Here is a 61,480-nt window from a genome sequence, read left to right as displayed (position 1 = left end):
ATTTTTTTATATCATCTTCGTTATTTATCTTTTCATAATTATTTCACGGTGTTAAAGGCATCAATTGTCGATTTAATCGCACGCTGTTTACGTTCAATGGCACTAGGTAGTCCAACACACGCCGTTCCCCCCGCACACCTGCACCCCCCTCAACGCTTCTGAGTTAGAACCGCCTAGTATTACTACTAATCTTCTACCATATAAATACGGACGGAAATGTTTGACGTTATTGCTAAAGCTTCCTTCTCATATGTATTGTATTTTAATTCGTTATCGGTTAGAGTTCAGGAAGCGTACGCTACTGGTTGATTTTTATTAATTTCTCCCTGTGATAAAATTCCTCTTACTGCTATTCCGGAAAATTCCTCCTACTGCTATTCGGTTGTTAAAATGAACTGTTTTGAAAACTCAGGATATTGTAATACAGGTTCTTCGTATAATTTATTTTTTAACATTTCAAATGAATCTTTTTACTCCGATGTCCACTCAAAACGCACATCGTTTTTTAATAAATTAGTGAGAGGTTTAGTCAATTTTGAAAAGTTTGGTATAAATATTCTATAGTATCCGGCTAATCTTAAAAATTGTTTAATATTTTTTTATGTTTTTGATCTAGGAAATAATCGCACAGCTTCTAATTTTTTAGGGTCTGGTCTAACTTTATCTTTGCTGATAATATGTCTCAAATGAGTTACTTTCGATTTTAAAAATTCGCATTTATCCGGCTGTAATTTTAGATTTGCTTCACATAATCTATCTATTAAAAGATGATATTTTCTTTCGTGTTCTTCTAGTGACGATGCATAGATAACGACATTGTCCATATATACAAACAATTACTCGCCTTGTAAGCTGGAAAAATATTAAGTCCATCAATCGTTGAAAGGTAGCGGGTGCGTTTTTTAATCCGAATGGCATTCTTTCGAATTCGTAATGTCCAAAAGGAGTCGTAACTTTCCTGTCTTATGACTAGAAGGATCCATCTTTATTTGATGAAATCCGGAGGCTAGATTACATATCGAAAAATATCGAGCTTCTTCTATCTGATCTAAAATGTCAACGATATTCGGTAGTGGATATGTGTCTCCGACTGTCTTATCATTAAGAGCTCTGAAATCTAACATTATTCTCCATTGTTTATTTCCTTTTGAATCTTCTTTCTTTGCACGATCCATATAGGCGTGTTATAAGACGACTGCGAAGATTTAATGATACCTCCTTCTAGCAATTCTACTTGTTTATTTTTCTTCTTTATGAATTTGTGAAAATCTGTATTGACGAGTATTTATCGGTTGATCATTTGTTGTCGGTATTTTATGTTGCAATACGTTCGTCGCTGTTAATTGTTCACCGGGTATATGGAATCTATCTTGACTGCTGACTATAAGATTTATTACATTTATTTTTTCTTTGTTATTCAGTTGATCAAGTCGCTATAATTTGGATAATTCTGTCCCTTTGTTTTCCTTCTGATAATGTTAAACATCTGATGGAGATAACTTCTTCGATATCGTCCTGCGATTCTTGTACAGGGTCTTTTTTATGTTTTGATTTTCGTTTGCATATACATTTATCCAACATTTCCTGAGATTGATTTTGTTTTAACGAAAAAATTCTGGAAAACGGTTCTTTATTTTTCATTTTAAATTTGTAATCATTTATTTTATTAATTAAATTTGCTTTTTCTATAAGCTCTTGGGTAGTAATTTGAGAGGTTTTCATTTCATTATTTCTTTTCCTTGAGAACATCCCCAATTCTCGGAAATTTAACATTTTTTAAATAAAGCGAGGAATTCTTATTTTTAATTTCTTCTGGGATTGTGTCAAATTACGTAGTGAGGTAACTCCCCTCCTCGCAACCGACGCAGCTGGAAATTGCCAGAGGAATGCGAAAACTTTTCTCTGCAATTCCAGAATTAATTTTTGAGGTGGTTTGGTTACTTCCACTCTCAAAGTTTTTTTGGATTACTTAAATTTTCGGGTGAGATTTGGTAACTTCCCTCTCCAAGGATTTTGGGATGGATAGATATTTCGGCGAAGATTTTAACTTCTGTCTCATTGAGTATTTGGATTGAAATTTTTATATTTATTTCCTCTCATTTTATTTTTATTTTTGTTCTTGATTTTTGATTTTTTGCTTATTTGAGCTTAATGATGCTTTCTAGCTTCTTATGATTTACGTATTTAATTTCGTCTTTCATTATCTCATTTTTTTCGTTTTCATTTTTAAATAAATATTTCGTCACCTGCATTATTCAATAGTTGATCTCCTTTTTTGCTTGCATTTTTATATCTTTTATTATTGTCTTGCGATCCTCGGTCAAAATTATCATTAGCTCCTCTAAAATATATTCAATTTTTTTCCAATCCATAATAATCTTTTTGCAAGATTAATCGAAAATGGTCGCATGGAATATTTAATAATCAGGAGACATGATAGTGTCAACTCGGGTGTCAAGTCAACCGAGAACTACCGTGTGACTTTACGCGAGTCGGCGAGATGCGAGCATCCGAAATTATCGAATCTCAATAACGGCTAAACTGATCAAGTTCTAAGTAGGCTTGATCGATAGCTTAAGTTCGACTTGCATAATTAAAGTATTTTTATTTTTCTGCTACATGCCCTACAAGCAGAGATATTGCTACGCAAAGTCTGATTTGAAAATTTTTACTTTAAGCACCGACGAGATACTATTAAAGACCGATAACCGTAAATTTTCGTCATCACTAAAGGGGCTCTGAGGACCCGGGGATAATTGAAGAACGTCGATATTACCGACGGTTTTGACTGTAGAAAAAAAAATTAATGAAGATATAACTGTGATAAAAGGGATATGAAAGATAAAACAGGAATTATCTTATGAGTTAAATTAGAAAATATTTTACCTATAACAAAATATTTTATAATTTCTTTAATATTTAAATTTGTTTATTTAGTTAACAATTATATAAAAATGTATACACTGACATATATTAAATAAAATTATATATGTATTGTATAATGATTATAAAGGTAATATATTGTTATTTTGATGTTAAAAATATGTGACATTTATAAAAAAAAAAAGATTCTATTATTTTCTCCTTGCTGCACTCCTTTTATATACTCTGTCAATATATTATAATATATTACTTTGTCACTCTGTTGCTATATTCTATCTACTTTATTTTGCCACAATTACAATAATGTTATTAATGATTTTATGACTTTTTAATTATTTTTTTATCCTATTATTATTTTTTTGTAAATAAGTGAAATATAATAGGAAAAATATACGTATAAATATATTTTATATACAATTATATATATATATATATATATATATATATATGTATGTATATATGTTCTCATTTATATATAAACAATTAATTTTTTGCTGGAAAAGTAATAAGTTAAAACATTAAATTATTATTTTTTTAAAGCTTAATGGAAACAGTATTAATTAATTATTACTTATTATTAGTTGGCCAAATCAATGATCGGTTTTGCCTTATAATTTAACAAATACTTAACAAAAAGTAATTTTATTATATTTTGGAAAGCTCTCGAGATAAGCTACAAGAATATGTAATAAAAAAATAGGGGTTTCCACTTACCAGGTGTATGCGTAAGTTTTTTCCGGTTTAACTAAGAGATGTCGCCAGCGAAAAGTACACAGCGTATTAATTTGACACATACATCATTTTGTTCGTCTGACATTTAAAACTACAAACACACACAAGTTGAGTCCGCCAAAAACTAGCGTCTTTGTTTTATCGTTCAGTGATCATGTCGAGTTTTGTGCCTGAAAAAGAACATTTGCGGCACGCATTGCTTTTTTTATTTAATCAAAAGAAAAAGGCTGTTGAAAGTCATCGTTTGCTGGTAGAAACATGAACATGCTCCATCGATTAGAACATGTGAGACATGGTTTCGACAATTTAAAAGTGGTGATTTCAATGTGAAAGACAGTGAGCGTTCTGGTAGACCACAAAAATGCGAAGACGAGCAATTGCAGGAGTTATTGGATGATGACCCAACTCAAACTCAACGGCAATTAGCAGAAGCATTACATGTATCACAAGAAACAATCAGCAGACGTTTACGAGCAATGGGAAAGATCAATAAACTCGGTAAATGGGTCCCACACGATTTGAATGAACGTCAAATGGAAAATCGCAAAGTCACTTGTGAAATGCTGCTTCAACGCCACAAAAGGAAATCATTTTTGTATCGAATTGTGACGGGTGACGAAAAATGGATTTATTTTGAAAACCCGAAGCGGAAAAAATCGTGGCTTTCACCTGGCGAAGCCGGTCCATCAACACCAAGGCCAAATCGCTTCGGCAAGAAGACCATGCTCTGTGTCTGGTGGGACCAGAGCGGTATTGTGTATTATGAACTCTTGAAGCCCGGCGAAACCGTTAATACACAACGCTATCGCCAACAAATGATTAATTTAAACCACGCATTAATCGAAAGACGACCGGAATGGGCCAGAAGACATGGCAAAGTGATTTTGTTACACGACAATGCGCCGTCTCACACAGCAAAACCAATGAAAGACACCTTGAAATCGCTTGGATGGGACATCCTTCCGCACCCGCCGTACTCCCCAGACCTGGCGCCATCTGACTATCATCTCTTCGCATGAATGGGGCACGCGCTCGCAGAGCAGCACTTCAGCAATTTCGAGGAAGTTGGAAAATGGCTCGACGAATGGTTTGCCGCAAAAGACAAGCAGTTTTTCTGGCATGGTATTCATAAATTACCTGAAAGATGGGCGAAATGTGTAGAAGCCGATGGCCAATATTTTGAATAAAAAAAAATTAATTTCCCTTGAAAATTACGTGTCTTTTTTTACTAAAAAACCGGAAAAAACTTATGCATACACCTGGTAAAAAAACATTAATGACCTTGACCTGATTTTGACAAGATCATTCAAAGTCAAGTCCACATTTCCATCATGTGTCCCCCTTCAAGCCATGCAACTTTCGTTCAAAACATTTTTCAATAAAATCATCGATTCGTGAGATAATCGGCCATAACTTAAAATGAAACATCCCGTATATATATATATATATATATATATTTTTTTTTTTTTCATTAAATATTAATACATTTTTCAGGAACACTTTATTATTAATTCTTTAACTTTTTATTTTAATACATTTTTTGTGTTATAAAATTTCAAAACTATCGATTTCAGAAATATTTTGCCAAATTAAAGAGGTGTTAATTAAATCAATGATTCAACAGTATCCTAAAAAATCAACAACTATGTTATGCTTTTGTTTTAATACTTTTGTATTAATATTTAATGAAAATATATCCAAAGTCTATTTTCTATCTATTAATAAATTATATAGTATCTTATATGTTAAATAAAAATTTTTTAACTAATTTTTCTTCGTATTATTTCTTCTTAATAGTGTTATTATATATCTTTAACAGCTTGAAGCGTCATAGTAGCTAATCAGCTTACGGTTGTCCGTAAGAGCGTAAAACTGCCACGATGTTTTTCGTTACTAATGACATCAATCATTATCGATAGTTACGTACGGAATATGACCTGAGAAATTAAATGAGACAATTTGTTACTAAACAGATTCTAAAACAGGTTCTAAAACATGTAAATTCTAAACATTAAATTCTTTTTCAAAAATCCTTCTTTTCTTCTTTTCTTCCTTTCTTCTTTTTCTTATTGTTGTTTTCTTTTAAGTAATTGAGCGTAAATTAATTGAGAAAATTTAATGAAGATTTAATAATACATATTTACAGTATGGAAATTTAAGGACTATTTTTATTTACAATGAAAAAATTACGAGATTATCCTAGGTCGCATTTAAAAATAATACAAAAAGTTTTGCGGTTTAGAAACTTGAATTTAAAATTACTTAAATATAACATAAAAATATGTTTCAATCAAAATGTAATTAAAAAATAATGATAAAAATTACGACTTTTTTTATATAAGTATTTTATATAAGTATTTTAAGAATTCAAAAGATTTATGTACTTTCATCGTGATGCGAAAATTAGTTATTCTGCTAATTTAAATTTTTATTAATCTGAGAATAGTCACCTGGGATATTTTCTACATCTCATCATCAAAAAAATGAAATCATATCACAGTTACTTAATGTCCTTCTTCCATTTGTTTATTATCTTGGTGTTTCCTTACTTTTTTCAAAAAATGTTGATTAAATCATGTTGATTATATCCATAATATCCTTAGATATTAATAAGTTATAGAACAATCAATAATAGGGAATGAATAACAATAACTTTTAATTGGGGGTGTAAAAAACATCCCAGGTGACCGTTTACGCAAAAAAATGAGATGACTATCCTCGGATTAAGAGTACAAACAAAAGAGTGGTGGTACAAATTAAATAAAGTTTTTCTCTACAGAACAACTAATTTCTGCATAAAAAGTTTACATAAAAAATCTGGAATAGTTATATAAAAAGAATTGAGATTTTTGTTATTATTTCTTAATTATATTTTGATTAGAGCACGCTTCTACTTATCTATTTAGGTAATTTTTTATTCAGGTTGTAAACCTTGTTAAATTTCTTGTTATTTTGAAATGCGATGAGATAAATCTATAAGTTTTTCATAATATTTTTATTGTGAATATAAGAATTAGAAAAATAAATGTAATACATCCTTAACGGAATCAATGTACCAATAGATTTAAGTTTTTATATATTTTTAAATAAAAATCCTGCTATTTTTTCCTCAGGATAATTTAATTTTTGTAAAATAATGATAATTTTTAATAATTTAAGAGCTTCTCATTCAAGTATTCACAATCTAATGTATATTTTCGCTTATACTAAATAAAAAAAAACATAATACATCAAATTGATTATTTTATATGTTGTGCAACAATCTCGTTGACATTGTAATTATTATTAATTAAAACATAGTAAACTTTTAATTTATTTCGAATTTTTAAGAAAATAACGAAATATATATTACACAATCGTATTAAGAAAATAATTTTATATGTATTCTTATTTATTATATTGTTTATAATTTTTATACATAAAGTTATATATTACCTTAGTGTAATAAATATTATATGTAAAATATAATAATCATATATAAGGATTTTCGTTTCGTATTATCAATTCTGCAATTCATTCATATTATTAATATTAATACTGTTTATTACTGTTTTTTTTTTCAATGGATACGCTATATGTCAACAATAGCGAGTGGTAACCGAAAACGTAGAAGACGAACATCGTACAGCGCATCGAGGGCGAGAGAGTACGATAGTATCTCTATTCTCTTCTCGCAGCACGTCAAGCGCGAGAAAGTACGATATCTCTATTCTCCTCGCGCAGTGCTTCGAGTGTAAGAGAATAGGATAGTAGTCCTATTCTTTTCTACCGTCCGAGAATAGTCGAACTGATACTGCAACGTACACGGATATAGACTCACGGTTCAGTGTATGCTGACACACCATTGAGGCATGGCTCATGTTCGTATATTCTGCATGGCGTAACGCTACGTAAACACGATGGCCCGCCAGGCAAGCCGAGTCAGGCATTAGCTTCGAGTGGTAGAAAAGGATATACGATCTGTTCTGTTTTCTCTCTCGAGTATAGCAAAACTAGCAATATGATGTTGGATCTTAAGTTGCCGAATTAACGTGCGACATTATTATCAATTTTTTTTCAAAATTTTTACATATTTCTGTAAAATTATTATAATATATATTTTGTACAAACATGTAAATCATATAAAAATCAGCTGAATGTTTATTTTTAATTAACTATTTAATTTAAAGTAATTATAAATAGCAAGATGACGCCATTATGATAATGATTTAAGGTCATTTTTCGTCATTCTACGTCAGTATACCATAATGATGTAAAATAAACATAACATTTGTCACGAAATATTATCATAAATATATCTTCATTATTTTTAAGTCATTTTTAGTGAATAAATGAAATAATATTATTATTAATTATCTTTCTTAATTAATTATAATATTAATATTAATTATAATATATAAATAAGAAAAATATTTCTCATATTTAACATACAATTATTAACAAATTCATAAACAAATAAATAAAATATATACAACAATTTATAAACAATTTTTATAAAAACAATGATTCTTATTAAAAATAATATAAATTCACGGCTCTATATATGTAATTAAATTATCTACAAAAATTACATATGCAATCGAGATTTTAAAATTGAGACTATTTATACAACATAGTAACATTCATCAACCAGATCTATTATATTTTATGTCAAGATCCCATATTCACTTATATCATCATTTCAGTAGCAGGTTTCATCCTATATGCAAGTTAAGCAGCATCAAGCAGGGTCCCAAGTAAGGATGGGCCGTTTTAGAAATGGCGATAGAAGATAAAAGATGTTTTTAGCACTTTCACTTTTTCTCATTTTTTTCATTTTTTTTACTTATTTTTCGTAAAAGGTGTCACGTATATTATAGATTTTTAGTATTAGCAGTCAATATCGGAACATAACCATTATTTTGTCATCATAAATATCACATCATCGGTCTCACTTATAGACATTATTATGTGTTCCTTTTTGACGTCTTTTATGACGTGATTTGATGATATTAATGACTTAAAATAAACATTATATTGACGACATCTTGCTACTTGGGTATTTAATTATTATTTAGTTTATTATTTAGTTTATTTAATTATTATAATTATTACTATTATTTAATTAATATTATTTAATTAATTATTTAGTTAATTTAAAAGATGTCCCTTATATTAAAACAAATTATTTCTAGTAATTAATAATAATTTTAATAATATTTAGATATTAACTAAAATTATAGTTTTTAATATGGTTTTTTTATTTTTCTTTTTAGAACAAATATCAACAAATATTTTTTCAAACAATAGTTTTAACAAATAAATTAATTATATTTTAATAACTAAGTGATTCAGAGTTAATATACAATACTATTATAGTAAATATTTAGTCATTAGGGGGCATTTCTTACCGACAATGAGAACAAAAAAAGTGTGTGTAAAGTTGGCGTCTCATTTTGCGGAAAAAATCGTACAAATTATTGAGAGTTCTGGCTTTTTTTTTAATAGTTCTACAGTTCCTGATTAAACAAATAGTTTTTGCATTAAAGCGAAAAAATCGGTTTGGACAAAGTGGACGCCAGATTCACGCTGCGGTTCATTTTGTCCTAAACGAGTTCCGACGGTTGCAAACGTAAGATTTTGAAAAATTTATAGTTCTATAAGAGTTCTATAAAGAGTTCTCTCATAAAAAAAATTTTTTTTAAATAAGTTGAAGCTAATTATCAGTGCAATAAACAAATTGAGCTGAAACGCAGGCTAATAACGCAGATTGATTTAACAAATATATTTTTCGTATAGTTCTGAACATATTAAAGGATTTTCTAAAGAGTTCTAGGCATTGGCGGTGATGTACGATTTTTAAATAAAGATTTTTAAATAAAGAAAAATCGACCGAGCGTCACATTCTTAGATGGAAAAATATGAAACGGTTGAAATCTCGAAGTTCTGATTTAACAAATATACTTTTTATAGTCCTGAACATGTCAAAACTTTTTCTAAAGAGTTCTAGGCATTGGCGATAATGTAAAAAAAATGTACGATTTTTAAATAAATAGATACAGCCCAAATGAGTATTAATATGAGACGCTGTTTAAATGTCAGCACATTTGATAGCCCAATACACACTATGACTATAGACTATGTGCTGGACCGATTCTTTTTTCGAAAATACTTTATTTTAGAAAATACTTTATTATTATAGAGGATACTTTAGAAAATACTGAAAGATATCTATTAGATTCGGAAAAAATTAACGGAGATCGACTGGATTTGAACTCGGGATCCCTCATCTACCAATCCGACACTTAGTCTGCACAACCACGACGGCTCCTCTTTGTTAGCTGTTTATATTCCGAATCTCTTTCATGATCGCTTACGGTCGTCTAATTTTTACAATACTGCATTATTATTTTATATATGCACATCATACGACATGTGCATATACGCACATGTAAAAAAGGCTTCCGCAACTAATAGATTACTACTTACACAGTATCACCAATCCACAGAAATTAAATTGTGTTTTTTAAGGATTTTTGTTACCAATATTATTCCCTCTTTTTTTATGGAAATTGTCGTGTAATCCAGTAGAATCATTAGCAAGTCGTGACAGAGCCACTTTTTGAAAAAAAGATCAAATAAAATTTTGAGTAACGTGCAGATCGTGTAGCTCCTCGCGAGTCAGATGTAGTTAGCTTATTTTATTTATTATAAATTTTTGAGAGTCAAAATGCAAAATCTGACTCTGTCGCGTCCTGCATAATTATATAAGAAATATATCAAAAAAAGTTTCGTGAGGCAATATAGCTTCTTCGAAGAGAAAAAATGTTTTAGCGGATATTACTAGATTTATATATATGGGGATATTTCAGTGGTAACATACTGGTAACTTGACAAGGAAAGCTGCCAGTTTTGATGATGTCTTTGTCTCGCATACACTTTGTATATATCCATGTAGCTACAACCAATATACCCCGCACATGGATATGACTATTGAAAGAAAATGTGAGACAAAAAGTTAGAAAAAAAGACAAAATGTAACATAGAAAAACAAGGATAGCAATAGTTATTATTTGATATCTCTCAACAATTGTACATATAGTATGTCGTATTATGAAATTATCGAATAAGATGTATATAAACATATTAGAATAAACATGCCCGTATCTTGTATACAGGATGAGACAGCTAACTTGCAGATTTCTAAGAACTTGTAAATTATATAAAAAATTGTTATATATAAAAGTTGTATGACTTCGAGAAGGTTATTGCAGAGTACAAATTTATTTTACAAATGAAGACATTTAAAAAATTTCAGAATTAATTTCATTTTTTAGATAAAAATATATTTTTTTGTTATATGTAATATGATGTCTCTTGTTATTCTGGATATAAAAATAATTAAAATACAAATGTCGAAAAATCAATAGTTTATGAGATATTTTATATTTTAATTTCACATATTCTGATATACAATATAAAACATTTCACAAACTATTCATTTTTTTTATAATTGTACCTTAATATTTTTATACATAAAATAATGAGACAAACTAATTGGTTAGGAAGATACATAATTGCTTTAAAAAAGAATTATGCAATAGACAAAACGTAAGTACATATTTTTTTCAGCTTTCTTTACATCAATTGATTTATTTCTTTATTATATGCATAAAAATATTAAGAGTTATACAGCTATAAAAAAATATGTGAGAATATGTGAGACTAAAGTATTGTAAGCTTCTTGTTAATTTTAAATTTAAATAAAATAACCGTTTTTGTCAGGATTTACTGTCTGTCTTTTATTTATTGTCTATGATTTAATACACGTTTTAATGAATATCGCTTTTAACGATATCTCGATGTTATTTCGTACAATCACTGCCTTTAACTAATTTATCTATTTTCACTGAGTATCACGTACTACGATTTAATAGATATCGTTGGAGACGATATCTCGACTATGTTAAGTATAACTACTTTTCGACTATTCGACTGGATCTCTCGCGAATGGCACGTCCGTCCCATTCGCCGACTAAAGAGAGAATCGCCCGTCGCTCGCTGCTCCGCGCATCGGAGCACGTTCGGTGATTTCCGAAATAACAAGTATTGCATCAGCCCTTGTCTGATTGGTCCCCTTTTTCGTGTCACTCACTCGGGTCGTGATCGTATGAGAGGCGCTCTTTTGGTTACCGAACAGCACTCATGGCGCCATCCACCGGATTTCCTAGGGACTTCTTAGTAACTTTCTTACAGTATAAAATATCTCTTAAACTATTAATTTTTTGACATTTGTATTTTAATTTTTACTTTTATATTTAAAATAACTAGAGCAATCATATTATATAAAAAAAAATATATAATTTTATTTAAGAAAACGATGTTGATTTTGAAATTTTTTAAATACCGCCACTTATAAAAAAATGTATACCTTATATAATGACTCTCTCGCAATTATGCAACTTTTATATATAACACTTTTTCCTACAACTTATAATTTACAAATTTTTCGAAATGTGCAAATTAGATATCCCACTCTATTTTACATTCCTTCATCCTGTTTATTATTATTTTATTACTATTATTTATTACTATTATTTTATTACTATTATTATTATACATTTTGAAACATACATATAAATTTTAGATATTATAAGATACATATACAGGGTGTCCCAAAAAAATTGCCAAGCGGTCATATACAAGTAGAGCAGATTAAACTGAGTCGAAAAATTCTGTACTATTTTGCGATTTTCGCAATAATTAACGAGTTATTAATTTATGAAAATAGTCAAGTTGCAAACGTGATTCCGATGACGAAGACCTCAGAATTATCGGAATGGAGAGATTCATTCCTTTACGAACTTTGTAGCCAGGAAAACGATCAACGAACGATCCATGTGTACCTATGACCTGCGTGGCAAAAGACAGATTCTTCTCTTTGAACAATTGCGAATAGATCACTTTAAGTAATAATTTATTCAAAAGTATTAACCCTTTGCATTCGTGATAATTCGATATATATCCGGTATATCAGACAATTCGTAATCAATTTTTTGACCTGTTTTTCTTGTGCAGAAGATAAAAGAGAGATAGATGTGATCTTTTTTTTTTATGAGAATTGAGAACGTATAACTGGTCGAGAACGTATAAACTCGTATGAACATATATGTTATTGTGCTATTTCATAATATGCTATAAAAAGCATGCGGACGCTGTCTTTTACTTTTGATATTTAAAGTACCTTCTCCAACTTGAAAATAGACATAAGAGTAAAAGAGATGATTAATTCCACTAATTGAAAGCGAAATATATAAACGGTTAACGGTTATATATAAATAGTTAATGTGAAGGGTGGAGATAATTCTACTGCTTTGTTATTTTTTCGAATTGTGTGCTGTTTGCACATCGAAAGTTCGGGACTCATAAAGTTCGTAATGCTTATTGGACCATAAGGAGTATAAAATGTCTTTTTAGTTTTAATTGAATGTTTTAATTCTAATGAATACATTACATGAGTTATTGAGTTGTGGAGTTGTTGATTGCAAGCGGCATTGGCTACGCTTTCATCTACATATGTTACGTAGTTACGCCTAGTGTGCTCCACGCGTGTCTAGCAACGGCGAATGCGTTTCTCACTGGGCGGTTCTATCTCATCATGTGTTTGCAACTTGACTATCTCACCGCGTGCTTGCAATTTGACTATTTTCATAAATTAATAACTCGTTAATTATTGCGAAAATTGCAAAATAGTACAGGACTTTTCGACTCAGTTTAGTCTGCTCTACCTGCATATGATCGCTTGGCCATTTTTTAAGGGACACCCTGATATATATATATATATATATATATATATATATATATATATATATATGCAAATAAAAAATGTATAAAAAGCGGGCGCTTATTTGTCTTGTTGCACCACTGCTTTCTATCTCTCTATCTATAGAAGCCAAAAAGCATTTCCAGTAGGCGGTTTCTCTAACTTCTTAAGTCTCGGTCCACAATAGGCATTTAATCTTTAAGCCGTTAAGAAATTGACCTATCATAGTCGATTATTCTTTTCATATTAGATTATGATTGGTCAATTCTTACGTCTTAAAGCTTAAATCACCTATTGTGGACCGACACTAACGATAGTTTCACTAGATATGTTACGCAGCTTTTTTCCTATATATTATATCTGCGCAACGACAACGTAAATGTCGATCCACAATAAATATTAATCTTTAAGCCGTAAGAAATTGACCAATCATAGTCGATTATTCTTTTCATATTCAATTATAATTGGTCAATTTCTTACTTCTTAAAACTTAAATCACCTATTGTGAACCGACACTAACAATACTGTCGTTAAAAAGTTAGAGAATAGGCCTATAGACCGTATTTCGGCAAAGCGATATGCTTCGGCTTTGATCGCTATCGGTGCTTCGTGTATCATCGGCATAACAGAAAAATAAGGATGGCACGTGAAAGACCGTAATTCCATATCCTTTTTTATCTTTCCTCTCTGCGGTGCGTCCACGTGATAATGCAATGGGTTTGTACATATATGGACATATATCAATACATCGAAACTGAGATTTTATTTCTCAGCATTGGTAAACCTGAAGTCAGAGTTTCGGAGTATCACATGGATCTCCAATATCAATTCGGAGTTTGCTCGTCACTCCGGCCGACTCTTAAAATTAATGTAGTTAATGTATTTGAAAATAAATGAAAATAGTCAAAAGATGGCGGACCAATCAAAAGTTGCTTTTTCGTGACCAGTCTCTTATTATAGTGTCTCTAGGCAACAAAAGAGACTGTCTGATATTGGAGTGCAAACTAAAGTAAATTGTATGGTTTCGTCTCATATATACATGTAATCTTTTCAATATCGAAATTTGAAATAAATATTAAATGTTAATTAGATGATTAAGTAGGTATGTAAAATTAATGAAAACAAAAATAAATACTATGTAAAATAGACATATTTATTACCAAATAAACTGCACAAATACAATATATTTGCACTAATATTTACATGTACCTATGAATAGAGATACCATGCTTTGTATTTATCACAATATATACATCACAATAATATTACAGAAATTATCTTAGATACTGTATGTCGTATTATGTGTTAGCATATTACTTGTTTATGTAGTTGAGCCTCTCATATACATTGGATATTCCATGTAATTCTATATATATAAATGATGTCCATAGTGTACGTTCTGGAAAAATAAAATATAAAAAATTATAACACAAGATTCGTCGATTAGAATATACAAATTTATAAATTTATTTACTTTTTGCTTGTGTTTGCAAACATGTTCCGTGTCCAATAATCTAATAGTTAGTAGTATATTGGATCAGCGAAATAATCTGAAATAAAATTTATATTAATATAGCTTTTTTTCTTTAAACTGTTTAAAAAATTAGTAATTCTTTTCGTCTTGACGATTAAAGAATAAAAAATGCAAATTTACGTTGCGATTATATTGCCACAAGGCTTGAAAATTTGAATACAAATTATGATAAATTAATCAATTTATTGTACCTCTTATTTATTAAATTAATTAATTATTCCGTTGGTTATTGGTTGATTATTTAAAAAATTATTATTTTGTAACGGAGCATATGTAAATGCTCCGTTAATTAAACACGCTCTATACGGCCCACACTGTCCGAAGCTGCTCGAACATCCCCGACTTCGATCGAGCGACGCGCGCTGCTGCACGGCAGCGTGACAGATCAGCTGTTTTAAAACTATTTAACAAATTGCGTGCTGATGCGTCAGTACAAAATAGGTATATAAACCAGGCGATTTTTGCAGAAAAGAACCAGACCTGTCCGATCATCCGATCCGTCCGCTTCCGAAATCATCGATCCGATCCGAACAATGCGAGAATCTTCTCGCACCGAATACCGAGCGTTCTCAGTATTCTTGTTTCTTCGGAAAGTCGGAGTGTTCTCGGATTTTTCTTCTACGGAATATCAGGCGCTCGCGATATTCTCGTTTCCTTTCCGTTCGGAAAGTTGGAACATTCTCGAACTTTTCTTCTACGGAATATCGGGCACTTGTGATATTCTCGTATTCCTGCCCATTCAAAAGTCGGAGTGTTCTCGGACTTTTCCTTCGACATACGCGAAAACACGTATCGCGAAAGCGTCTACGGTTGCTTCGCAACCCATGCGTCCGAACGCTTGGCAACACGTGGGTCCGGTTGCAACGCGCTGCGTATCCAACCCGCGCACTATGCCGCGAATATACCTCATCGCATTCACTACTCGACCGCGCTGCGATCTCAAATACAGCGAAATAGAATCAAAGCCTATTCGAACGACGTTGCGTTTTGAGAATCAAGAACATCATTTTATAAACTGCCAAACTCTTGTTCAGAATAAATCTAATTATTGTATTATAAATTAAACCAAGGCGTCTGCAATTTCCGAACCCAGCATCCGACGAGCATTCTCGAGCTTCCGAGCTACGTCCCTGCATCCGACCGTACATTATCCGACCGCGCAGGAATGTACCGTTACAACTTACATAAAATATTTTAAAAGTTGCCGAAACAGGCTACCGTCCATTTAGCACTACAAAAACTTCGAAGCGTTTAATTAACCAATCAAAACAAAGAATTCTATGAATTGACCAATCAAAAAATGCTTTGAAGCATTTCTAGCTAGAGATCCTATAAGAAGAGACTCTCCATGTGATGTAGACTCTGATTGGCTGGGGTAAGGATTGCACATCTGTGCTGTGCTCCATGAAACGAAACAGATGTTTCAATAATCTATTTTGAGTAATACAGATACATATTATATACTGTTACAGTACTGTGTCATAGTTATATATAAGTTAATTTATCATATCTTTATAATTATGAAAGAAAGCAATATATGTAGCAATAGCAATATATGCAATATATATATATATGATATATATGATATATATGATATATGATATTGTCGCGTTCGCGGCGTTACTTCCCGAGATCGCGATACTCGGCGGAGCGCTTTCGGAAAGGAAGAACACTGTTAAAAGAAAAGCTCGCTCTTTATTAAACAAACGGTACAACGGTACAGAAACGCGTCCGGCCACCGCGGAATCCGGCCGTCAAATCTGTAAAACAGTCGGAGAACGACGCGTTGCCAAGGGCCGATCCTCTATTCAAACTCTTATCGATTGATATTGATTAATTTCAGCAGCGCCGAACGGAACACCGCACGGCCGCAACACTGCCCCCCTCTTCACAAAATTGTCGTCCCGACAATTCTTCCTCTTTCAAGAACTTCCTCTTGGAAAAGACTTCTGGGCTCCTGGCGACTTCCTGCCCTACCCTAGGCTGCTGCCTCAGGTTACCGGGCGCCGCTACTTCTAATCCCAGTCTTCTCTACTCTTCAGAAGAATCTTGTTCTTGAAATTTTCGCGCGTTTCACTCTTGACTCTTCGTCTTGAGCTTTGCGCACTTCTCTCTTCCATTTTTCGGGCAAAGTGGGGGTAATCGTCGTGGACCCTTACGTCTTTCTAAAGGACACACTAAGCCCCTGCCTCGGCATTCGCCCATCGTCCCCCGGAAAAACCACGACTCGGAAAATCGGGGGCGAGGTAGACTTCTTTTCAGTTTGAAGCACGAGCTTGAAGATCTTGCTTGGTGCTCAGGCTCGAGGATCTCCCCACGACGCTTCTCACGACGGAAGGAAGCTTAAAAAAAGATAAAACAGAACACAGTAATTCAAAACAATTAACAAGAAATAAAAGTAATGTCAAAATTGGAAAACCGGGCCCCGAAAACCTCTACTTAAAATTCTTCCCTTTCTCTAAACGGAGCTAACCTGTCGGCATGCACAACCTTGCTTTTCCGACCACCTGAACGAGAAATACAGAAAACTACATCACTAATTTTCTTAATTATCTCAAAAGGCCCCTTCCAATCGTTCTGTAGTTTGGGAGACCTACCCTTCTTACGATGAGGATTAAATAATCAAACCTTCTGTCCTTCCTCAAAAACGGGATGCCTAGCCTTTCGATCATAGCGGCATTTGATCTTCAAAGACCTTGAGTCTAATCTCTCTCTTACTCTCTGATGAATTTCATCCAGCTTCTGCCACAAATTCCGAACGTACTCCTCCGCTGACTCGGAAAAATTATAACTGGGAGGAGTACCTCTTAGCAAATCCATCGGCAAGGTAAGATCTCTTCCGCAAAACAATTCTGAAGGAGTTACACCTGTAGCTTCATGTTTAGAGGTCCTATAGGCAAGAAGAAACATGGGAATCCAACGATCCCAATCCTTTTGATTCTCTTCAATAAACTTTGACAAATACTGTAAAATTGTCTGATGTTGTCTTTCAACTTGACCATCAGACTGAGGATGAAGAGCGGTCGTCCTCGTTTTCCTAATTCCCAAAATTCTCATCAATTCTTGAAAGAACTGTGATTCAAAATTCTTTCCCTGATCAGTATGAAGTTCCAATGGGACCCCATATCTAGAAACAACCTGATTAACAAAAATTTCTGCTACCGTAGTAGCTCTCATATTTTTCAAAGGAAAAGCCTCTACCCATTTAGTAAAACAATCAACAACTAGGAGATACTTATTGCCTGAAGAAGAAACAGGTAACGGGCCTAAAATATCCATCTGAATCCTCTCAAAAGGAACTCCCGAATTAAAGATCTGCAAAGGAGATTTCCCCTTATCTGCAGCACCCCTCTTCGCAATACAAATCTTACAGGTTCTGCATCATTCCTCAACATCCTTCTTACAGGTTGCCCAATAAAAACGCTTCCGGATCTTTTCCAGCGTTTTATTGATCCCGAAATACCCTCCAGACGGAGTATCATGAGCTTCTTCTAAAATCTGCTTCACTTTGCTTCGCGGGACCATCAATTTAAGAAAACTGTTTTTCAAATTAAGAGCCTCCCATCTCTTATGCAAAATCCCATTTTGGACTTCCAAAGCATGCCATTGATGCCAATCGATCTTGGCTGACAATCCTTTCGAAGAAACTTCTTCCCAAGAAGGTCGCAAATCATTTTCTTTGACAAGTAAAAACATTGCCAGTTCCTGATCCTTTATTTGAGTCCTTCGCCAATCCTCAGAAGAATCCTCACGCAAAACAATACGAGCAACTACTTTATCCTCAAAAAGCCCTCTCTGAACTTCCACTTTAGAACAGAATCTATATTTTTCTTCTACACAAGGGCGTCTCGAAAGACCATCGGCATTACTCTGTATAATCCTCTTTCGAGCAACATCAAAATCGTATTGTTGTAACCTTTCCATCCAGTGAGCCAATTGTCCCTCCAAGTTTTTGAAGGACATCAACCATCTCAAAGAAGCATGATCAGTTCGAATAGAGAAACTCTTTCCGTACAAATAATGATGAAAATGTTTCATCGAATCTACTAAAGCTAATAACTTTCTTCTTGTTGTGCAATAATTCCGCTCAGGTTTGTTCAAAATCCGACTATAATAAGCAATGACTCTCTCATAGCCGTCCTGAACTTGTGAAAGTACCGCCCCTATTCCAAAACCTGAAGCATTCGTATCCAAAATCATCTTTCCTTCCCCCTTCGGAAAGGAAAGAAGAGGTTGCAGACGTTAATGCCTGTTTTAACCTCAAAAATGCTTCTTGACATTGCTCAATCCATTCAAATTTAGTCAAATTCTCAGTTAACTTAAACAGAGGCTTCGCAATTGAAGAAAATCTCTTAACAAACTTCCGATAATAAGAGCAAAATCCAAGAAAACTTCGGACCTGTTTCTTATTCTGAGGAACTGGCCACTCAGTGACCGCTTCAGTCTTCTCAGGATCCGTAGCAATTCCGGCAGAAGAAACAACATGACCCAAATATTTTACTTGTCTCCTAAATAAATCACATTTCTTTGGGTTAACACTAAGTTTCGCAGCACGAAATCTCAGAAGAACCTCTCTTAAATTCTCCTTCATCTTCTCAAAAGTTTTGCCAAATACTATCACATCATCTAAATAAACGAGGCAAATTTTCAAAAGTAAACCCCGAAGCACCCGTTCCATAAGACGTTCAAAGGTAGCCGGGGCATTACACAAACCAAAAGGCATTGCAACAAATTGCCAAAGTCCATTCCCCACAGAAAAAGCAGTCTTTTCCCTATTTTCGGGACGAATTTTCAGTTGCCAATAACCACTCTTCAAATCCAGAGTAGAAAACCAGGCATTTCCCGATAACTGATCAAGAAGATCGTCAATCCTTGGTAGCGGATAAGAATTTTTTTCGTAACCGCATTCAATTTCCGAAAATCAATGCAAAATCTAAGAGATCCATCTTTCTTCTTTACCAAAACTGCTGAAGAAACCCAAGGGCTTGAAGATTCTTCAATTACCCCTTGTTCTTTCATGTCTTCCATAATTTTTTTAACTTCTGAACGCAAATGAATTAGAATTCTCCTAGGAGCCTGTTTGATAGGACAAGAATCCATTAATTCAATTTTATGTTGAAGAACTTCACACTTTCCTGCAACAGCTTGCTCCGAAAACACGTCACGAAATTCTCGCAACAATGTAGCGAAAACTATTCTCTGATCTTCCTCCAACTCTCGGGAATTATTATTAAAGAATTCTTCCAACTCTGCGGGCACAGCTTCGTCCTCTTGCTTAATCCGACGACAAAAATCTTCCCTATGATCTCCACGGAGAAAAGATTCTATTACAGTTTGCATCCCTATTCGTGAAAAGAAATCCGCGCCCAAAATACAATCCTCTCCAATATCGGCAACGAAAATCGGTAAATTAAATCTCCCTAACTTTATCTTAGCAAACTTTAAAACTGATCGGGACCTTTTCTCCCGTAGGATACCTCAAATTTTCTTCCTTTGTTGAAAAACGCTTCCCTTTTCTCCCTATAAATTTACTACTCACCAAGGTCACATCGGAGCTCGTATCCAATTTAAAAAAACAGTCTCTCCCATTAAGAGAGCCTTGGAAAACAAAATTTCCTGATTTTTCACACCCTCTCTCAAAACGCCTACAAACACCCGGAGCATTTCTTCCATTTGTCGAGCCCGCCACAGAAAGTTCGACAAAACCTATTTTCCCTGCTGTGAAACAGAAAATGATGGACACTCGGAACGAAAGTGCCCTTGTTTTCCGCACTGCCAACATTCCTTTTTCTCTTGAATTTTAAAATTCTTCTTTTTCTTAAAATTTAAACCCCTCGTTCCACGAGATTCTACTTTGAACCCGTTTAAATCAGGATTGCTCTTATAATTCGAGCAGTCTTTAACCTCTTTAAAATCAAAATTTCTCCGCTCTTTTAAACAATTCTCCCTAATAATTTTAATAGCCAAAGCTCTTTCTACCGCGGCCCTCAAAGATGTTAATCCTTCTAGCTGCAATGTCTGTTTAACATTCACATCAGACAATGCAACTACAAATTGAGAACAAGCAATTTTGTCACGAACTCCGGGAGAACATTCAGGATAAGCTAATCGAGATAAACGTTCGATATCCGAGCCTAATGCAGCTAAATCTTCTCCGAATCTCTGTTTTCGATTCGTAAATTGATAATAATAATTTTGCGAGGATAAATTTTCTCCAAAACGTAGCTCTAAACGCGCGACTAAATTTTCAAATTGAGAGTTCTCAAAATCCGTGCCCCCTTCCAAAATCGCACGCGCTTTTCCTTGGAGACATGACGCTAATACGACAGCCTTCTCCGCGTTTCCCAAATTATTCGCCCGCGCAATTAAATTAAACTGCGTAAGATATTCGCGCAACGGAACACTACCGTCATAAGTATCGGGCTTAAGTTTCAAGTCGGAACTAAAATTTGAAAAAGGAAATGACTGGCCTGATATCGGTTGCGAAATCTCTTCCTGCGGACCGGGCATTGAAAATGTTTCCGTCTCTCGACGAGCGCGCTCCTCCCTCAGAGAGCGAAGCTCCTCCAACGTTAAGCGAAGAATTTCCTCCTTCGGAGACGTCTCTGGCCCTTCCGCTCGAGTACATTCCCTTTTTCTCGCAGAGATCACTCTCCGACCTTTCGCCTCTTCCTGTCCAGTCCCCGTCTCTTCTGTTTGTCGCTCCGCCATTATCTCCCACACACACACATACACACACAAATTGAAAAATTCGATCCCCCAAAATTGTCGCGTTCGCGGCGTTACTTCCCGAGATCGCGATACTCGGCGGAGCGCTTTCGGAAAGGAAGAACACTATTAAAAGAAAAGCTCGCTCTTTATTAAACAAACGGTACAACGGTACAGAATCGCGTCCGGCCACCGCGGAATCTGGCCGTCAAATCTGTAAAACAGTCGGAGAACGACGCGTTGCCAAGGGCCGATCCTCTATTCAAACTCTTATCAATTGATATTGATTAATTTCAGCAGCCCCGAACGGAACACCGCACGGCCGCAACAATATATATGATACATATATATATATATATATATATATATATATATGATAAATAGATATGATAAATTAATTTACATATAACGTATAACTATGACACAGTACTGTAACAGTACATAACATTTATCTGTCAAAATAGGTTATTGAAATATCTGTTTCGTTTTATGGAACATAGATGTGCAATCCATACCTCAGCCAATCAGAATTTACTAACGTCACGTGACGAGTTGGCGAGTCTCTTCTTATAGTCTTTATTTGTAACACCAAGTGGACTGCACCCACGATCGGTTAGACGACAATTTCCCGGAAATGGAGAAAATAATGTTGGTATCAACGAAATCCACTAAATGAAATAATTTTAGTTTCTATAGATTAGTAGCACTAAGTAGTAATCTGTTGATTTGCATTCTTTTTGACCATAGATCTTATATGTATGGACTGTTAATACAGATATGATTATATCCGCGGGAGGTTGGAGAGAGAAATGTTTCTCTTGTTTTAAAAGTGTCCGGAAATACGTTTTGCGCATGCTTGACATATACTATACATTAATGCATTTTTATTGCTGTATACTTATGCAAGTTAAAGGAAAGTTTGAGGTTATTTGTACGTTATTTGCGGAGTATTGTATTTGCGAAATACATGATAGGAATATCACATTATATTTCTAAAAAGAAATAATGGTTCGAAAGTGTGTTATTTGTAGAGTGAGTTATTCTGCAGAAAATAGTTGTTTCTTTTCATTCTTAAGTAATAATGAAATAGAACTTATTATAAAATATATTAAACATATATCAAGCATATTTTAATAATTGTAGAAGTATTTGTGAAATTTTTTTATTTTACAAATAAATATTAGGTGTACAAAAAAGTTCTGAGCTTTAGATTTCATACAACCGAAATAATTTAAAGTTTATATATCTTCCCGCCCTTTTGCGGTTTTAAAGCGTTGAGATTTGGCCTTCTAAAATGCCATACGGTTTGGCGTTTGATGCACATAACTTCAAAAATCAGTAGTGTTCACGATGGCAATAACAAAAGAGCATATTCGATTTTCCATCCACTTCGCGTTTCATCTGAAGAAAAATGCTGCTGAAGCCACTGCAATGATTTGTGCTGCATATGGAGAGAACGCTGTAAGTCATATTACATGTAAAAGATGGTAACAAAAATTTCGCCAAGGAGATTTCAGTCTTGAAGATGAACCGCGTGCTGGACGCCCTCAAAAGATTGAAACGGACGAATTGCAAGCACTGCTGGATATAAACTCGGCGCAAACTGAAAAGGAGCTTGCAGAACAGCTTGGCGTTACGCAGCAAACCATTTCCGTACGTTTACATACGATGGGAAAGGTTCAGAAGGAAGGCAGATGGGTTTCGCATGAATTGTCCGAAGACAACAAAAATCGTCGGCGTGACACTGCACTCACTTTGCTTTCAAAGTTCCGGAAAAAAGATGTTCTGCACAAAATCATTATAGGTGAAAAGTGGATTCTTTATGATAATCCTAACCGTAGAAAATCATGGGTTGACCCTGATGAACCTTCGACATCGACGCCAAAGCCCAATATTCACGCCAAGAAGGTTTTGCTCTGTATCTCTGATGGGATTGGAAAGATGTGTTGTATTACGAGTTGTTACAACCGGATGAAACAATTACGGCAGACCGCTACCAACAACAATTGACCAATTTGAGCGATGCATTAGAAGAAAAGAGGCCATTTATTGGCCAAGGATGTCGTAAAATGATCTTGCTTCATGACAATGCGCGACCACATATTGCGAAAGCGACTCAGGATCATATCTTTGCGTTAGGCTGGGAACTTCTTCCGCACCCGGCGTATAGCCCAGACATGGCACCTTCCGATTACTACCTATTCCGGTCGCTGCAGCATTATTTGGCTGATACACATTTCGTGAGATTTGAAGAGATACGAAAATGCATTGATGACTTTATCGCTTCGAAGCCGGTGAGCTTCTATCGTCAAGGATTTCGCAAGCTACCCGAAAGATGGCAAAAGGTCGTTGATGCAAACGGGGAATATTTCGCTGATTAATATTTTTTTTGTTTGTTTTTGAATAAAGATTGAATTTTACAAAAAAAAGCTCAGAACTTTTTTGTACACCTAATAAATTTTATAAATTTTGAGAGCTTTAAATTATAAATTCAATCACATTTATTGAAAGATATTTATTAGATTCGGAAAAATAAACGAAGACCGACTCTGGCTTTGAACTCGGGATCTCTCGCCTACCACCAAGACTTAGTCTGCACGATCGCGACGGCTCCTCTCTATTAGCTGTTTATATTTCGAATCTCTTTCATGATCGCTCGACGGTCGTCTAATTCTTACATTATATTCTTAATATATAATAATTCTTAGAAAAAAAAATTATTTAATTGTTTCATTTGAAATTAAAAAAAAATTATATTTTATTATTCACTTTTCTAACAGATTTTATTACATTAGAACATTAGGTTCGCATTACTTAGAATTTTTAATATTTAAAGAAGAATAGATATATTTGTGAGCGATGGAAAAAGAAAGAAGAAGAAGCTTAAGTGCAATACGTATAAACAACATGAACCACCTATTTATAGAAAACCATTTATTAGTCTCAAAACATTTATTGTTCAAAATAATTATAACTATTATATTTTTCCTAGAACTCGCATTTTTAAAAGGAAAATTATTTTTCTATAATTTCATTATTTAAAAAACGAGTGTATTATGTATTATGTATATAAAATAAAACAACATTAGAAACAACATTAGAAACAACATTAGAAACTATATATAAAACCAAAATTTAAGTATGCAGCAGGTATGCTATGTATGATTCATTAAATATTGTAATTTTTATTTTATTCTTTTTTTATTATTTTACAGAATTACCATAAAAAAAATAAAAACTTCGATATAAAATTACATATCCACATATTATTTTAAAACTTTTTCCACAAATTAATCTAAAAGTTTTATCTGATATGTTTTTTCATTTTTCTTATATATATATATATATATATATATATATATATATATAAGAATATATATATATATATATATATAAAAGAAGATATATATATATATATATATAAAATACATGGGAGATTAGACAGAGAGATATACTTTTTAGTACTTCTTTCTCTGAAGACGTCCGGAAATATGTATTGCGCATGAGTTCGAAGCATACGGCGGATTAATATAATAATATGATCGAAATTTACCGAACTGCGTGAATAACTGCACGGATCGTACCTTCCAATAGAAATTGAGCCGATTGTTTGAATGACTTAGTTTACACCCAGCCGTTCAATCCCGATTCACTTCGGAATGAAGTAATATTTCTTAAGTGTAAACGGACTAATTTCGATCCACTTTAATCCTCTTTTCTTAGCGGAGTAAGATCAATCCGGTGTAAACGCTCCCTAAATCCACTTAATTTTGAAGTGACCGGGATTGGACAGCTAAGTGTAAACTAAGTCAATGATAAATAAAGAGACAATTTTATACATAAATTTATATTCGAATAATTAAAATATAATAAAACTTTTTTATTGTATAAAAGATAATATTTTATTAATATTAAATTTAATTGATATAAATAATGGATATTGTAAAAAATATTTAATCTATGAATTTTACTTAAAAGCAAGATATTAATTTTTTGTGAATTATATTTTATCATTCTTATTTTTTCTTATTTCTTCTTATTTTTATTCTTATTTCTTTATCTTATTTTCTTATTTTATTCTTATTTTTTATTCTTATTTTTTTCTTATTTTTTTTTTATTTTATCTTATTTTTATTTTAATTATATCTTATTATTCTTATTTTATTTGGATCAATTATTTGTTTCTGACCTTTTTTGCTTCTTATTCTAATAAAATTCATTTTGATGTTCGTTTACGTAGTACTGCAAGCAGAGCATCCAAAGCAGGACTTCCGAGTAGCTGCACAAATGAGATCCTTGCGTAAACAACGAACTGCGCTGCAGTCACTTTCGCAGACGGAATAAACGAACGTCTGCGGTAATGACTGCATAAACGAATGCACCCGTTGAATGCAGTTCATTTGGTGCTACAAATGCTTCGAAGCATTTTTTAATTGGTCAATTCATAAAATTCTTTGTTCTGATTGGTTAATCAAACGCTTCGAAATTTTGTAGCGCTAAGGACCTTTTTATAGCCATAGAAATGAAATCGTAAAGAGTTTTCTTTGTTAAGGCGTGTTAAAGAAAATAAATAGAAGTATTCAGTGAATATTAAATATTGATTAATAAATAATTTAGTGTTCAATGAATAGTGATTAATGAAATAAAATAAAATGAATTAAGAACGGACATAAAATGAATTAATGAACGAAGAGTTATTTTCTCTTTGAAAAATAGTTAATTTGTATAAAAGATTTATACAGATTTTTTATTATAAATTTAGAATATTAAAAATTTAAAAAAATATTATTTCCTTTGAAAATTATTATTTCTTATTCTAAAAATAAATGAACATTATATTTAGCATAATTGTAATTGCATATATGTATAAGTATATTTATAATACTTTTAAAATAAATTGTTCTTTCTCTATACAAAAATATTTTTTTACTATTGTATATTTACATTTCTATTTATTTGTTAAATTTTGTATTATTTCTAAATTTTATAAATATTGTATTTTTTAAATTTTATAAATTTAAGAAATATATATTTACATTTATCTTTTTATTTTAAAGTAATAATATTATTTAAATACGTTTATTTACGTACGTTTATATACTATTTTCTTATGTTAAATATTTTTCTCATATTTTATGCAATTTTTTTACCAAAGTTAATAATATAATATAGTTTTTTTTATTAATTAATATTTATATATTTTTATATATTTGTATATTTTTTAAATTATTTTCTTACTCTTATATTTCAAATTTGATATTTATATTTTATATTGTCTATAGAGAAAGCGAGATAGAGCATTTTAGTGCAGTCTAGCAGCACCGAAGAGCAGATCTATTGATTGGTTACCTACTTAGCTCGCGCATGTGCAGTTCAATTTTGTATACGCTACATCAAAGATGCCGACAGAGAGTTGCGCTACTGTATGTACTGTGGTAAAATCTGTCGCTTCCGTTCGTCCACTTCCTGTATGGCTGGCCATGTGCTTGGTCGGTGTCGCGATGTGTTGAGGTATAATTTTACATTCTTTAATTTTTTACTGAAATCGGGTGTTTATTAAAATACAGACAGCATACGCACACGCGTGAAAAATGAAGCGAAGTAATCCAGATCAGTTAATTCCACGAAAACGAAAGCGAGTGAGCCGCGAGACAAAGACGACGGAATCACCCAAGGAATTCGACTTGAAGGAATTATCGAAAAAACACATTTTGCAATGTATTTCTGCAATTTTTCATTTGACTCTGGAACAGTTAAAAGAGAAAAACAGCCTTCTCGCCGAGGAGGCACAGCCAGTATTCATGCAAGTCACCAGCGTCAGAATCCCACAGATGCCTCGCAGATGGATGAGAATGTAAGAAAAGTTATGAAATGATAACATAATTAATCTCGAAAACAGTAAAACTAAGAAATTTTTTTTACTGTAAATTTTAATAAATTCTTATTTTCTTATAAGAAAAGTTTCACATGATTATATTTTTTAATTAACCAATGGATCCTTATGAGATTTTGTGATTTAAACTTTGTAATGATGTGTTCTATGTATGATAAAATATTGTTGCATTTTTGTTCAAAGTCTATCTAAAATTCTTCATTTCATTTGTTTATAGATTGCTGCCACATTCAATAGTTGCATCAGATGATGAAGTGGCTTTATTTGTCTGCGATTTGGAAAAAGGAAGGAGAAAAGATTATGAACCAACGGTGGAACATTATAAAAATTTATTACAAAAGCATGGGTGTACTCGCGTGAATGAAATAATACCTATGAATCAAGTAAAAACTGAATTTAGTCAATTTGAATTGAAGAAAAAACTCATAGGCAGCTATGATCATTTTCTTGTTGATGGTCGTATTGCTGGTCACATGTCTCATTTATTAGGAAAGCAGTTTTTTAAGAAGCGGAAGTTGCCAATCTCAATTAGGATAGATAGCAAAGATTTGAAACATGAGATTGATTATGCATTGAGAAAGACTAGTATGCAAATTCATTCTGATGGTGATACTCATTTAATGCAAATAGGAAATACAGCTATGAATGAAAAGGATGTTCTTAAAAATATACTGGTTGCCTGTAAAAAGCTATCTAAAGATTATCCTGGGGGATGGGCAAACATACAAGCTCTCCGATTAAAAACTAAGAGTAGTCTAGCATTGCCTTTTTATATGACGTTAAGTAAGTTATTGACAATATAAATTAACAAAATAAATTGTTCAATTGGTACTGTTTCCTTAAACGATTTTATGAATTTCAGAAAATAAAAATACAGTTAATTCACGTACGATCATGATACAACCGAAAAGACCAAAAGCTTACCGTGATGTGGAGGGAGAACTTTCAACGGTTACGGGTGCTGCCACAATCATAGTTAAACCTGAGGGTGATGTTATTGTCAAAAAATTTAGGAAATCAAAAGGAAAACTCATGAAAAAAGATGCTGAGAATTAGGACACAGAACTATTCTGTTATTACATTATAATTTGTAAAAAGAACAATCATAAAAATTATTTTTCTAAATAGTAATAGGTAATTTTATGTATACTATTTAATATCAATTTAATTAACATTAAATATCACATCTTCATCATTGTTCTTGTGGCTCTACCTTTTCATATACAGAAATAATTAATATAAATTATTCTTATGCTATTTTAAGTTTGTTTAGTTTGGCTTTTTTTTTATTGCCTAATGCTTTATTGCTTGAAAGATATATTCCTTATCGTTAATAAATAAAAATAATTAATATTGCTTAATAAATTTTTTTTTATTAATACTAATTTATGTAAATACTTGAAATTGTAAAGATTTTCTTTTTAATGCAAGTGGTCAATACAAAATGGTCTGATCCTTCTTGGATATACTTTGATATCCATTGGCTGGTAACATCAGCAAATTGTTGACGCCGTTAGCATTTTGCATGCTCTTATACACATTTGTTGCATCTATCATCACTTCGATTTCCTGGAAATTTTGGAGTCTCTGAATATCCTTGTCTTTTCTCAGTTTAGTGTTGGGCAACTTTCGTAATTTTTTAATTTGATGTGGATTGAGATCCAGCTCTTTGCAACACAAACATAACAAAGCTTGATATGTTAACTCGTTTCGCGGCAATTCCACTTCTATGAAATCTGGATCAGCTGTATTGGCGACCCGAATTTTCAGAACTAATTCTAAAAACACATGAAATACAAATAGAATAAATTTTTTTTAAACACACATACACATACATTCTATCAGTAATGTTATAAAACATTATATATATATATATATATATATATATTTTTTGTTATAAAACAAAATTTATAATTAATGGCAAGCATTGTAGTTTTTTCTGGTTAAATTTATGGCAGATATGATTATTACGCGACTAGAAAAATTATATCAATTTGTATCAAACCATCTTGAAATGAGGTGATGATTTTGCTCTTGTCATATACATTATTTCGGACTTTTGAAGAATTAGCAGCAGTATGCAGGTAATCTGATTGAGCGTATACAGATGTTACAGCGCTTAATGGTGAATCGTACATGATTCGCTCAAAATCACCACTTGTGCCTAGAAGATATAGAATCTGTTGATTGGTACAGACAGCTGCTGCAGTTTCGCTTGTTTCAGATCTTAGGTTTTTATCAGCACCATTTTTCAAGAGCAAAGCAACAATGTCCAAGTGTCCTTCTTTACATGCCCAATGTAAAGCAGTCCTTAAGAAACATGAATAAATAAGGAAATGAATAATAAATAATATGACTATCAAATAAATCTGACTTGCATTTGTATTACAAGTACGACTTTCAGAGAATGTGAGTTACAATCATTTAATCAATATTTCGAATGGGTATGAACTTTATAAAAAAATTCTGGAAATAAATCTATGTCCAGAGAACGCGTGCCTGTTTGACACTTGCATTGTAAAAATGTCGAAGACAGAGTGACAAGTACCATCCGCTGACAGGTTCCCGCGCGTTGACGTTGACACCTAGATTTAAGAGATCTTGCACGCCGTCTGCATCGCCGAGACAGACTCTTTCCCTTAAACGCTCCTCGAGCATTCTTTCCATTTTGCAGCGATTTTCACGCGTGCTACGTATGTGTGCCCATCATATATTTGTAACGCTGCAATCGAGCGAAAACGCTGGAAGACCGAACACCAAACGTGCAAGATAAGGACTAGATAAGACAAGAATACAGAATACCAGCGCGTCTCGGAAACGCAGATAAGAACTGATAAGAACCTCTATATTCTAAAATCGTCGAGTTCAAGTTGTCTGGAGACATCTGGAGACACCTCTGTTCTAGATTTCTGGGATGAAACTACATAAGTCGTTAACGCGAAGCCATACGGAGTTTATCCATTTCTATCAATATCGATTAATCTTAATTTATTCTTTATCTTTTTCTAAGTTTTAAAATTAGAGAGAAATATAAAATAAAGTCGAAAAAAAAAAAATTAATTTATATCGATAGTAATGGATGGTAGAGCCAATCAGCTCGTTCAATAGATCTGCACGCGATGTCGACTCAACATCGTTCAGGGGATCAATCATGTAACTTTACGTGAAATTTTACACTTTTCATTTTTCACTTTTTATTTTTCATTTTTCACACCTTGACATTTCATGTGAAACTTTTCACGTACAGCGATTATGTATGTAGCTTGGATGCGTGGAAAGTGAAATCATGAAATATAGTTTCATAGGTTTTATAGCTAATGAAAATTATTTTATTGGTATTATATACATCTTTTAATAACCAATTGTATATGTATGTATTACGTATACTTAATCCTAATGCAGCCCTAATTTTCTTTAATTCCGAAGCATATTTATTAATTCCCTAGATTTCCGCCTTTCCACCACCAAGGTACATGACGAAAAAGTTCACGTGAAAAATTTCATATTTTCACGTTTGAGAGAGTTACATGATCCCGCAAAATCGTACATGATCGTAAGTTCACGTGAAACTTTTCATTTTTCACGTTTCCACCCTAGGGGAAAAATTACATGATCGATCCCCTGAGCCTAACTGCGATTGGTAGCAGTTACTAGATCTTTCATCATCATATGTTTTCCGTAACACTGTCGCAAGTGTTAACATTCATACACCTGCGAGCTGTTTAAGGCAGTGCAGACTCATCGCTGAAAAAAAATCTCCATCAAAACACCGTTTTATTCTTATCGTGGAGGACTACGCGGGGTTAAATTTGCGATTGCTTGACGTACGTCGCGCGAGTTCACCATCCCCGGCAATATGATTATAACGCTGAAAAACTTACAGCAACAGACGTTCACGATAGAGATCGACTCGTCGCAAACTGTAAGTAAAATCGAGCGAGCAAGAGAGAAAGAGAGGAAGGAAAGGAAGCCGACTTTTCTGAATGGTTTATGATTGAAATATTTGTATATTATTTTATTATCAGGTTAAGGATCTCAAGGAGAAGATCGAAACGCAGAAAGGCTTCCCCGCGGAGCATCAAAAGTTGATATATGCTGGTAAGAGAGTACAGTTAAATAACCTAATTTATCCGAGATCTCCGCGAGCGCCCGGCATATTCGTTGACGAAGCTGGGAGAAAATCTACGTTAAAATTGATTGTGCCGAAAGTCTCGCTGTTCACATTTGTTTAAATATAGCTCCTCAGAATAAGAATGATACTGCAAAAATGCGCATAGGTTATGTTTGCAATTTGGGCATGTGGTTTACAACCGTTTTTCTTTACTTTTTGAGATCATAACGTTACACGAACACTTGCAGGAAAAATATTAGTAGATGAGCAACCTTTAACAGAATATAATATCGACGAGAAGAAATTTATAGTTGTTATGGTAACAAAGCCTAAACCTGGCGCTATACCTAAAACAAACGAAGAGCAGCATGCAGAGGGTGAAAAGAAGGAAGAATCCACTAGGTAAACTGGAGACACTCGCAATATAATAAATCACGTCATTACAGAATGTTTATTATGTATGTAATTATTGATTACAAGTAATGATAACTGAGTCACGTACACACGTACGAATTATTTTCTTTTTCAAATTGTGATATATCTCATTTATTTTAACCTTTGTGTCTTAGCTCGGCGACTACACAACCTAGTTCAAACCCTAATGTTCAGGATATTACACGAGCAGCTAGTAATGTGCAAGAGCAACCTGTGGCAGCTACACCAGCAGCTGGTCAAGCAGAAAGTGCCTTGCTAATGGGAGAAGATTATAATACAATGGTAAACAACATCATGGATATGGGGTATGTAATGTATAAAAAGAAAAAAGTGATCTGCCTTATTAAATTAATATTTATGTGATTTTTATTATATATTTGAATCAGGTACGAACGTGAACAGGTTGTACAAGCGTTACGCGCGAGTTTTAACAACCCCGATAGAGCTGTCGAATATCTTCTGACAGGTATACCAGCACAACTGTTTGAGGATCCACCTGAAGATCCACCGGAAGCTCAAGAGCAACTTCAAGATCAAAGTCAAGATCCCTTAGCCTTCTTGCGTTTGCAACCACAATTTCAGCAAATGCGTCAGGTCATTCAACAAAATCCACAGCTGCTCAACAATCTTCTTCAGCAAATCGGTTCCACTAATCCTGCCCTTTTACAGCTCATTTCTCAAAATCAGGAAGCGTTTGTACGCATGCTCAATGAACCTGGTTAGTTTAGTCGTATATGCTCAAAAAAATCTCTGTTTAACAAGCTGAAAATAATAATAATTAATAATTATAATTATTAATTATTTTCAGCTTGTTTAAAATTAATAATTCATAATTATTTGATAATAATTATATATAATTTGTTTCTCTTACATTTTTCTTGCGTACAGTGGAACCAACTAGTGGAACGGGGGCGCGAGTTTTGCCAACATCCGGAGGTGGTGTAGCACCTGCAGCTGCAGCCGCGGCGGGAGGCGCTGTAAATGGTGGAGCTGGTACGGGTGGTGCAGCAACGGGCGTAGGATCTGGTTTAATACAGATAACACCACAGGACAGAGATGCTATCGAAAGGTTGAAGGCGCTAGGTTTCCCAGAACATTTAGTCGTACAAGCGTATTTCGCATGTGAAAAGAATGAAAATCTTGCTGCTAATTTCCTACTTTCGCAAAACCTCGACGAGTGAACCGCTCATCTAATTTTATGCGGCGTTTCAAATGAAAAATAGGACTGACAGAGGGTGGATGATCGCACCATTATCATTTTTACCTTACAATAATCATCTTTACTTTGTATATAGATATACAATATCTATGCTATTTTATTTGTTGTGTAGATAAAACTCTGGTGTGTTTGGTAAGCGTTTGAATCTAAGGATAAGCGCATACCATAACTACATATATGTCAACTCTTTTAAGCATTGTTTCATATTTTTAAAACCATATTTCATTTAACATGTAACACATGTTTATGAGAGAAAGAATTGTTGCTTACAGCAGACGGTGTTATGAAATCCATCCTTACAGCCTACAAGTGCTCTACCATAAGATCTTATATTTCTTTAATATATATGGAGTAAAAAAAATATAATTGCATTTTTATATGAGAAAGCCTTACGAGCCTTACTCTGCAAAAGAATACCTTGCAGTAATTACATATTGAGGGTCGAGCATATATAAACTGAAGATGTGTTCACTCTCACGTTAAGGTATGTTTTATACATATCTAAATGTTTGCATGTAGGTAATAAATGCATTTTGTACATTTCTTGGCTTTCTGATATAAAAATTATAGAACACATTTGTTTGGATATGTGTATTTGCGTATATTCGTATTTATGTATGTATGTACAAAGAGATTTTCTATTTTTAAATGGTAATATAAAAAAAATTGATTTGAACGATGTTAGACAGAAGATCACAATTCGATAAATTGTAACAGTTTGTCATAATAACTTTTTACATATATAACTTTATTCTCAATCTATTTTCTTGTGGTTCTATACAAATTTCACATGTAACTTTTGCTAATAGAGATAACTTTTGCTTATTGAATCAATTAGAATTTGTAATTTAGGTAAAATAGTTAAAACACTATGTATCTATCGAATAATCTTAAAATTATGAATCCTTAAAAATATTGTTGTGTATATTGGAATTATATTGGAATTTTATTAAAGCTAGAATGGGAGAATGTGAGATTATTATAAACCGTTGTAATGTCACATCTCTGATTGTATCTTTTTTGCAGTATAAAATGATAAGTGATATTAATATTCTTTTTTTTTGTACAAAGAACAATTCACGATTTATACGTATCACATAATTACATACATACGTATGTACGTATTTATGCATTTTACACAAGAAATTCTGAATTCTAGAAGTTTGTACAATACGGTTACTTATTAATATCATTGAAACAATAATAAACATTTAAAGAATTTTCATCGCTCTTACATATATTTGGTACAAAAATATAAAAAAAAATTATTCGTTGGAGAGTTGTAGTAACTGCATAAAATTCTAATCTGTTTGTTATGCTGACTCAAGTATTTTACTTCTTTTTTTCTAAGAAAATAGAAAAATTATAGAGAAGAACTCTGCTATTATAAAACAACACTCTCTGTTGTGTGCTCAACACACTTGTAATACATAACATAAATGAATAAATTACGATTTACACAAATAGTAATGCAAAAGTTAATTCATTATATTATAAGTTATTTTTAAGAGAATTCTGCATTGATTTTATTCTCGAATGCTATAAGTATTTTATACAAAGATATTTAAATGCATAAGCACGATATGAGGTACTTTGTCTGATAGAATGTATGTATTCAATATATATTTTTTAATAGATGGAGTGGCATTAATATTAAATTTTATCAAAATGTTTATTTTTTTATCATCTAGATAATGTTACATATGCTCTTCGATATTTATTAATGCAGAATAAAAATAAGTTTAAAAATTTACTATTTAAGATGAAAAAGATACATCTTCACATACATAGTCCTTATAGAATTTATGTATTTATGTATAAGGTCATAAATTTTACAAATATGTAAAAAATCAATATTTTTTATTTTAATATTTACAGGAAGTATTTTAACATCTAAGAAGTTAGAGAGATATTAGTCCCTCGTAAAGTTACACCTTTTTTTTGAAGATCCTTTACGGCTTGTTGTATTTCCTAAAAAAATGATAACGTTAAACAATATTCCTTGTATACTTTCTTGGATAAGAGAAACTAACCTGTTGAAGTTCAATAGCTGCACTTTCACAAGTGTTAAATGTAAATACTCTGTACAATACAACAATTATTGCATATAATCCAAAGTGAAACAAGAAAATAACCGGAAGAAAAAGTATTACTTCATGCCATTCTTTGACAAAGGAAGAATTGCTTGTAATTGCAGCAAACCATAAACCAAAAAATACAGTTCCACATGATAGCCACTCCAGCAATTTCGTCATCTACAAAAAATAAATTATAGTATTTTTCCATTACATTTCATCGAAATAAAATAAAATTGTTTATTGAAAAATATATAATTCTTTTAAATGGTATAAATATAATTAAAATAATATAAAAATAATTAAAATATACATGAATAATATATCTTATTATAACAAATGTAATAAAAAAATTTCATACAATCTTTTATTAGAATTCTCGTGTTTTCATTAAATGTTTAAAATGTTAACATATTCTTACATACCTTTTTAACCTTACCCTTAAAAACTGAGAAGCCATTCATGTATCATGGAAACAGGAAGTGACAAAAAAAATATGGCGCGATCAAGTCAATAAACATAAAGGTCGTATCAGATTATTGGAACAGATATCAACCAATTAGAACAAAGAAATATTTTAATTTATGGAATATTTTCATTCATTTATTCATTCATGTGGCGTTTGCGAGGAGCGTTTGTCCACGATGTTCTAAGTTTGACGGCGAAAAAAGATGTTGGCCGCGATGAGATTCGAACCTAGGTTCTCAGGTGTCTAAAGGCCATATCAGACTAACAGTTGCTCAGCTGCGGTTGCTGGTTAACGATTCTATTATTACCAATCACATTGATCGTAACCAGGATCTGCTACATTGTGATTGGCTGAAATAGACTGAATTTTAAATGCAAAGCATAACGAAACCTTTCTGTTTCCTTTAGACTGGTTGTAAAGACACTATAATCAAAGACTGGTCACGAAAAAGCAACTTTTGATTGGCCCGCCATCTTTTGGCTATTCCCACTTATTTTCAAATACATTAACTACATTAATCTTAAATTATAATATTATGATTTAAAAAGATAAGCGTTTTAAAGATAATAAAATGTATACATTTATAAAACTTTATTTTACATAATTATATTACTAATTTATTAATATATATCCTTTAATTTTAACGATTTTAAATTTATTTATTTATTTTTTTTGTTATTTATTTTTTTCAACACAAGAGCAAAAATAATATAATACTATTATACTGTTACACTATAATATTTTTAACTTTTTGATACACAATAAAGTTTGTCAAAACGATCCTCTGTAAAATCAATACAATGACAGCTATTCACAAAGTTAGCGCAGTGAGAGAATCGCGGAAAAGCGTCAATAATAAACTTCGAGGAAATTTCGAGAGATGCAAGGTATCGGTCACGCCTTTTTTTAGAAAGGATTATTATACATATTTATTAAACAAACTTTATTACAATATAAAATAAAATTTAAATAAAAAAATGAACATCCACCCATTTTTTATATTGATTTTTTATATTGATATCACAATTAATTAATTTATGACTATATTTTGCAATTTTAGTATCTCTATTATTTAATAATATATTATCACACTTTCCATGTGTTAAATACATATGCACAATACACTTAAATCAATGCATATGCAAAATAAAAAATATCGCTATTGGTCAGAGTGAGATGGTGTATATTTCTTTCTTTCTCGTATAATTTAGCCAAAACATGGTAGATCAGATTCTCTGACGAATCAAAGTCGTGGCCAGTCTCTGATTGTAGTATCTCTAAACCTGAGAATATATGCGTGCGATGAAAAAATATACCGCTGCGTAAATTCTAAGAATATACGCGAAAGAAAACCAAATGATACTGTTAGTGATGTTCTAGCGTGGATCTCAGTACGTTACAAATAATCACAGTACAATACGAAATGGGATAATTCCATTTTATTATTTTTATAATTATACTTGATGATCTTTTATAAAAAGAGGATAACAAGGGAAGCAGTATGTTGCATGCTGTTAGGGTATATACACACGCGCGCGCGCGCGCGCGCACACCACCACCACCACCACCACCACCACCACCACCACCACCACCACCACCACCACCACCACCACCACCACCACCACCACCACCACCACCACCACCACCACCACCACCACCACCACCACCACCACCACCACCACCACCACCACCACCACCACCACCACCACCACCACCACCACCACCACCACCACCACCACCACCACCACCACCACCACCACCACCATCACCACCACCCACACACCCACACACCCACACACCCACACACCCACACACCCACACACACACACACCCACACACCCACATACCCACACACACACACACACACACACCCACACACCCACATACCCACACACACACACACACACACACACACATTTGTATATATATGGTCGCGCTGTCGGCGATCACGATAACGTTTCGTAATAAGTGAAAGAGCCGCGCATGAAATAATCACACTTCACTAAAAAGAACGGAACTTTATTAAGCAAATATACAATTAATTCGCCGCGGACACACGTCGGCCACCGTTGTTCGCAAAACAACAACAAATACCTAACGACACGTAATCCAAACATCTAATGATACGTCGTTAGAGAACGATCCACTTTTTCAAAATATCGATTCTTGAAATATTGATTCTTCCGGGGCGACGACGAGCGGATCGCCGCTTGGTTGCAATTTTATATATATATATATATATATATATATATATATATATATATATATATTAATTGTACATACATTTACTTTATAGTTCTATATATTTAAAAATATATTTATAAATATATATATATATATAATATATATATATATTTAAAAAAAATTTTAAAGTTTAAGTGTACTATCTTTATAGATACAGGTAATATTGTCATTTTCATTTATGATAATACTTCTTAATTCATCTTTTAATATTAATCCATATTCCATTATTTTTTTGTTTCATTATTAATGTGATGTTTATTTTTATCTTCTTTTTATTGTTAATGTTGTTGCGTTTTTTTTACTAAAAAAGATTAAATTATTCTGTGTTGTTTAATTTTATTTATTTTGTTTCTGTTTAAAATATCAGTACAACAATAACATTATTTTTAGGTTCATGGTTCAGCCATAGATGCACTTAATTTTTTATAATACTTTTATGAAAAATATTTATAATTCAAATTGATTTATAAATCACTTATCGAGACTGTACTTGCACCTCTGCACTATCTCAAGACCTGGGTCGATCATGTAACTTTTCCCCTAAAAGTTTCCCCTAAAAGGGCGGAAATGTGAAAAGTGAAAAGTTTCACGTGAACTTACGATCATGTACGATTTTGCGGGATCATGTAACTCTCTCAAACGTGAAAATATGAAATTTTTCACGTGAACTTTTTCGCCATGTACCTTGGTGGCGGAAAGGCGGAAATCTAGGGAATTAATAAACATGCTTTGGAATTAGAGAAAATTAGAGCTGCATTAGGATTAAGTGTACGTAATACATACATATACAATTGGTTATTAAAAGATGTATATAATACCAATAAAATAATTTTCATTAGCTATAAAACCTATGAAACTATATTTCATGATTTCACTTTCCACGCATTCAAGCTACATACATAATCGCTGTACGTGAAAAGTCAAGGTGTGAAAAATGAAAAGTAAAAAGTGAAAAATGAAAAGTGAAAAATTTCACATAAAAATTTCACGTAAAGTTACATGATTGACCCTCTGGGATTTGTTTTTTATTCTCACACTAGAGCTGCACTAGGGCATCGATTACATATTTTTCAGTGACAGTTTACTTTTAGATTTTCACCGATGGCTATCTCACGGTTTCACCGTTTGTCATTTTCACTGCGATCATGCGGCGAAAGAAATTATTAGTGACATAACTAAAAACAGTGAAGACTTATTCACATCAAAATATTCCCAAAATTAAACTGAAGGCAACTTCATGATTGTAAATGTAACCTTAATATTTAGCAAAATAAAGAGGTATGAACTTAGGATATTCCTATTCGTGCAAAGAATAAATACATCAATGGCAATAAGAAAGACAATTACTAATAATTATAAGTTGCAACAATTTATTAATTTATTTGAAATATATAAACTTTCTTTTAAAAAATCTTAGTGTCTGTATTTCAAACAAACAGGAGCATAAGAAGTAAGCCAGCTTTGAGAGCTAAGCTCGCTTGAAGACGTTCAAAGTGATGAGCTGCAATTAATCGAAGAGTATGAGTTATTAAATGAGTTTGCATCTAACGAAGAAGTTTATACATCAAATTTTGCAGGAAAGAAACGTTCTTTAATAGAAACTACAAATCACAATTTAGGTAATGAATCTGATAAAGAGAAAATAAATGGTGGAAATGGTAACTATTTTAGATGTGAAAGATATCTATTAGATTCGGAAAAAATTAACGGAGACCGACTGGATTTGAACTCGGGATCCCTCGTCTACCAATCCGACACTTAGTCTGCACGACCACGACGGCTCCTCTCTGTTAGCTGTTTATATTCCGAATCTCTTTCATGACTGCTTACGGTCGTTTAATTCTTACAGTTCGGCCATTCTGGTATTACATTCGTCCCGAATGTACCGAGTCTTCCTCCATCGGATTTTTATCCGAAACTTGGAGCTTCTGCTCCCGACTTTCGATCACTTTCTTGAACGACCGACACGACTCCTTTGGAGTACTACTCCGCGATTTTTTTCCCGTTCATTTCTCTTGAACGACCGACACGACTTTGAAGTACTACCCTCGACTTTTTCCGTTCACTCCTGAATGATCGACTTGTCAGGTAACATAGGCTGAATCTTCTCTGAGGTAATATAGGCTGAATCTCACTTCTGAGATTGAAAGATATCTATTAGATTCGGAAAAAATTAACGGAGACCGATTGGATTTGAACTCGGGATCCCTCGTTTACCAACCCGACACTTAGTCTGCACGACCACGACGGCTCCTCTCTGTTAGCTGTTTATATTCCGAATCTCTTTTATGACCGCTTACGGTCGTCTAATTCTTACAAATGTGACATTAGATAAGTTTTTTGAAAATATTATAGTTGACTAAATGACGTTTATTTATGGCAAGTTAATAAATAATAAAAAATGTAATTACAATATTTTGTTTCCTTTCTGATTCATTCTATTTTTTAAGTGTTACATCTTTTCATCTTTACATCTTGACAATAATGTGTTATATATACTAACAATTTATCTTCGTAAAAAATTTGAATATTTATCTACAACGGAATACATAGTCGAAATACATTAAAAATTAAAATTAAAATCTTCTGGATATTACGACAAATGATCAGAGCTCTAATCGGACAAAGCAGTGGTACTTAACCAATAGACTCTTTAAATTTCCCTAAACTAATCCGAATTAATAATGTCTCAGCATTGATCGGATCAATCATCGTGGCAATCAACGAAGCATAAAAGCATTTTTGTTGAAAGGTAATCCTCTCTTTACTTTTTTAATATGAAATATTAAATAATTTTACGAAATATAAAATAAAGTTCGTAATAAATTTGAATTTATATATTGTAATATTTTTTGTACTAAACATTTCTTTCTGTGAAAATAATTCATTTCAAAGCTTGAAGTTATATTGAAAAAGTGCAAAGTCGCGCAAAGTTAATAAAAAAATGTCTTATTAAAAAATTGTTAAATAAAAAATTTTTTATTTTGTATATGTATATATATATATATATATATATTGTCACGTCTTGCGCGGTGCGTTTCCGATTTCTAGGGATTTTGAATTGAAAATGGCGATTCGTTTTGTTCCTGAGATGGCGTAGAACAGTTGATGAGTTTGAAGAAAAAAAAAGGATAACTCTGCGGAGTTCTATCTTTTTTTTTTAATAAATACTAAATGTTGTTATAGTATATTTGGATCAGAGTTCGCGAAATTATAATTTAGGATTATTTGGTTCACAATAAAGATAATTTCTAGATCAATATAAACGTAAACAGAAAGATCAATAAAGAGTTATGTAAAAACAATATTAACAAAGTGGCAGTAATAATAATGATAATGATAATGATAATAATAACAATAATAATAATAATGTCAATGGAAAATATATCATGAATCATAATGGTGAATAAAATAACATTATGGTATAGACCTAATTATATGTGGAATTATATGTAGAAAAACAAATTAGACAATACGAAATAAGAATGGAGATGATGGCTAGAAAACAGGTATAAGAACTTCAAAGAATAAGAGCTTTATATGATAAAAATTATTAATATATATTATTAATATATATATAAATGAATAAAAGTATCAGCACTGTATATAATCTGACCTAGGTTTAATACTGATAACATATTAATCAATCAATATAAAAGAGAAATGTCAACTAGTAATGATAACAGTATAATAATAATAATTATTATTATAATAATAGTTTATTATAGTTATATAGTAATAATGATAATATAATGTAAATAAAAAAAATATAATATATTATTTAAAAGTATAATATGTTATTATAAAGAGCATATAGTAATAATAATAGTAATATTGTAAATGGAAAAGAATATAATATATTATTTAAATGTTATTATAGAGAGCATATGTAAATAAAAAAAGAAAAAAAAATATAGCATGTTATTTAATATATGTATGTTAATAAATATTACTATGAGATATATAAAAGATGATGTAAATCTAACGTGGTAGGAATTTACTTTGTAAAGAAATCAATCAATAATAAAATAATAATAGTAATAATAGCTATCTGAATAATAATTATAAGGGAAACGATTACCTTAGCTAGTTCGAAGTAAATAATTATAATTTTGAAATTCTACCAAATTCTCTTTCCTTCCTTTTTCCTTCCTTGGTTATTAATATAGTTTTCGCCCTTAATGGTAAAAGATTCAGTGATTTGATTCAGTGGGATGATTCGACGACTACACTCTCCGGAGATTCGTTTACAACTACTGCGTCCACATCCAAACCGTACCTCTAGAGTAAGACCCGATGCAAAAAGGAGGGGCAAACAAAGCACTCCTCGACTGAGCATTTCATTTCGTACTATGATTATTTACGCGAAAATAGGAAAAGATAAAAGGAAAAGAAAGAGAGAAAAATAAAGTTAATATTTTTTTTAATAATATTTTTTTTTAATAATAATTTTTAATAATAATTTTTTTAATAATATTTTTTTTTATATTTTTTTTTCTGAGGTATCGTTAATACCTAGAAATAAATCTTATTATTGCAAAACGGGAATTCATTTAATTCATTTTCGTCGGTTAAATTTCGTTGCGCAACGAAAGACTCTCCGAACTGACCCTTCGTTGGAAAATTTACATTAGAAATATTTGAGTGCGATAAGCCTTCCCTTTAGTATAAACTAAGGTCATCGAACGCTTTTTCGTCTCTCCTACAGTTGCAGCATCGCGAACCGAAGAAGAGATGATTCGAGAAAAGAAAATGAAGTTATAGAATTATATTTCCAAATTATACATCCAAAAGAAAACAATAAAATATAATTATGTCTTATCGCAAGACGAAGAAAAATAATATTTTATATATAACGAAGGAATTCTCGCTTTACCATTGATTATCTTAATAATAATAAGAATTATAAAAAAAAGAGAAATATATATATATATATATATAATAAGACTATAAAATGATGAAAGTTATATCCTAATATTTAAATCTTAATATTTAAAATCATATATCTTAATATTTAAAGTTACGCATGCGTTAACCTAAGGTTCGACTGCACCTACATCATTTTGGATGAACGTCCACAAATTTTCATTTTCTGCGGACGTTACACCCCCTTCTTAAGAAAGTAAATAACGGGAGGAACACATTATTTACTTCTGAGAGCTTAGTGCAAGGTGAGATTTGAGTCACTTATAGTAATTTAATTATTATAGTTATAGTAATAGTTATGGGAATTATGGACGCAAGATTATGAACACTGATTGAGGCTCTTTCTTATAAAATCACTTTCACTAACTGTTCTGGCAGAAACTTTGCACATACTATAGGTAACACGTTTGCGTCTATTTGATTGTTTGCACTCACTTTAATGAATTTCCTTACAAGTTGCGCATGCGTTGCGCTCGGCAGAGTCTTCCACGTTATAGGAGATGGCTCTGCGCTGGTTTATTTTCCTAGGATATTCCATTTCGATTGTTACGGTATAATGGCTGAGTTTCTTGGAAGGACGTGCGTGCCGCAGATTAAGGTTTGTTCAAGCGGGCATAAGTTTCATTTGAAGTTTCTTCTTCAACTGCTCGAGGAGACGACTCAGGATGGCTGCGTTTCCCCAAGTGTAGCAGGAGATTTAGTAGAGAAGAAGATTGCTCCTAGTAGGTGCAAACTCCATCCATACACCGAATGCAGTGCATAACCATGTATCGCAGTATCTGCAATCAGTTTAATGAACCTTATCAACATCTAGATACCAATAAATCCCGCACTGACAGTCCCAAACTTCAGAAAGTCACTCCACAATCTTTCATCGGCAGCTATTTTATCAAGGGTTTGCTTATCGAGAAAAGGAGAGGGAGATACCCGCCGAAGGTACGCGTTGTCCGGCTGCAGTCCGTGCGAAGGTGTTGAGGAGAGCGGTACTCTCAACAGGGAATATGATGTGGTCATGTAACCTGGAGAAATCTTCCTGAGAATAAATTTCACTATCAGCAAGATGCTCAGCGTCAACATATTTCCAGACGGGTTTAGTCATTAGTTTTAAGGTCTGAGGCGACAGTACTGCAGCAGGTTTCGGAGTAAGACTTATCCAGCCTCTTTTATTTGATACATAACAGGTATGAGAGGGTTGCAGTCGATCGGCGTGCCGCTATTAACTAAAATGTGAGTTTTAGGAGATAAATACATAGATCTATTCTGTAAAGATACTGGTAATTCTAAGTAACAGTTTTCGGTGATGCAACGTGTAACTTCGATTGGAACGCGCTTAATAATATGAGCTACTTCACCCGAAATCGTAGCCAGGATCTTTCATTAAGTTGTACGCAAAAACATCAGGTTGGATATGAGCTATTGATATAGCATTTTTCAAAACCTGTTGTTCTAATTTACACTTTTGTTCAAGAATGTTATGATAGAGGTCTTGCATTTGTCTTTAAATGTTTCTCTACGTAGACGAATTTAGAGTTAATATAAATGAAGATATTTAAATTGCCGACAGAGATTCTAGTGAGTTTAGCAAAGAGATTATTTTTATTTGTTTTTACGATTAGCAATTTAGGATGTTCAGTTTGTATCAAGGTGTAGCCACACACGTTATATTCAGATTTTTTGGGTAAAGCAAAAGTGACATCTTTTTTTATTAACGAGTATATATAATATATATTGAGTGTTTGAATCAACTATTTTATAAGCTTAACCTTGATATAAGACATTATAAGCATGGAAGTTACACGTCTCGACAGGGAGTCCAATACACATTTCCCCCGTCTTCATCGACACATTCGTTCCTTGAAAGCATGCATTGAATTCCTGAACGGAGTGTAATATAATCTGTCTTTCTTGCAGGCGCAAAGTAATCTCGCAGTGTAATGGTAACGGCGGCTTCGATGATGACATCGTCCCATATGGATCCGAGAAATGGCTTCCCTTACAGGAACCATCCACGTTGGTAGTACCGGCTAACGTGACGATCCGATAGTTGGTGGCATTGGGGAGCAATCCAATGATAGAGACGGAATTTCCCAGGACAATGGAACCCGTTTCGTGTAGACGAGCGCATTTGTGTTGGTTAAGTTCTAATAGATATTTTCTATAACCTCCATGCACCATGGAGATATGTGAGTGCATTCCGCAATGGAATAATATTTGTCAATCGACTATCTTACAAGAAATGACGCCTATCTGCGAGTAATCGGCGACTTGCAACAGTTGTATATATACAGCGGTAGAGTTGGGTCGGGAATCCGTGATATAGCATTCGCCCACGTCCAGCAAAGATACGGTTATATTGAATGACATCCCTCCGCAATCATATCCAAATAGACCGGAGGCAATCTTAATCAGAATTAGCACCAAGGATATGGTGAACATCTGTAAGTATATACAGACATTACAAGAAGTAATTCAATACTCAAAATGGTTCGGGGTTTCAACCGGGAGTCATATGAGACAATCATAACTTATTAGTGTGAATCAGTTTGATAGTTTTTAAATTGGATGCGTACATTTTCGTGATCAAGGATTTCCAGGATCTTATAGGGGCCGGAGTATTCATCCGAAAATTTATTAGTTTTCTTCTCTGTTTTCAAGAATATATAGTAGTCGCCAACATGAAAATTTATTTGATTTAAATTTCCGTCGTAATAACGTTTTGAGCGAGTCTTTGCTTGTTCCAAATTGGTTTTAGCGAGTTCTTGTACTTCACTTATACGATCAAAAAGCTCAAGCAAGTAGTGTTGATATGTTTCCATTCCTTCTTCTACAGGCTGACGACTGGACAGAATCCTGGCCTTTACAAATACTAATTCATGGGGCGTAAATTTTGTGCCTTCATGAACACTTATATTATATGAAAATGTAGTTCTCTCCATAAACTTATTCCATTTTTCGTTTCTATCAATGAAAGTCTTTAAGTATTCTATAAAAACATGGTGAAAACGTTCGACAGATCCGTTAACTTGTAGATGATAGGCAGAAGTACGATAGTGTTTGATCCTAAAGCGTTTGGCGATATTTTTCAGGTAACTTAAGAAATTTGTTCCTTAGTCGGTTAAGAAGGCTTTCGGGCATCCAGAAATGGTCGACGAATGCTTCCGCTGTTGTTGTTGCACTCGTATCTTCCATTGGTACGGCAATCGAATATTTAGTAAGCAAGTCTTGTATCGTTAAAATATATTTATTATCACGTCTAATTTTGAGCAGAGGGCCCATCACATCCATCACGACCTTATCAAATGCAGCTCCCGGCCCTATCTGTAAGAACCATCGGTTGTTTGGTTTTTAGTCTCAGTTTTTTCAGTTGACAGTCGCGACAATTTTGTATGAATTCTTGGACTTGAGTTTTGATATTATTCCAATAATAATCTTGACGAATCCTAAGGTAAGTTTTCGTCACACCCTTGTATCCGCCTATAGTTGATCGATGATATTTACTGATGATTTGGCCTTTCTTCTTCAGGAGGAACCATAGTTAAACCTTCGCAAATGGTGATAGAAATGGGCCTATGATCGAAGGTGTTTTGTAATTCTTCAACGATTAATGGCTAAGGTATATCATCTAGTTGGGTTTTTGCTATACTAAAAGAATTCAATTGAAGTTCGACTGTTATATCCAACAAAGAACTAATTGTTTCTTGAAATATGTTCCAATCCATAATAGTCTTGAGTCTTTCTTTAACCGTAGTATGATTAAATTTTTTTATTATTAACTCCACATACGCGCGCGCGATCAAGAGTCAAGTCTATCAGTAGTGGAACTTTGCGGAGTTCGTGAAATTCTTTAGCTCCATTGTCACATGGGTGTCCATCAACTGTTGTTAAAATAACCAAGTTATCCTTTTGTACAGATAACCTGTCTTGAATAGTTTTTATTCTAGTTCGGGTAAGATGCTGATACATTGCTTCATTGTCTTCTTCATCCGATAAATCGGATTCGCTAGTTTGTTCGTCAAGCTCATTATCGTCAGCAGAAGGTAACTGAATCTCGGCCCCATCAGCAGGAGGCACGACAAATGGTATGGAATCTCTCTCTAATTCTAAGCTTCCTTTTACGATGTTTGATGCGGGAGGAAGAGATTGGGATTGATCTTCTCCGCTAGATTCGCCAAAGGTTTCGCATTGAGATTGAGGAGATGAAGATGGTTCTGAATCTTCTTCTGGTGATAAGAGATCAATTATCTCGACAGGCGAGGTTGCAACGGCCAAGATTTGGGGATTCCGAGAAAGAGCGTCGGCGTTATGGTTCGCAGATCCTGATTTATACACAATTTGATAATCATACTCCTCTAATTTGAGCCTTCATTTCATAAGTCTCGAAGTAGGGTCCTTCACTTTGTAAAGCCAGGTAAGAGATTGATGGTCGGTAAGGGAAAATTTATGTCTATATAGATAAGGTCGGAAATGATGTGTACAGTATATGATGGCTAAAAGTTCCTTTTCTGGGGTAGAGTAATTTATTTCAGCGGAGTTTAACACGCGGGACACATATGCTATAGGGAGGTCTTGTCCGATGGTGCCCTGGCTAAGAACTCCGCCTATGGCCGTGCGTCAGTAATGAATATAAATGGTTTTGAAAAATTCAGGTATTGAAGGATAGATTATTGGTATAAGGCTGTCTTTAGGAAATCGAACGCTTCTTGTTGTTCGGATTTCCATGAGAAAGGGACGTTTTTTTTTCAAAAGTTTAGTCAGTGGTTTTGTTAATTCCGAAAAGTTGGGTATAAAACGACGATAATAGCTGGCGAGTCCCAAAAGCTGTTTGGTATTTTTGGAGTTTTTAGGAGTCGGAAAATTCTTAACAGCTGCTGTCTTTCCCGGATTAGGACGCACTCCATCCTTTCCGATTATATGGCCTAGGTAGCCAACTTCACATCGTAGAAACTCACATTTGTCTGGTTGCAATAGTAAGTTAGCATCTCGTAGGCGACTCATTAATTTTTGTATTTTTATATTGTGCTCTTGCAGTGAACTTGCATATACAACGATATCGTCCATATAGACGAAGAGTTCGGCTCCTTGTAGGCTGGAGAGGATTTGGTCCATCAGGCATTGGAAGCTGGGGCGTTCTTCAAGCCAAATGGCATCCGATTGAACTTGTAGTGATCATGAGGCATAGAGAACGCTGTTTTATGAGCACACGAAGGATCCATGGGGATTTGGTGAAATCCGCTAGTGAGGTCAAGGACCGAAAAATACTTGGCTCCCCCAAGTTGATCTAAAATGTCTGAGATATTCGGCAAGGGGTAAGCGTCCCCAATAGTTTTTTCATTGAGAGTCCTATAGTCAATTATCATTCTTCATCTTCTGTTCCCTTGGGAGTCTGCTTTCTTGGGAACTGTCCATACCGGGGAGTTGTATGATGAGATCGAAGGCTTAATGATATCATTTGATAACAGTTGTGAGACTTATTTGTTGATCTCTCCTTTGTGTATAGATGGGAACCGATATTGCTTGGTATTTATTGGTATTTCATCGATGGTGAAGATTTTGTGAGAAGTAGCAGTAATTTGTCCCAAAAACTCACCGGGGATGTAAAACCGATCTTGATGGCGTTCCACAAGAGAAAGAACATTCTGTTTTTCCTTTGAATTGAGGTGGTCTAATCGAAGAAGTTGAATGATTTTGTCGCTCCGTGACTCTGAGTATAGTACTCAGACTCTACTATAGACTCTGAGAGAGTACGAGGCGTACAATTATCTTTATTTGAACATCCTAAGACACTTAAAATGGATTGAGGTGGAAATATAGAAAAATTGGATTCAGTGGAGTGGCATAGATTGCCTAAAAATTTGTCCTGTCCTAGGACAGGTGAAGGCAATGATTCTATCGATTTGGCGATAGTGGAAATGGAATAACTTGTCGAATTAGAATGTCGCTTCTACGATTCCTCTTGAGTGTCATCATCTAAGATGATGAGCTAAGATGATGAGGTCTCTGAGAAACTGATTTAGAATCAGAACAATCCATCATGAGTTTTTCGGAGTTAGCAATCTGCGAGACTTCTTGTAATTGAATAGTAGGAACAAAACTCTCGAATTCAATTTCAGTGGTATTAATAACTCGAATAAAAGCTTTATTGTTAATACAGGTGACCAGTGAGTCTCCTAGGAAGACTCCCTCACATACATTCGTGATACATATCCAGTTCCTATTTCTGGATTTGACACTTTTATCATTAAACCTACGTTACTTCTTGGTGGTACCACGATACTTGCAGAGATTTTGAAAGGTATCTTATGTTGATTCCAGGTAATATGAATGGTATCATAATCAATTCGTACATAATGTTCGGTAAAGAAAATCCTAATATTCCTTGTTGAGCGGGGAAATCATCGGTTACGACATGGAAGATTATCAGAATGTCGCGAAGATAGATATATACTGTTCCGAGAGTTTTTACAATATTTTCCGTGATTCCTTTTAAATTCAAAATGTTGTCACCGTTAAAACGGTCTCGCCTTCCCGCGCGGAGAGCGGTCAGGTTACCAAGAGGGGAAAGCGAGGACGTTGGAGACAGAAATTCACTTGTTGGTGTTAGACGTGTATTGCAATAAAGAAACAATGATTTATTCACTTAACAGAACGATAGTGGATGGTGTGTTGGAATGCACCGATCTTCGTGAATGGTTGTGGCCGTGGACGGGTGAGACGGCGATCGGCGCGCGTGGTTTAGAATAGAAATGAAGTATCGCTTCGGCGATCGGCGCGACATTGTTCGCTGCGCGAAATTCGGGCGCGCGCGGCGGCGGCGGTGTCACACGTGCTCGCCGCGGATCTATAAATCGACGGTGATGTTAACGCGACGGTGAAGTATTCACGAGGGCGTTTGAACGTTTAGGTCGGAGAACGAGTGGACCCGTTCCCTGCCGAGAGGGCTCGACTGATGGGGGATGTACTCCTCGTCTGTCTCAGTGAATGCTGAGTGAACTCGGCCAGCCGGGGAGGGCCCCAGCTCTGTGCGGAGAAAGAGACGTCGGTGCCGAGTGTATTCGGCCGACCGGAGCGTACCCCGGTGCTCGGAAAGAAACGGTGGTATCGGGGAGAATCCCGATGCTCGGCAATGAAATCTCGGGAACGGCGGATCGAGCAGACTCGACGCGCTGGGAAGACCCCAGCAGCTCTCGGCTTGCCGTGAGCGATTCGGAGATTCGGCTTCCGGCCCGGCCAAGCGAACTTGGCGCGTTGGGGAGAGCCCCAACAAAACTCAGGCTTTCTACCAGGCTTCGGATACTCGCTTTTTTAAGAGCTTAAGTGCTCTTGGAAAACGAGCGAGGAACAGGAGTGATTTCCTGTAGAGAGCGATGCCTTTTTATACTCGAGATCGACCTCGATATTTTCGGTCGGATCGGTCGGATTGGTCGATCTCGAGGTTAGCATCTCTCTTCCCAGGAGCGGAAAAAAGGATTGGATATAATTGGTTTTTTTGAGGATTATAAGGAATAGGAGCGGAGGATATTTAAGAGTAGGGAAGGAATTCGGTGGGAAGATAACGGCGCGGTGCGGGGTTGTTCACGCGCTTGTAGATGCGACGTTGGTGCGGCGCGGGACGCATTCACGCTCGGTGATACGGCGCGTAGTGCGGCGCGGGGTGCGCTAGCGCTTGGTGGCGCGACGCGTGGCACGGTGCGGGGGAATATCACGAAAATAGGCATATTTTCGTGGTATTCTCGCTTCGACGCTTCGGAATTCGCGAATTTACAATAATTTAAAAAAGGGAAGCATAAATGCCTCTTGCGCCCACTGCCGCACTCCGCCTGTTGTTCGGCGGTCCTCGACGGATGATCGGTCGGAGGAAAATCGGAGGAACGGAGCGGAGGAATGCGCTCTGTTACACCGTTAATGGATACGTTACGAATACCAATTTTTATGATATTTGGCTGGGCTCCTGTATCGAGCATCAGAACTGCTGGCTTGCGAAAGGAGCAAGAGTCTAATTCGATGATTGGGACGGTTCCGGAGCTGAGTTTGACGATGGCGACTCTGATATTTCGGTTGTTATTGGGTATAATGGGCGCCTGCCCTCGATTTGTGCCCGACATCGAGGGGCTGGGCAAGTTTCCCTGATTGTTATCGCGCATGACATTGTTATATTGTCTTTTCTTACATTCGAAAATTAGGTGACCAAAATTTTTACAGTATGCACAGATTTTAATTTGGAGGGAAGGGTTAGGAGAAGAGGATTGACGGCGATCTGATTGCATAATGAAAATTGGCGGTATTGGTCTTCGGTTCTGATCGGTAGTTGAGATGTTGCGAACAGGATTTGGTTTCGTATCGCGTTGACGTACGCGATCACGTTCGAGCCTCTTACTAATGAATATTGCTTTGTTACGTCCCGGGGACTTCACAAATTCTTCTCTTTCGGAAAAAAACAACGGCTGCTAATCTGAAAATGAAGCGCTTCGAACGATCTAAAGAAACCTTAAATAAATAAACAAAAATTCCTCTCGAGATACGTCTCACTATCAAAAAAAAAATATATAATTCTTGGGATAAACAGCTTTGTCACCGACAAGTTTATGACATATCAATAAAAATAAAAAATATTAACAAAAGCAAATTCCTAACGGATAAGAAACGCGTCGGATCGTTCGAGGGTGACACTTCCCAAATTGGTGGGGAAACTAAGGAAAACGCCAATCAAGAAGAAACGATTAGCGGCCGTTGGCGGCCACACCAATGAATGATTGAGGGTGTGGAATGGCGGGAAAATTTTCACTAATTAATTCCATCATTCGCTAGGAAATCTGGAAATATAAAAACAACCACAATTCACAGAACACCGCTCCCTTCCTTCCTCTATACTCACAATTTTTCTAAACTATCATTCGACAAGCCAACGCGGAAATCCATCCACGTCCTTAGATATTCCTATCCCTTCGGAACCCTTTAAAAACCGCGACTTGGAGCGGATCGCTTTCTTCTCTCTTCACATCGCCCCACGTTTTGACGGACGGGACTATCCGAGGTTGGCGCCAATTTTTTCAGTTAGAATCTGTGCGCGATACCTTTATTCACGTGTGATACGATCCACGATCCAGCGCAGGCACCACACTTCTCGTCCATCACCAGCGCCCGCCATGACAAGAGTAAGTCCAATTTTATTACTCTTTTCCCGCGGTAGATTGGCTGTTTGGTTCGCGATCTCTACCTAGTTGTTTCATTAAAATACTCCAACATTCCGACTTGGCAAGCCGCCGATTAATTCGATGAAGCTGCCTACCTCGATTCCTCAATTTCTTTTTTTTACCATTCTCACTTCACATTCTCTTTCATCTGACTCTTATTTACATAATGAACCAAATGAAAGCCATCCCGAACAATCCAACGAAACGGGCATTGCGACACCGTCGGGAGAAGTTTAATAAGCGGATTCGTCGCGAAACCGGACACGCCGAAGAACTCGCAGAGCAGTTGATAGACGTAGAACCGAGACTAGCTAACATCTCTCTACGCCACCGCCCTCCGCTCCGCGGCCGACTTTGAGAAACAGTGCACTCCAGAGCACTTCGACGTGGAAAAATTCTACGACCTCGTCCGTCAATTTCCCCGCTCTCCCACCCATCCATCTCCTGGCACCTTTTTCATTAAAAGAAGATTCAAACCTGACAGCCAGTTTTGGGATCAGATCTCAAAACACCAAACTACCGATACTATCCCCATGTACATTTTCCGTGATCCTCTTCCTTACCTTGTCCCAATCAAGGCTTTCCGCTCACCCTGATCTCCCGCCACACCTCCAATCCGATCCCATCGACATGCTCGCCATCACCAATTTTTTACCCCAATTGGAACAATTGAGTATATAAAATCCAGATTTTCTTTTGTTTGTTTGTTATTTATTATTATTCAAAATTTACGTATAAAAATTTTTTCTTTTTTGTAACCAGTATTTCAACACTTTAATGTACACAGTAAAATTTGCGAATAACATTGTAATTCTTTTTTTTTTATTATTATTATTAAATCAGTTAACTCGAATTCCGTCTCAATTTATTTACCCTAAAACTTGACCCCGAACCATTCACAGCTCCCTGAGGATCGCACGAGGTCCATCCCTGGTAAAAGAGATTCGATTCTCTGATCAAAAAAACGGACCATCGATAGCGTGGGCGCAGGTAAGGGTCATAAAGTCACCGACGCTGCCCCCTTAACGCGTTCGACTCGCGGATCGACCTCACGACATCGTTCCGTGAGAACAGAAAAGGTTCCGTGCGTCCACCCGAGTTCTCCTCCTCCTGACGAAAGGTATTATCTTTCCTCTAAAACCGCGGACGTAACAGCTTTATTATAGGCTTCTGGGAGATTTCAATAACCTTCCATGCGGATTTCGGTATTCGGGGATTAAATCCTCAAAGAACTATTCTAGGGCATATGAATCGATCTGTTCGATTTCAAAATTATTGAGAGATCGGCCAAATTGATTTTGATCTCCTTCGATTATAGCGTTGCGCAAATCCTTTACATGACCGATATAATCTAAAATATGCTCTGAGAATTTTTTGAAGTTGATGCTTAATTGTCCGCGGTAATAATTAGAAGTCCGTACTGAAATCGGATCGAATGTCATTTTAAACAATCTATGAACTGATCGATTGTATTATGAATCTCATCTTTAACGGCTAGATATACGTGACCTGTTAGCTTATTTCTTAATAACCTGATTAAATGATTTTCAAGTTAGTCAATGGGATAAGTTCCTTAGCGCGTTTGCAAGCGCGTGCAAATTGTAAAACGGGTATATTATGTTCGTCATATTTCGGCACGAGATCCAAAGCGTCTCGGATCGATGAGTTAGAATCATTCACTTCCGTATGTTGGAAAGGATTCGGTGGTAAGCTATCAAAGAATGTGTTATCTTGCATAATTCGATTCTCCCTAGTCTCAGCGTCTTGAAATGATTTATTGGAAGCAGAATTAGGCAGGATAGGCTATTCTGTACATCACCTACGCGTTTCTCTAAAATTTGAAATCGTTCACTTAAAGTTTTCAAAAAAGAAAAATCCTTTTGGATCGTGTTTAAGGTAACATTAAAATTATTGATATCTGAGTTAACGTTTTTAATTCCTTCGAATTCCTTTCGTTGTTTTTCGAATTCTTCTTGTCGAAATGATATAGCGTCACTCTGTTCTTTTAATTGTTTTTCTTTTTCTAAGTATTGATTTCTGAAAGCGTCCATCTCTGCTTTGGATAACGGTTGATCAGCAAAATCTAGGCGAGTACGATGGCACTGAGATCGCGTACCTTGTGCCATCCCACCGCTGTCACCAGTTTTGTTCTACTGTGTTGTTACGTCATGAGATGGCGTAGAACAGTTGATGAGTTTGAAGAAAAAAAAAGGGTAACTCTGGGGAGTTCTACCTTTTTTTTTGATGGCTACTAAATGTGGTTATGGTATATTTGGATCAGAGTTCGCGAAATTATAATTATAAGGATTATTTGGTTCACAATAAAGAATTTCTAGATCAATGTAAACGTAAACAGAAAGATCAATAAAGAATTATGTAAAAACAATATTAACAAAGTGGCAGTAATAATAATGATAATGATAATAATAATAATAATAATAATGTCAATGGAAAATATATCATGAATCATAATGGTGAATAAAATAACATAATGGTATAGACTTAATTATATGTGAAATTATATGTAGAAAAACAAATTAGACAATACGAAATAAGAATGGGGATGATGGCTAGAAAACAGGTATAAGAACTTCAAAGAATAAGAGCTTTATATGACAAAAATTATTATTAATATATATATATACATGAATAAAAGTATCAGCACTGTATATAATCTGACGTAGGTTTAATACTGATAATATATTAATCAATCAATATAAAAGAGAAATGTCAACTAATAATGATAACAGTATAATAATAATAATTATTATTATAGTAATAATAATGATAATATAATGTAAATAAAAAAATATAATATGTTATTTAAAAGTATAATATGTTATTATAAAGAGCATATAGTAATAATAATAGTAATATTATAATGTAAATGGAAAAGAATATAATATATTATTTAAATGTTATTATAGAGAGCATATGTAAATAAAAAAAGAAAAAAAAATATAGCATGTTATTTAATATATGTATGTTAATAAATATTACTATGAGATATATAAAAGCTGATGTAAATCTAACGTGATAGGAATTTACTTTGTAAAGAAATCAATCAATAATAAAATAATAATAGTAATAATAGCTATCTGAATAATAATTATAAGGGAAACGATTACCTTAGCTGGTTCGAAGTAAATAATTATAATTTTGAAATTCTACCAAATTCTCTTTCCTTCCCTTTTTGCTTCCTTGGTTATTAATATAGTTTTCACCCTTAATGGTAAAAGATTCAGTGATTTGATTCAGTGGGATGATTCGGCGACTACACTCTCGGGAGGTTCGTTTACGACTACTGCGTCCGCATCCAAGCCGTATCTCTAGAGTAAGACCCGATGCAAAAGGGAGGGGCAAACAAAACACACCTCGACTGAGCATTTCATTTCGTACTATGATTATTTACGCGAAAATAGGAAAAGATAAAAGGAAAAGAAAGAGAGAAAAATTGACATAATATTTTTTTTCGGAGGTATCATTAATACCTAGAAATAAATCTTATTATTGCAAAACGGGAATTCATTTAATTCATTTTCGTCGGTTAAATTTTGTTGCGCAATGAAAGACTCTCCGAGCTGGCCCTTTGTTGGAAAATTTACATTAGAAATATTTGAGTGCGATAAGCTTCCCCTTTAGTATAAATTAAGGTCATCGAATGCTCTTTCGTCTCTCCTACAGTTGCAGCATCGAAAACCGAAGAAGAGATGATTCGAGAAAAGAAAATTAAGTTATAGAATTATATTTCCAAATTATACATCTAAAAGAAAACAATAAAATAAAATTATGTCTTATCGCAAGATGAAGGAAAATGAATTCTCGCTTTACCGTTGATTATCTTAATAATAATAAGAATTATATAAAAAAAAGAGAAATATATATATATAAAATGATAAGACTATAAAATGATGAAAGTTATATCCTAATATTTAAATCTTAATATTTAGAATCATATATCTTAATATTTAAAGTTACGCATGTGTTAACCTAAGGTTCGACTGCACCTACATTATTTTGGATGAACGTCCGCAGGTTTTAATTTTCTGCGGACGTTACAGTTTCATCGAATTTACATCAAATTTATTTTATCTCTTACAATTCCTATCGACTGAATTCTAGAACGCATTCGCGATGAGAACTCGACCTTCGATCTCTCGTACCTCGGTCGAGAGACGAGCGTCGCTCTCTATTTATTTTGAGACTACCTACGCGGCAATACTTTCGATTAAATGATTTATTTCTTCGGGCGCCCTTATCCGTATGCTCATTGGGAAGATTTGTTTAAACTCCGCGCGGTTTCTGGCTGCCTGGCCCCGTAAATCTTTTGAATTTCTTCCTTGTCCGCGGCTTCGTGGCATCTAATACGCCAATAAATTAGGAATCGAATAGTTTGTATTTTATAAAAAGACATAAATCTTTACCTTGACTGCTGATATAAACTTTATAAATTCATTCAGCTATCTTTAGCTTAATTATGTTCGCGAAGGCTAGTTAATATTGCTAGCCAAGTCTGCAAAATTTAATTATATCAAGAAATAATCTTCAAGAAATAATCAACTAAATCCCGTTGAAAGAAAGGAACCTTATTTCGTATAATTACGTAATATAAATTTTCTTAAATTTCCAAATCCCAAATCCCCCCTCTACGAGGTAGAGTAGACATTTTAACGGGATTCTTTTGAGAGTCAAAATATCGAAAAATTAGATTTAATTTACCCAATAATTTCCTTAGTAATTTATAAAACGTTTTCATAAAATTTCTACTGTTACATCGGCCGACCGACGGATTTTTCGAACGCACTTGTTTTTTTATTCCAGACACACGACTCACAGCTGCTCTCTCCCTCTCCTTTTTCTCTCTCTAGGCCCTGGTGTTACGTAGAGGAGGTTGGTTAACCTGCGCGAGAAAATCACGCCCGGAGCGGGATGGGATCGGTCAATGTACCCGAGTCCGAATGTGTTCAAAAATTTCGCCGGTCTGTTCTAATTGGATCTGGAAGTCGACAAATGCTTGGAGACAATCCGCGCAATTCTCTAGTTCCCGGACGATGCTCAATGGAGTATAACAGTACTCGACGACTTACGTTTAGCCCACTTGCAGATAATGGGATAGTGGCGGAAGGTGATGGTGCTCTCCGGGATCGGCTCTTTACATATGTTTTTCGGAAACAAATTGTCACCGCGCAATTTTCGTACTGTGATCCGGTTTCTACTCGTCGGTACGCAAAATCGGTGGCGCATCGGATGTTGCTAGCGCGATAGTTAAATACGGTGGGCGAAGTGGGACGCTGAACGTCACCTAGACGTCTCGGACACATTGCGGATCTGAGCCAATGCGAATCATTATTTATTATAGTCACAATTTACGATTTCTACAATTTGTCGTAAATAATTGATCTTACTATTTTAAATTTTGTTAAAGTATCATTTCAGGAGTATCTTCAAGCTAATTGAAAACGCGGTCGAACTCGGGCCCAGATCCGTCCGCTTCGAGTAGATAAGACACGAAAAAAGGATGCCATAAAATAACGATCGGCGTCGGTCGGCCGCTTTCTCCTTTTTTTTTTATCTGAATTCCTGACGAGCGCGTCAGGGAAGTCTCGATCCGCGCACGTAATGCAATATGGTTTGATTTTTTATTTTTTTTTCTCACGTACCCGGAGTTGAGGCGGATTCAAGTCTTGGATGCGACTCCGTGATGTATCCCCCAGGGCGGATTCTCTTCTGGGATGGTGGGCGGTTGTGATCTATGGTAACGTCTCCTGGGCGTTGTGCATTCACGAGTTTTTGATGGTCGCGTAGTTCACGGTAGTTCGTTGGTACGCGATGATCGCGGAGTTGGAAAGGAAGTAGAGGGTAATGATAATAATATTGAGACAGGTGATTATTTTCAATTGATGACACTGTATTCTAAAGCACTCGCATCATACTTAGTTAATATTAAATTGCAACTACAACTTAGGATTATTACGTGAATTTGAATTACGCTAAGAATTGGAACTAAAACTAGAACTTGGAATTCAACTTGAAATCAAGTACACTGGAATTTGGAAGACGACGGTCGTAGTTGAACTCGAGAGAGCTCTGAAGGGACGGGATCTCTCAGATTTAGTAGTGAGCACCAAGTGACCGAAGGGACACGCTAAAATGGCGTTCTCGGTCCCTGGTTTTTTGCGCGCCTCACTGTTCTGAGTGGTGGGGGAACAGAGAAGCGCGCCATGATGCGTGGCGTGGGTTGCGCAAAGAATAGATCTTATGGAACTTACACTCTATTTACGTTCTAATGGAATACTTAAGATCTAACGAAATATAGTTATTGCGGAAGTGCGCCGTTGCGTAGCGTTGTATGAGGGAGCCGACCGCCGCGTTCACTACGGCGGCTTATGATGTTCGCGAGAAAGAGAAAGAGAGAGAGAGAGAGAGAGAGAGAGAGAGAGAGAGATAAAATGATCAAAACGAAAAAGTGGAAAGGTAGCAAAAAAAGATTATCTCTAATAATAGGCTCCCCCGGACGTAACACTACTATTAGTTCTTTAATACCAAATTATCTTCAAGAAATTGCCTTGAATCGTTATAACCGAAAGAAACTTCCTCCAAATACCCGGCTTGAGAAGGTTATCTACAATTTCAATGGCATCTGGCGTTAGTCACCCGAAAGGATTATCTCCTAAATTCTAATAGTAGTGGGTCGGCGCTCACTTGAACATATATCATGAAGCAATTGACAAATGGCAATTGACAAATCTATAAGAAGTTGACAAGTTGTTTACAACATTCCCAATTGAACAAGAAATTGACATGCGGTTAATATTTTAACTTAATCGTTTTCTATTGTCATCGCCTTTTTACTTGCTTAACACATAATTGTTAACAAATTTTGTAATTGAATAGAGCGTGCCAGGTGTAGGATTTTTAAGGATAGTTAAGCAAAGTACGATAGTTCATTGCGTTGAGGTGTATCCTCAACGCTCCCTTATATCGTACGGAAATTTATTTCTTTTGTGAAAGGAAGCAGTTTGCGATCCCATCGACGCTTAAGGCGGACAGGGTGAACCTCCTTCACGCACGGGGATCACTATCAAAGAAACGTTCCCTTCTCTGGTGCAGAGCACTAGTAATAGAAGAAAGAAAAGATAGAGAAAGAGAAGAAGCTTATGTAATTAAGGATAAAAGGGGAGTATTGGGAACATGCGCTCACTGTTCAATGTTAACGTAATATTTTCCTCTATTCTTTAATTGATCTTTAATTGATCTCGCGGTGCGATGACAACAGTTGCAGGTTGTGTTAATTTCGCGATTTAAAATCCTCCATAAGAGTAGTATGGTCGATCAAGATTTACTACCCGATAAATGGTTCTAAAATCCTTTATTATATATGCAAAATACAATTTCGATTCTCGGTACAATATTTGAAACATGCAATCGTATTGAGTGTATTATTCTATTTCTCGAGTAATTGGATGCATTTGCGTACTAACTTGTGAATGATACAGAACAGATTATTAATAACTCACAGAATTGCCGTGGCAAGGCTATTTGAAGGAGGACTGTTACGACGAGTGCATCTAGCGGAAACCAGTCGGTATTCACAAAAAGTATTCTGGAGACTTTAGTGTCGGCACAATAGGTGATTTAAGCTTTAAGAAGTAAGAAATTGACCAATTATAATCGAATATGAAAAGAATATTCGACTATTAATCAATTTCTTACGGCTTAAGATTAAATACTTATTGTGAACCAACACTTACGGAAGCACGCAGTCTTTAATTAATAAATTTGGCTGCTTTAATATTCGCACAGAGTATAAGTTCCTTAAAAATTTATCGATATGGAGATGTTGCAGAGATATTACGGAGATACACACTCTTTAATTAATAATTAATAATTTTGACTGCTTCGCGGGCGCACCTTAGATAGCCCTTATATATTCTCGGATTGCGTCAGGCCTCGACATTCCAGCACGAAGTGTTTATATAAACTAACATGACTCCGAATTATTTTTCCAAGAACCAAATGTAAACGAACATGCTCGTTCGGCATATCAAAAGAAAACGGAGTCTGTAATTTAATATCATGGATGCCGTTTTTAAGAGAGAAATTATTTTAAATTCTTTTAAAGCAATTCGTGTATATGTGTGTGTGTGTGTGTGTGTGTGTGTGTGTGTGTGTGTGTGTGTGTGTGTGTGTACATACATATATATACACGAATTGAATATATATATATATATATATATATATATATATATATACATATATCTGTATGTTTAACGTTCTGTAATTTTCTGTAGTACACAAAAAAATGTATAGTTATTATACTTAAAATTGTCTGAACACAGTGAGTATAAGCATTAATATTATATTTTCCTTATTTCAGGAATTACAGATTTTGTCATTTTAGTTTCCTAAAATCGGGAATAAATGTTTCTATTAAATTCTAATAAAATCTTTAAATTAAGTAACTTGCGTTTTAATTTCACATTTCACATATTGGATTTAGTTTTCCGAGTGCTTATATGCTTATTGCATCCGTAAGATTTTATAAGTTTCCATAAATCTTATTAAACTATAAGTTTATGGTGGACACGAATATAGGGTGTTCGTAAAATATACTATATGGTAGATGGTACGCGTGTATTTTACAGGTGATATCTTTTTAAGAGACACAAATAGAGCAAGGTACGAGTGATTCATGCATCGGTGATAGCGTCATTGCTTAGTGTTATTCTTTCATAAGAGCGGTTTTCCCTATTCCTTTCCTTATTTCTCGTTTTTCGCAAGATTTTATATTAGGTCGAAAGAGGGGGTAAATTGACATTATTTATTATGAATATTTGCTAATAGAAATTTAGTATCAAATGTTTATGACAATTGACCTTATGAAATTTTATTGTTAATTTATTTTATAACAATATATTTAGTTGATTTTTTATAATAAATAATTGTGAATTGGTAACCTTTTACAATAAATAATTGTGAATATCTCGAGAACGAAACGTCGGATCGATGTCGGACCTTTACTAGTACACTCAGGGGGATAAGAGGAATGCTGAGAGAAAGTTGCAAAATTATAAACAAATGGAATTATCTCGGAAACTATTGGTTGTATTAAGAAAATTTAAACGTGGTATTTTACAATTAACATAGGGCTATCAAATAGCGTTATCATTTTGGTTTGTTATCAGGGGATCGCCACCTTGAAATTTTACAATTTTAAATTTTTACAATTTTCCGAAAAATCTCTTTTATGCTGTCGTT

At 34.3% G+C, this 61,480-nt stretch overlaps 5 protein-coding genes and 1 long non-coding RNA gene across 9 annotated transcripts; 3 read left to right on the top strand and 3 right to left on the bottom strand.

Moving 5' to 3' along the window:
• Positions 1-20,523: 20,523 nt before the first annotated feature.
• Positions 20,524-21,866, bottom strand: LOC148936768 (uncharacterized). The gene has a single exon (XM_089075970.1). It carries the CDS (start codon positions 21,660-21,662, stop codon positions 20,658-20,660), a length of 1,005 nt encoding a protein of 334 aa, XP_088932096.1. The 5' UTR covers positions 21,663-21,866; the 3' UTR covers positions 20,524-20,657.
• Positions 21,867-27,034: 5,168 nt separating this feature from the next.
• Positions 27,035-28,747, top strand: LOC105431061 (ribosomal L1 domain-containing protein CG13096). 2 transcript variants are annotated; one of them, XM_011644998.3, is made up of 4 exons: positions 27,035-27,148; positions 27,227-27,513; positions 27,770-28,335; positions 28,415-28,747. In XM_011644998.3, exons 2-4 carry the CDS (start codon positions 27,251-27,253, stop codon positions 28,606-28,608), a joined length of 1,023 nt encoding a protein of 340 aa, XP_011643300.2. In that variant the 5' UTR covers positions 27,035-27,148; positions 27,227-27,250; the 3' UTR covers positions 28,609-28,747. The 2 variants fall into 2 exon arrangements, with proteins under 2 accessions (XP_011643300.2, XP_088932294.1); XM_089076168.1 differs by having other exon boundaries at positions 27,096-27,513.
• A 158-nt stretch (positions 28,748-28,905) lies between these two features.
• Positions 28,906-30,572, bottom strand: LOC105433216 (ankyrin repeat domain-containing protein 40). Of its 3 annotated transcripts, XM_089076170.1 has the most exons (4): positions 30,394-30,572; positions 30,101-30,293; positions 29,558-29,862; positions 28,906-29,330 (listed from the first exon to the last, which is right to left on the bottom strand). In XM_089076170.1, the coding sequence occupies exons 2-4, from the start codon at positions 30,217-30,219 to the stop codon at positions 28,987-28,989; spliced, it is 768 nt and encodes a 255-aa protein (XP_088932296.1). In that variant the 5' UTR covers positions 30,220-30,293; positions 30,394-30,572; the 3' UTR covers positions 28,906-28,986. The 3 variants fall into 3 exon arrangements, with proteins under 3 accessions (XP_088932296.1, XP_088932295.1, XP_088932297.1); XM_089076169.1 differs by lacking the exon at positions 30,394-30,572 and having other exon boundaries at positions 30,101-30,387; XM_089076171.1 differs by lacking the exon at positions 30,394-30,572 and having other exon boundaries at positions 30,067-30,207.
• Positions 30,573-31,220: 648 nt separating this feature from the next.
• Rad23 (UV excision repair protein Rad23) lies at positions 31,221-34,781 on the top strand. Its single transcript, XM_011644995.3, has 6 exons — positions 31,221-31,474; positions 31,578-31,650; positions 31,912-32,065; positions 32,233-32,403; positions 32,485-32,816; positions 32,987-34,781. The coding sequence occupies exons 1-6, from the start codon at positions 31,409-31,411 to the stop codon at positions 33,277-33,279; spliced, it is 1,089 nt and encodes a 362-aa protein (XP_011643297.2). The 5' UTR covers positions 31,221-31,408; the 3' UTR covers positions 33,280-34,781.
• Positions 34,782-35,160: 379 nt separating this feature from the next.
• On the bottom strand, positions 35,161-35,972 carry Dpm3 (Dolichyl-phosphate mannosyltransferase subunit 3). The gene is made up of 3 exons (XM_089076172.1): positions 35,818-35,972; positions 35,351-35,572; positions 35,161-35,288 (listed from the first exon to the last, which is right to left on the bottom strand). The coding sequence occupies exons 1-3, from the start codon at positions 35,854-35,856 to the stop codon at positions 35,211-35,213; spliced, it is 339 nt and encodes a 112-aa protein (XP_088932298.1). The 5' UTR covers positions 35,857-35,972; the 3' UTR covers positions 35,161-35,210.
• Positions 35,973-58,397: 22,425 nt separating this feature from the next.
• Positions 58,398-60,680, top strand: LOC148936767 (uncharacterized). Its single transcript, XR_016139150.1, has 2 exons — positions 58,398-59,028; positions 59,117-60,680. It is a non-coding gene; the product is annotated as an uncharacterized LOC148936767 (long non-coding RNA).
• The last annotated feature ends 800 nt before the right edge of the window (positions 60,681-61,480 follow it).

This window comes from Pogonomyrmex barbatus, unplaced genomic scaffold (assembly GCF_055798465.1).
Source record: "Pogonomyrmex barbatus isolate J1 unplaced genomic scaffold, ASM5579846v1 scaffold2, whole genome shotgun sequence".
In the NCBI taxonomy this organism is placed as follows: Eukaryota; Metazoa; Arthropoda; class Insecta; order Hymenoptera; family Formicidae; genus Pogonomyrmex; species Pogonomyrmex barbatus.
Note: the sequence above shows the minus strand (reverse complement) of the source record. Positions and strands in the feature narration are given on the sequence as shown.

Bases quoted from the DNA above. Each gene is read 5' to 3' on its own strand.
- LOC148936768 (XM_089075970.1), bottom strand. From the start codon at position 21,662: ATGGCGGAGCGACAAACAGAAGAGACGGGGACTGGACAGGAAGAGGCG.
- LOC105431061 (XM_011644998.3), top strand. From the start codon at position 27,251: ATGAAGCGAAGTAATCCAGATCAGTTAATTCCACGAAAACGAAAGCGA. The intron at 27,514-27,769 runs GTAAGAAAAGTT...ATTTGTTTATAG, and splicing joins CCTCGCAGATGGATGAGAAT to ATTGCTGCCACATTCAATAG. The intron at 28,336-28,414 runs GTAAGTTATTGA...TATGAATTTCAG, and splicing joins GCCTTTTTATATGACGTTAA to AAAATAAAAATACAGTTAAT.
- LOC105433216 (XM_089076170.1), bottom strand. From the start codon at position 30,219: ATGGAAAGAATGCTCGAGGAGCGTTTAAGGGAAAGAGTCTGTCTCGGC. The intron at 29,863-30,100 runs GTACTTGTCACT...ATGTTTCTTAAG, and splicing joins CGGGAACCTGTCAGCGGATG to GACTGCTTTACATTGGGCAT. The intron at 29,331-29,557 runs GTTTGATACAAA...ATGTGTTTTTAG, and splicing joins CATCACCTCATTTCAAGATG to AATTAGTTCTGAAAATTCGG.
- Rad23 (XM_011644995.3), top strand. From the start codon at position 31,409: ATGATTATAACGCTGAAAAACTTACAGCAACAGACGTTCACGATAGAG. The intron at 31,475-31,577 runs GTAAGTAAAATC...TTTTATTATCAG, and splicing joins AGATCGACTCGTCGCAAACT to GTTAAGGATCTCAAGGAGAA. The intron at 31,651-31,911 runs GTAAGAGAGTAC...GAACACTTGCAG, and splicing joins TCAAAAGTTGATATATGCTG to GAAAAATATTAGTAGATGAG.
- Dpm3 (XM_089076172.1), bottom strand. From the start codon at position 35,856: ATGAATGGCTTCTCAGTTTTTAAGGGTAAGGTTAAAAAG. The intron at 35,573-35,817 runs GTATGTAAGAAT...TATTTTTTGTAG, and splicing joins TTAAGGGTAAGGTTAAAAAG to ATGACGAAATTGCTGGAGTG. The intron at 35,289-35,350 runs GTTAGTTTCTCT...TCATTTTTTTAG, and splicing joins CAGCTATTGAACTTCAACAG to GAAATACAACAAGCCGTAAA.